This window comes from Lepidochelys kempii, chromosome 4 (genome assembly GCF_965140285.1).
Source record: "Lepidochelys kempii isolate rLepKem1 chromosome 4, rLepKem1.hap1, whole genome shotgun sequence".
Taxonomy (NCBI): domain Eukaryota; kingdom Metazoa; phylum Chordata; order Testudines; family Cheloniidae; genus Lepidochelys; species Lepidochelys kempii.
The window spans coordinates 10047588-10118019 of NC_136383.1; the positions used below are offsets into that span (position 1 = coordinate 10047588).

The 70432-nt window shown below is 47.0% G+C and overlaps 2 protein-coding genes across 7 annotated transcripts; one reads left to right on the plus strand and one right to left on the minus strand.

Annotated features, from left to right (window-relative positions):
• Nucleotides 1-2490: 2490 nt before the first annotated feature.
• Nucleotides 2491-12029, minus strand: THAP6 (THAP domain containing 6). Of its 3 annotated transcripts, XR_012158426.2 has the most exons (6): nt 11559-12029; nt 10819-10921; nt 7061-7268; nt 6244-6369; nt 4105-5808; nt 2491-4021 (listed from the first exon to the last, which is right to left on the minus strand). XR_012158426.2 is itself a non-coding variant. In XM_073340358.2 (5 exons), the coding sequence occupies exons 2-5, from the start codon at nt 10896-10898 to the stop codon at nt 5554-5556; spliced, it is 669 nt and encodes a 222-aa protein (XP_073196459.1). In that variant the 5' UTR covers nt 10899-10921; nt 11559-12029; the 3' UTR covers nt 2491-5553. The 3 variants fall into 3 exon arrangements, 2 of the variants coding, with proteins under 2 accessions (XP_073196459.1, XP_078708551.1); XM_073340358.2 differs by having other exon boundaries at nt 2491-5808; XM_078852425.1 differs by lacking the exon at nt 11559-12029 and having other exon boundaries at nt 2491-5808; nt 10819-11511.
• Nucleotides 11405-21888, plus strand: RCHY1 (ring finger and CHY zinc finger domain containing 1). 4 transcript variants are annotated; one of them, XM_073340357.2, is made up of 9 exons: nt 11405-11484; nt 12375-12494; nt 13604-13719; nt 15335-15413; nt 16009-16053; nt 16226-16284; nt 17461-17487; nt 18067-18187; nt 20147-21888. In XM_073340357.2, the coding sequence occupies exons 2-9, from the start codon at nt 12438-12440 to the stop codon at nt 20273-20275; spliced, it is 633 nt and encodes a 210-aa protein (XP_073196458.1). In that variant the 5' UTR covers nt 11405-11484; nt 12375-12437; the 3' UTR covers nt 20276-21888. The 4 variants fall into 4 exon arrangements, with proteins under 4 accessions (XP_073196458.1, XP_073196455.2, XP_078708550.1 ...); XM_073340354.2 differs by lacking the exon at nt 11405-11484 and adding an exon at nt 11617-11768; XM_073340355.2 differs by lacking the exon at nt 11405-11484 and adding an exon at nt 11844-12290.
• The last annotated feature ends 48544 nt before the right edge of the window (nt 21889-70432 follow it).

The window sequence follows — 70432 nt, forward strand, 5'->3', positions numbered from 1 at the left end:
ACTCTGATATTGCTTTTCCTTTTTGAGGAGGTGGAACAGTCACTCTCTTCATGGTGTGCTCTTAGCCTTGTGCTGTAGTGCTGACAACCCTGGGCTGTGTGCCTCAGCGCTGACTTGGACAGCTCCTTGCTGAAAAGAGGTTATTGATCTTAAAATCAAAGCTGGCTTATTTTAACTGTGCTCCAATGTATGTCTAATGCGAATGTGCTTGTAGATACTTTCATATGATCAGCCGTAACTTATGATTCATTGGAAAAGAGAATAATAAAACGGTAGGGTTTGAATGGTATAAAGAACGAAAATAGGGGAACATTTTTAGCCTGCAGAAGAGAAGAATGAGGGGGGATTTGATAGCTGCTTTCAACTACCTGAAAGGGGGTTCCAAAGAGGATGGCTCTAGACTGTTCTCAATGGTAGCAGATGACAGAACGAGGAGTAATGGTCTCAAGTTGCAGTGGGGGAGGTTTAGATTGGATATTAGGAAAAACTTTTTCACTAAGAGGGTGGTGAAACACTGGAATGCGTTACCTAGGGAGGTGGTAGAATCTCCTTCCTTAGAGGTTTTTAAGGTCAGGCTTGACAAAGCCCTGGCTGGGATGATTTAACTGGGAATTGGTCCTGCTTCGAGCAGGGGGTTGGACTAGATGACCTTCTGGGGTCCCTTCCAACCCTGATATTCTATGATTCTATGATTAGTACGTGTTAGCTTATCTGTGGAATGGTTAGTTTCCTGTGTGTAGTTTGGTATTGGTAAGGGTGTGTGATAAGGAAAAACAAGAGAGCCTATTCCTAGGGCAAGGCCACTGCATTGATTTATTTTGTTTATCCATAATGGAGTCCGCTCTTCTGTTCCTCCACAGGGAGGGAATTTACACATGTGCGTGAATTGGGGGGAATTATCCATGAAAGTCTCAGGCTACTTCTGATGCGCAGAGCCTTTGCAGAAGTGAAGTAGATTCCCCTCCTGCTCACTCTGTGGATAATGCAGCAGGCTGCAAGTCTCTGGGTATCCAGTCAAGATCCAGTTCTGTAGCCATCCTACATACAGAGTTCCTACTGCAGTCAGTCGGCGGGATTATTGCATCCAACGCAGCCATAAACTAGTGCCTTCCTGCCCCAGGGCCAAATCCTAATCGTTTGCTCAGAAGGCAGTGGCAGCTGTTTGTGTGCAGCAGGGGAAGTGTGTGGACTTCAGTTTTGAAGAAAAGTGGTTAGTCTGTCTGACTGTGACAGGGCGGGATCTCACTCCTGTCTCTTTCCAGGTTACAAACAGCTTGGAGACCTTCTTCTGCTAAGCACCTTGTGGTTTTTTTTTCCCACAGTATCCTCCCCACCCCTATTACAGACGTGTGCAGGTCCATATTTACACAAGCCACAATCCTTAGCTAGCTTGGCCAAGGTGGGGGGACGATGAAAGGGATCTTCCCCCGGCAGTTTCCTCTAGGCTCTGACTCTGAAAACCTCATTCTGTCTCCCGCATTTCCTTCCTGTGCCTATTCTACCTTCTGCCTAATGGGCTAATGAGTCTCTTCGATCTCCTCAGCCCATCCCAAGCCATTGATTACGCACAGCTCTTCTTAATCGGGTCTACTCTAGGGCAGCTAATTGGAACTGCAGTGACCAGAGTACTAGATCAGCTGTTGCTGCCCAGTGGGAGTTAGGTGCTTAAATATTTTGAGTGTCTGGACCTCAGGTATTATGCTGATAGGGAATATCTAAGTACCCAGGGAGCCATGTTTGAAATCCTCACAGTCTGGGAGAGCATTGCTGAGATGTTGCGATCTCAGGCCTTTAGCAGCTGCTCTGATTAGCGTCAATGTGGAGAGGCACTGAATGCCGCCCTTTAGAATTGCTCGTGGCTGGAGTCATGCTGCTCACCCCGGCTTGTGCCTTGGCAGCGCTCAGGAAGATCTTGCCTCTAGTGGCCAGGAAGGAATGCTGGTCATGCCAGTATCTGGGAGCTCACTGAGTTGGCGGTGTAGGGAAACACGGCTTCGCATGGAGCCAGGGGTTCAGGTGCCAAGGGGAGCAGATTCAGCACAGGCTGATAGAAGGATCAGCAAGAGACTGGCAGTCCCCTTTGTGTAAGTGTTCCCTCTTCCAGGTGGAATGCAGACTTACTTCAGTCGCAACAGTCCAGCTATATTGTAACTCCCCTCATCCCTGTTGCTGAACTCTCCCCTGCCTGCTCCCTTCCACTCGGGTTCATAACCCTCTGAACTCATCAGTGCTGACAAGCATCCCTGACCTGTCCAGACTGCACAGCCCCCCACGCCAAGGCATTCTGGGGGAAGGCCCATCTGCCTGATGCCCTGAATGTTTTACCCAGCCTGGGTGGTCTCCCAGCCACATTCGGGGCGGAAGCTTGGACTCATGCAGCTTTTTAGTTGTGTGAAGGATTCAAGTCCAGCTGTCTGTGCCTGGGGGATAGTTGTAACACTCTAGGGCATGTTATGGAGGCAATAAGAAAAAAGAACAAATAACCCCATATAATGTCTTTCCATTTTTTACTGTGACTGATCATCATAAATAGATCATTGTATTAAAAACATAAAGTATCTTCTGGATTAAATATAACACTTGTTTGAGAATATTTAGGAAAAGTCACAATGCATCTTCATCCCCCTTCCTGCTATCAGCATAAGGGTGTTTTTTCTGTCTCTTCCCCTAAGAGCAAAGGATTCTTAACAGCCTAGATCCTGAACCAAGAAGCCATTAAGCAAATGTGGCTACTGTGTGTATGAATTATCAATGCTACTAAATATTGCAGAAACTACGTATAGCAGAAGGTGATAAAAGTTGCCCTAGGTGCATTCTTACTCTGCATAACACTATGAGCTCCTGTAATTACATTTACACTGGTTTTATAAGAACTGTGGATACTGAACTGAAACAAGTGTTATTAGCAGCTTCCCTGTTGAGCACACTACACCCAGCCCTTGAGCACGGAGTTCATACACTGGTGTTTAGCAAATCCCACTCTAAGAAAACAGTGCCCAGAATAGCTACCTCTTTCCCACCAACACTCTTTGCAAAGGGCTTACGTTTCCTGTTTATAATGCACCTGAACTCATTCCAAATTGATGCAAATCTTAGACCAGGAAAATCTTCTGGAAAATGCCACATGCTGATTGCAGAATTAGTGACTGATGCGTTGCATCTAATACACTCACGATACAGAGAAGAACAAATGATCAATCCATGCTCTTAAAACATCCTGGGCCAAACTTCACCTGGACCCTTGAAAGAACAGCTGAAGTGAAATCATAGGTACGCAGGAGTGGCATGGATGTCAGAGTCCAGTGCCCTGCTATTGCAGACAACCATCTCATCTAATCCCATTCATAAATTTATCAAGCTCCATCTTAGGAGCTCTGCACATGCACTCCCGGGTAGTAAAGATCCAGATTAGGGCTGTCGATTAACTGCAGTTAGCTCATGCGATTAACTCAAAAAAATTAATTGCGATTAATCGCAGTTTTAATCGCACTGTTAAACAATAGAATACCAATTGAAATTTATTAAATATTTTTCGATGTTTTTCTACATTTTCAAATATATTGATTTCAGTTACAACACAGAATATAAAGTGTACACTGCTCACTTTTTTATGACAAATATTTGCACTGAAAAAATGATAAAAGAAATAGTTTTTCATTTCACCTCATACTAGTACTGTAGTGCAATCTCTTTAATTGTGAAAGTGCAACTTACAAATGTAGATTTTCTTTGGTACGTAACTGCACTCAAAGACAAAATGCAAAACTTTAGAGCTTACACGTCTACTCAGTCCTACTTCTTGTTCAGCCGATTGCTAAGACAAACACGTTTGTTTACATTTACAGGAGATAATGCTGCCCACTTCTTATTTACAGTGTCACCAGAAAGTGAGAACAGGCATTTGCATGGGACTTTTGTCGTCGGCGTTGCAAGGTATTTACATGCCCGATATGCTAAACATTCATTTGCCCCTTCAGGCTTCGGCCACCATTCCAGAGGAGATGCTTCCATGCTGATGATGCTTGTTTAAAAAAAAAAAAGTGTTAATCAAATTTGTGACTGAGCTCCTTGGGGGAGAATTATATGTCTCCGGCTTTATTTTACCTGAATTCTGCCCTATATTTCATGTTATAGCAGTCTCAGATGATGACTCAGCACATTTTAAGAACACTTTCGCTGCAGATTTGACAAAACGCAAAGAAGGTACCAATGTGAGATTTCTAAAGATAGCTACAGCACTCGACCCAAGGTTTAAGAATCTGAAGTGCCTTCCAAAATCTGAGAGGGATGAGGTGTGGAGCATGCTTTCAGAAGTCTTAAAAGAGCAACATTCCGATGCAGAAACTACAGAGCCCGAACCACCAAAAAAGAAAATCAACCTTCTGCTAGTGGCATCTGACTCAGATGATGAAAATGAACATGCGTCAGTCTGCACCGCTTTGGATCGTTATCGAGCAGAACCCGTCATCAGCATGGACGCACGTCCTCTGGAGCGCTGGTTGAAGCATGAAGGGACATATGAATCTTTAGTGCATGAAGCGGGCATTATCTCCTGCAAATGTAAACAGACTTATCTGAGTGATTGGCTGAACAAGAAGTAGGACTGAGTGGACTTGTAGGCTCTAAAATTTTACATTGTTTTATTTTTGAATTCAGGGTATGGGGTTTTTTTTACATAACTATATTTGTCAGTTCAAATTTCATGATAAAGAGATTGCACTACAATACTTGTATTAGGTGAAGTGAAAAATACTATTTCTTTTGTGTTTTTTTTACAGTGCAAATATTTGTAATCCAAAATACATATAAAATAAGCACTGTACATTTTGTATTCTGTGTTGTAATTGAAATCAATACATTTGAAAATGTAGAAAACATCCAAAATATTTAAATAAATGGTACTCTATTGTTAACAGCGTGATTAATTGTGTGATTAATTTTTTTGATCGTTTGACAGCCCTAGTCCAGACATTAGAAAATTTCATTTAAATCCAGTCCACGATGAGTCATGATTCTGGAGAAGCTCCTTTTCCTTCTCCTAGTCTTTCCCCTGGTGAACAGCTCAACTCATAGCTACTGCCAAGATCACTTATAATCTTCCATCACTTTCTCTTACCCGTACAAATAGGGGATGTTGAACTTATCTCCAAAGCCTGCCCATGAGACTTCCCCACCCTCTCCAACTCCAAGTCTCATATGCACTGTTTTAGTCCTGATTTGTACTCTTAGGGCCTCTCTAAGGTTGTGCATTATGAAATCTAAGCTAGAGGTCCCTCACCCTGCTAGTGCAACGATTGTTTACATTTATATTTTGTCTTTTGTAGCTCGCACTCCTGACCACTACCTCAGCCCTCAGAGACCAAGACACTTTGTTACACAAGGGAGCTATGTCCCAGGAGCAAAGATCTTGCCCAGATGGTATCTTTAGAGAAACTGCTTCTCCAAAGATCTGTTTGGTCGTGTTCATTGAGTGCTGATAGCCAACTTAAAACATCCCACTTCTGAATGCTGAACCTGAGGAGAACCTTTGCAGTTATTCCCGCTGCCGTTCCTTCAGTTGACAGTCTTCTCCTGTGTGCTCGCCTCAGACCACTCCCAGCAGTAAACATCCAGCTTACAGGCTGTTTCGGGGCTGATTAGACAATTGTTTTCCAGCTCCTGGATCATCGTCCTCAGTGATTCTCTGCGTTGTCGTTCTCTGTCTAAAGTGTTCCTCAGACATTCCTTGGCCTCTTCGAGCTCACTGATTACTTGATCTAATTTACACTTCAGTTTCTTTGGACTGTCCAGTATGCTGTAACTGTGCTCCTGAAAACAAAATTCAATACATGAGACAGTCTCACCTTTCTCAAAGATCTCAGACTTCCACACATTCTCCCCATTCACCAAGAAGGAATTAAGAGACTGTTTAAAAGGCCAATCCCAACTCCCATTAGCAATCACTTTTTGCAAAACCATGCGATGTGCATGTGAAGCTTGCCTTCAAGGTAGTTAATCCACTATGGCTTAATGGTGGAACAACGTATGAGAAATGGAGATACCTCTAACTGCTCTCTGGTGAACAATAAATCTGAGGGAGATCCTTGAACTGATGCCCTAACACAAATGAAAACGGACACTGAGCCGAAATGCACTGATGACCTAAGAGGATGCCATTCCCTGGACTTACACTGGCAGTGAGTATGCCCCACTGTGTTGAAAGTCTGCTATATTTAGGTGGTTCAAATAAGTCACTTTACTTACCAAGATGAATTGGGAATGAAATTCTCCTGTACTGGAAGGCAAATCCACAAGCTGGTGGTTATGAACTGTTACTGGCAGTGTTTTCAGTGGGGAGTTTCGTCTGCCATGAACTTTTCCTTGTCTCTGCTGTTATAAACATATATTTCACACTTCAGTTATTGAGACAGAGACATCAGAAAGAGATGGGATTGTGGAGGCTAATGTGTGGCTACTGTGTGCTGGAAGCAGGGGAAAGGTGAAGTGACGAATAAGTCCCACACTGAATTGGGATGCTAAAGGCTATTCATTAAATAGTTCCTGTAATGACAGTCAGATCTCCAAGGTGAGGAGCTCTCCAGCCCAGTCTTTTTGGTATGTTGGGAATTTATTTAATGATATTATTATTGATTTGTATTAGGAAGCCCAGTAAAGGATCAGGACCTCATTATGCCAGCTATAAAGCAAATCCCTGCCCTGAAGAGCTCACAGAATAGGCATTTGGCTAGACTTCAGGTGATCCGTTTCACTTCTCCTTTTTTCATGTACTTGACCATTTCTTGTTCGGACTCACAATGGTTATTTAAAAAAAAGCCTTTAAGGGCATGATCCTGCACTGTTTCTTCAGGCAGTTCTGCATAAGTATTGGGAGACAGAACAGGCCCAGAAAGATGCTAATCTTTGGGCACAATATTTTTCCACCTCCTCTCCTGTTACCTAGTGATAATCCAAAAGAAGAAAACATCTTCTGAGTTCTATGTAAAGTGCGGGGAAAAGCTTGCCCATGTTTGCCAATACAGTTAAATATAGGAACAATCACCTGCAGATTATAAAGACCAACCTGGAAGTGAGAAGGAAATTCAAAAATGGAAGGGATGACTCCAGGTTTGAGCCTGATGTTGGGACCTCTTGTGTCGAAGTCTGACTTCTTAAAGTGGCGCGAACATAACACATCTGCTTTCTTAGGCTCCCACATACCTGCAGAGTTCACATCGAGTCTTTTCATGGCCAACACCCACCTTCTTTTGGCCTCCTCATCAGTGGGGAATCTAGGACAAGTGTGCAGACAGGAAAGCAAGTTGAATAGATCACCATTCTATTCTGCAAAGTCTCTGGCCTTACATAAGTTTCTGTAACTCATGATTGTAAAAGGGCACACTTACAGGTAGCTTTGTGATCGCTCCTTCAGACAATGTGTAGCCTGTGTGCAGGTTGGCACCCACACCCTACTCTACCTAGCCATGCCCTGCTAGTACCACCTAGCAGACCCCTCCTTATGCTCTGGTTACAGACCCCACCATGTTATGACCTTCTGTGCAGGAAGAAAGGGGCTGTGTCCACCACCACAACCTTTTGAGTCAAATTAATTCACTTGAAGCCTGTTTACAGTAATAATTCATAAATCCTCAAGGAACTGACTTGGTAAATACAAAATGACAGAGATGGGTTCAGTTCTGCAGCCAATGTAGTGACTGTTTCCACTGACTACTCCTAGAGGCTATTTCTATATGGCCTTTCATTTCAGAGATACCAGACACTTCACATTTCATAAGACTATTCTTTTGTCAATTTTGGGCAGGCTAGAAGTGATTAGTTTAGACATAAATATTCCACACTCAGATGATATGAAAATGACTGCTCTATTTTAAAGGATGACACATGTAATGAATTTTTTGAGGTATCTAGTTCTGTGAGTGAAAAAGCCACATAAGTTTTTAAAATTTCCACAGCCACACACCCACACCCGAGTCTGGATTATTTTGACTATTATAACCAGCATTATGAGAATCATGTTACTTTGTGGCTACAGTGTTTAGACAATGACTTTTTATGGTTGAGTCTGGGATGAAACAAAGGAAAGCCTTAAAATGTTTCTTTGGATAATCATGGGATACACACCCTGTGATACGATTGTTTTCTGCACCCTTTCATTATGCTAATCTTTATTTCTAAGATATTATTATTACCCAATGGGACAGACATTTGAGTTCATTTGTATTTTGGAAAGAAAAATACAAAATACTATTTTGATGGCAAGAAGCAGCCATTCTAAATCACTGAGTTTACAAACAAGGCAGCATGTACGAATAAGGAGAAGAAATGCCAAGTGAATGAGTTACATAAGAACGGCCAAAGTGGGTCAGACCAAAGGTCCATCTAGCTCAGTATCCTGTCTTCGGACAGTGACCAATGCCAGATGCTTCAGAGGGAAGGAACAGAACATGTACTTATCAAGTGATCCATCCTCTGTCGCCCATTCCGAGCTTCTGGCAAACAGAGGCTAGGGACACCATCCCTGTCCATCATGGCTAATAGCCATTGATGAACCTATCCTCCATGAATTTACCTAGTTCTTTTTTGAACCCTGTTATAGTCTTGGCCTTCACAACACCCTCTGGCAAGGAGTTCCACAGGTTGACTGTGTTGTGTGAAGAAATACTTCCTTTTGTTTGTTTTAAATGAGCTGCCTATTAATTTCATTGGGTGAGCCCTAGTTCTTGTGCTATGAGAAGGAGTAAATAACACTTCCTTTTCTACTTTCTCTACAACAGTCATGATTTTATAGACCTCTATCATATCCCCCCTTAGTCATCTCTTTTCCAAGCTGAACAGTCCCACTCCTATTAATCTTTCCTCATACGAAAGCTGTTCAATACCCTCATCATTTTTGTTGCCCTTTTCTGAACCTTTTCCAATTCCAATATATCTTTTTTGAGATGGGGCAACCACATCTGCACGCAGTATTCAAGATATGGGTGTACCAAAGATTTATATAGAGGCAATCTGACATTTTCTGTCTTATTATCTCTTCCTTTCTTAATGATTCCCAACATTCTGTTCCTCCCTCCCTCCCAAGATTATCTTTAATGGAACAAATATAGACGCATGGGCAGAAATAGACCCTCTAGGGTCTATTTTAATCCACATTTGGACAAAATTTAAGATAATTGTATTTTGGTGGTTGTGTTAAGGTTGGCAGAATGTAATGCAATAGCTAGAGATTCTTTGGCTGATTCTTCTTTCAGGTTCCTCATGTGTAGGGCAGGAATTAGTTAGAAGCTTTAATATCAGAGGATTTCTCCAGCCTGCTCACCTCACTTTGCCTGAGAGCATCACACTGGTGCAGTAGCAGACCAGAGAGAAAGATACCATTCCTCATACGGTCTACTAGTAAATGGAGACAACCCATCAGGAGACATCATAGAATATCAGGGTTCGAAGGGACCTCAAGAGGTCATCTAGTCCAACCCCCTACTCAAAGCAGGACCAATCCCCAATTTTTGCCCCATCCCTAAATGGCCCCATCAAGGATTGAACTCACAATCCTGGGTTTAGCAGGCCAATGCTCAAACCACTGAGCTATCTCTAACCCCATCAGCTGTTCTGCAACCTCTGACTACTGTCCAGAATGGAGGGGAGTTATTGACACTGCCCACTCTGAACAGAATGTACTTTCTATTAGTTCCTTAATAAAAGAGCTCAGATATGGGGTAAAGGGCCATGTTTAGTGATGAAGGCAATTTATATAGTTTTTTGGATCCTATGGAACTATCTTTTGTTAACACTTTCTCTGTCTTTGGGTTTCCACCTAAATGCCCAGTTTATCTATGCCCTAATCTTTTATGTTCGATAACCAGCAGAGAGAAAATAACTGTTCCTTCCACTCTATCACACTCCAGGAAAAAGTTCAAATAATACCAATGGATTGTGACAACATAGTCTTTATATTAAGGGCTTTGGAGCGGAGCCCGGAGCTGGAGCGCGGAGCAGTGAAACTGCAGGTTTTTGCCTGGAGCTGGAGCGGAGCCAGAGCACAGCTCCAAAGCCCTGTTTGTATTGATAGTAGTTAGTCACTGCACTGGCAGGAGCACGTTTATGTCTCGTTCTTTGTTCACTATTAATCAATTTGATTATAAATATTTTGACTTTATAACTAACTCCATAAACAAGACATGGTGAAAGTCAAAATATCAGAGGTCTGGGCATGAGCTGTTTTAATGGCTAATAAAATATCTGTTGCTGAATTGTACCAAGTTCTCTCTTTTTAGAGTGTGCTCTGTATTTCCAGTAGCTTCCCCATTATGAAGGTTGTTACTTTAACACACTAGAAGCCAACCATTTTCAAATGACTTTTCTATGAACTGTAAACATTTCAGGGCCTACACCCTGTTTGAACCACCGGTGAAGGCAAGCAGCTTGACCACAGAAAAAGCTTGAAATGTACAACACTAAAACAGGGCAAGGAACAAAAACAGTGGACTGACGATACTTTCTGTGTGCTAATTATTTCATTTCTCTCTTCAAAGATATTTACAAAGTTTTAGTATTTTCCAGATGGGGTAATGAATGTGCAGAGAGGCGGTAAAAGACCAACGCTACAAGGCAAGGTCCTGCTCCCTGCAAGCATCCCTCCTGCAGCAGGAGGTCCTACCCCACCATGGACCAGTTCCCATGAGCAGGGTCCAGATCAGTAGCAGCACTGGGACTAGAGCCTGGATTTCTTAACTCTAGCTCACGGAGCATGGAACGGGCTCACCCCTGGCCCCAGGTTCAAACTGAGTTACTTCCCCCGTCAGCTTACACGAGTCTGAACCTTACACGTGAAACGTCAGCCCTCGTAGCTTGGAATTCGGCAAACATCTAGACGCGCAGCCGATGGCCGAGCAGCTCTTCACCATGGCACGGGTGGCTCATCGCAGAACTGGGGAAAGAGCGAGGCTGAGCGGGGAAGGAAATGGGGTGAGGGCGGGACGGCCCCCTTGAGCCTGGCCGGCCGGGTGTGTCCGCGTGAGCCCGGGCACCGGGGCATGGCCACCCACACGACGCGGTCCAGCGACACCACCGGTGGCCTTTAGGGGGGCCAGGCAGCAAGTGTGAAAAATTGGGACGGGGGGGGGCTGGGTGTGTGTGTGTGTGGGGGAGGAATAGGAGCCTCTATAAGAAAAAGACCCCAAATATCGGGGCTGTGCCTATAAAATCGGGACATCGGGTCACACGGCGGGTCCCTGGCCAGTGACACGCGAAGGCAGCCCCGCGGCGTGTCCGGGTTTCATTCGCTTTTATCACAGCTGGGGGAGCGCGCGCGGGGCTGGACGGGGGCGGGCGGGCGCGCGGGGCTGGACGGGGGCGGGCGGGCGCGCGCGGGGCTGGGGGGCGGGGGCAGTCACGTGCTCCTTAACGGGCTGCGAAGCCGCGGGCAGCTCCTTCGGTTCCCGCCCTCGCGGAACAGCGGGAGGGACGTCACGCGGGGCGGGACAGGCTGAGGTACCCAGAGCTGCCCCGGCGGGGGGGGGGGGGGAACCACCAGGCCCGGCGCGCGCGGGGGAGGTTCCGGGTACCTGGGGGCAGCGGCGCTTCCTCCTCCGGGCTCTTCGCTTCCGCCCCGCTTCGCCCGCCGGAAGTGCCGCTCACGGCGGCGGCCGGAAGTGGTTCCGGGAGGCGGCGGCGGCGGCCCTTCCCCATAGAGAAGAGGCGGGCGAGCGGGCAGAGCGGCCATGGCGGCGGCGGCGGCCGGCTGCGAGCACTATCGCCGCAGCTGCCTGCTCCAGGTGGGGGCGGGCTCGGTTCGCTCCCCGCGGTCCGGGCTCGGCTCTGGGAGCCGCTCCCGCCGCGGCTCTCGCGGGGCCGCCCCGAGCGGCTTCTCCGGCCGCCTCGCCCGGGCTTTGCCCTTCCCCTGGGCCGCCCACCCCCGCCCCGCGAGAGGGGCCTGGGCGCCGTGCCGGGCGCCTCCCCTCTCTGCCGGGGCCGGGGCCGGGGCCCGGCGGACGGCCCCTGCCCCGCGAGCTGCCCGACTCTGCGGCGCCGAGCGGCTGCGGGACGCGCCCCTCTCCCCCGCTGGAGCTTTTGGCTCGGAAGCATTGGTTGACGGGGCGTAGACCTCGTCTGAGGCGTGCTCCAGGGTGCACGTTTTCACTGTCTGCCCACGCAAGCGGGAGCTTCCCTTTTCCTTCCTCTCCGTCCCCAAGTCCGGCCGCTCCCGCCCGCGGATACCTTGCAAAGAAGAGACCAAGCTTGTGCTGTCTCCAGCTCCACCAACGTGACCTAGTCTAGGGCTTTGAAACGCTACAAGGGTAAATGAAACCTAGGCGCCCCCGTTCGCTGTAACTTACATTTTGATTTCCTCATCGTTTGTCTCCTCTTCTTTGCTTTTACAGGCTCCTTGCTGCGGTAAGTTTTACGTTTGCCGTCTGTGTCATGACAGCAAGGAAGATCATCCGATGGATCGTTTTAAAGTAAAACAAGTGCAGTGTGCAAAGTGCAAAAGCATCCAGCAGGTAATGGTGTATACTTTAATCTTTTCAATATGTGGTGACTGCAGTTGTTATCTCTGAATGGGATTATAAAACACAGATGCTTAATAGAGGGTCTTAATTTTACTCTGTGTGTGGGGGGGTAGATTTTTCCTTTCCTTCAAATGGTAAGAGAAGAGTAAAGGGAATTCCTATATTTTAGGGGTAAGTTGCATTAATTCTCTCTCTGTTACCTAGACAGTTAACATTAGAGGAAGAGAGAGGTGGTTTCAGTTCCTAGCAAAACTAATATAAACACTCTAGCCTGGCTACAGAACAGGGTTAAGGTTATAGAGTGAAACTCTTACAACTAAGTCCCTTGGCTTTGTTACATTTGTAGTGTGGACAGGACCTTAGTGTCTCTCCTGTAGCTTCTGATCGTTCCCTGTGTTCCTGCAGGTAGCACTTCCGCAGCAGCACTAGTAAGTGCAGAGATAGGTGCTATAGAAAACTCAGCTAGATAATGAAACTTACAACTGTATCTTTTTCATTCTGCTGTTTTGCTATCTCTGGACGAATGCTGTGTACAGGATTTGTGTCTAGATTTGATCCCCCCCCCCTTCAATATACTGCCACAGTAATAAGAATGTAGCGGGGAGGGTGGTGGGACGACATGGGACTCTATCTTGTGTCCACCCAAACTCAGTGGCTTGACCAAGTATGGCAAATCCTATATTCCTTTTTCTCAGGCTTGTTCTGTAAGACAAAGTCTGAAGTCTAATTCCTTAGACAGCATGTAAAATGTCCCTAGTGAAGACTGTTTTTGATTAAAAGAATAAGGAAATTGTATAAAAATCCTGTCAGGATTGGCAGGTGTAAATATGGACTTACGGTGATACTAGAATTGCCTGCCTAAAATGTCTTAACTCTGAACTTGCATATATGCATCTTTTTTGTGGGCACAAAGCCATATAAGATCCTGAAAGTATAGGCTCTGTGATGTAGGACAACAGGCTGTGCTCACAAAGTGTTAAGTCTAACTCTAGTAATAATGGCTCATTAAAGTGCTAGCTTGAAGAACTAAAAGAACCCCCCCCTTTTCTAGCAAAATGCTGGTAGTTCTTATTGCTTACATTATGTGTATGTACTTGTAGGCTCAACAGAGTTGTGAGGATTGCAGCAGTATGTTCGGAGAATATTACTGCGGTATATGCCACCTGTTTGACAAAGACAAGAAGCAGTATCACTGTGAGAAGTGTGGAATTTGTAGGTACTGTATTTAAAATTATTAATATTTTTTCTTCAATGTTGTTTGCGTTTCCAAGTTTTTAAAGCAATTCTGCTTAGGTTGGCTTAAATATTGGTAACTTTAAGATATTGTATTTTGAAATTGAAATTATGCATTGTGTGTAAGAATTCAGGATGTTAGCAAGCAGCTATAAGTTTAAAAATACGTCTTGCTTAAAGAACACTTAAAAAAAGTCATTCCGTTATTTGCATATAGTTTTTTGCCTTGGTGGGTAATGTAGACATGGGAAAATTCAGGGGGGTGTCCTTTTACACTGAATTCTCATTAATAAAGGGGAAAGTTTACTCAAGTAATGAGTTTAAAAGCTTTCTGTTGCTTTTAAATGCCCAGTTAAAATGGATTTTCCTAAAACAATTCCGATTGTAGGTCTTAAACTACATGATTCCCTTTTGTTCGCTAAAATCAATCTTCTAGTGATGTTGCACAGGTTTAATGTGGTCTGGGAAGGGAAAAATCCACCCCACCCGCCTCCCGATCCTCTGTTGCATATTCTGCACTCATTTCATGTGTAGAACTCCAAAAACAGAATATGCAGTAGAGCACTGTACTTTGGGTAAAAGATCTGTAATGTTTGTTGGGGGTGGGAAAGACTTCTTAATTTCCCACTGCTGCAAAAAATTTGTCCTTAAAAAGATCTACACAAACTCTTGAAACCTTTGGTGGATGAATTAAGTTGATATTGTTCTGTGTTTAAATTATAGCAGCTTCCTGCAGCAGACCTATGCTTTCCATTTTCATCTAACTGCTCTGTACCACTAATTAATATTAAAGAAAGCAGTCTTAGAATTTCTGACTTAGTTATAAACATGTTGGTGCTAATTTCTCTTCATTTTAGAGAGAACATTAACATGATATTTCAGAGCCTTCGTTTCCAGAGATTGGGTTTAGATAAAGTTCTTCCTAAATGCATGACTTTCAGAGAGATTTGAACTGTGTTTATGTAATAGAAAATGTGTAAAAACAAGTATCTGTTTAACCTGTGCTAATTATAGTTAGATCTATTGTTACTAGAAAATAACAGGGGTAGAGTCTGCAAATCTGTGACTAATCATGGGTTTTTTGAGACTCAGGGAAGCAGGCCTCATATTGGAGATAAGCTTTTCCTTCTGATGTAGCTCAAAAACAAAGAAAGCTTGATCTTTAAAAATGTCATTGAACACATAATGGTGGGGAATGATTTTCGTACAGGCATCTGTTGAAGCAGTTTTCTTGCACTGCAGCTATTGTAAATGTCTGCCAGTGTGAAAATTAATAAGTGCTAAAGAGGGGGGGAAAGTTGGTGGCTACCATAAAACAAGGGCCATCATCTCGAAAATATACTTTATTTTTAAGTTGCACTGGTGGTTGTCAAACGTGACACTTAAGAATATTTAATGTAACGACTCGAAGGAAACAGTTAAAAATCTTGTGCTTTTGACAGCTCTTTGTGTAATCAAAATCTTTTAAAACCTTTTAAAATCGTTTTCTTGATCTGGGAGACCATCTTTTATAAGTTTATAACTTTTCTTGCAGGTATTAAAATGTAAATTGTACAGAAATTGGCAAACTATTCCTAACCAACTGCCTGTCTCTTTAGGATTGGTCCAAAAGAAGACTTTTTCCATTGTTCAAAATGTAACTTATGTCTAGCTTTGAGTTTTCAAGGAAAACATAAGGTATGAATGTAATACTCTATAATTTCATTTAAAAAGAACACCGCTACCCCCATCACTGTGCTTAAGAAAATGAGAGCTGGTACATCCTAGCTAGACCCATTTATAATACAGACCAGTGCTATGCATACTCTCCTCCTTCCATCAATGGATCGCAGTCCTGAACAGCAACATTGATCAGCATTGGACTTCTGTATTGCTTCCCTTGCCATGTGAATCCCCTGGAATATACTCTTTGAAATTTCATTGTACATCTGGAGGTCCACGTATCTATGATTAACTCTTCTAGAAATGTTTTAAGATTTTGTCAGTTTGATTTGCCACTTTCCTAGTGTGGTCTAGTAGTTTGTTTTTTTTTTTGTTTTGTTTTTTTGGAAGTCCCATAAACAATTAAAAATATTAAAATTGGAAATTTTAGCATTCACAGATTTTACCAGAATCCCCTTTGATGGAATTTGAACCCATGTTCGGAGTAGTAAAAGGTTTCATGAAACTTTTATATATTCTCAGGAAATGTAGATCCAGATACTTCTATTATGCAAGAATCTACATTTATTTTTCTTTCCTGTTAAGCTGCCTTTTTTTTTTCTTTACAAAGTGCATTGAAAATGTCTCCAGGCAGGACTGTCCAATATGTTTAGAGGTAAGGGTTGGGTTTTTTAAATGTTTCAGCTATTAAAAGTTTACATGAAAGTAAATTCTATACCTTAATTGTGTACCTATTGAAATATCCTTTTTCCCTTTTGGCTTTGACTTTAGCTTTCTGGGTGTGTTTGGTACTTGGGAAAATACATGTTAATTATGTCTTGAAACAGGACATTCACACCTCACGTGTTGGAGCTCACGTTCTGCCGTGTGGACACCTTCTTCATAGGTAAAGCCACTTCTGTAGAATCCTCAGTATCAGAAATGGAAATATCTGTTGTATCTTCCAGTCCATCTCCTCACTAATGCAAGGCTGATTGTTCTCTGCTATCTTCAGTGGTGTTCCGAATGTCCCAAGCAATGGGGCTTCCGTCCTTTCCTTTGGAGACTTCTCCCCAACCCAGTAAAACTTCCTGACAGAGAGGCTTCCTTGATGTTCATCTTACATTTTCCCTTGCTTAATTTCTTGTTGTTACCACTTATACTCCAGCATATCACTCTATATAATGCCCTCCTTGGTGCAGACTGTTGTGCCGCCCCCTCACTCTGGCCCTATAATGAAGAGCCCCATGGGGCTTTGTGAAGGCACAGGGGTCTGACTTCATGGAACATGTTGGAGGGTCCAGGACTCAAGTTGTCTCTTAACCAGTCTATATATTTAACTCTTAATTTTCATTCTGCATTGTCCTTGCGTCCACTGAACGTTTCTATTACTCTAGGAAATCTTTCCAGTTTGTCCATAATTTTTATGCTGACATGGTGCCCAGAACTGAATACAGTACTCCCAGAGCGTGGTCACAACAGAGTCACATATTTCCTTCGTGTCCTGTGCATCGATGCTTCTATATTCAACCCAAAATGTCCTTATCCCTTTTTTGTTTGTTCGCTATTATGTCTCATTGGAAATACCTTGGATTTTCTTCTATTCCTAGGTCTCCTTCATTGCTGTTTGCCAGGCTCCCCTTCCCACTGACTGTACGTTGTAGATTAACGTTCTCCAGATGTAGCAGCATGACGTTTTCCTAACTGAATCTTGCTTTGTTGTGTTCTGCCCGTCTCCCTAACTCTCTCTGAAGTTGTTCTCTGTCCCTGTTGTTTGGAGTAATCTTGAATCATCTGCAAGTTTCATTCCCACGCTGTTGACTCCTTCCTCCAGTTCACTATTGAAGATGTCAGAATGAGACCTAACACATTCTGGTGTCCTTGGGTCCCTCTAAACACTAAGTGTTGGTGCTTGGTTGCCTCCCTCTTTCCACTGCCATACAAATTATTTTTTAACCATAGCTCTTTGGCTAGCTCACTCTTCCCTCAGTTGAAGCCCCACTTTTCTGTCCAGAGGGTTTAAAGCACAGTGACTTCACCTTCTTCGTGTAGCTACTAATGTGGCCTTGTGTTTTCTTTTTAGAACTTGTTATGAAGACATGTTAAAAGAGTGAGTATTCTGACCCCACTTCTTCCTAAGTACCATGGCAGTGCGTGCAGACTCCTGAGCTGGAGAAGTAAAGATTGCTGTGACAATCCAGGACTGAGCGATTTAAAAGCAACTGTTAACAAAGCAGTCTCTCCTCTGCTGCTTCCAGCAAACACTGCAATGTGTTCATGTTGTACATCGCCTTTCTCATTGACTACTGGGATGGGAATCAGTTCATAAGACTGGAAGGGACTTCCTGGGTAACTGAGTCCAATCCCCTGCTTTCACAGGCAACACTGTCATATAATCCCATTCATAAACTTATCAGCTACATCTTAAAGCTAGTGGGGTTGTTTGCCCCACTGCTCCTGTGGGGAGACTGTGCCAGCCCGTCACTCCTCTGGTGGACAGAAGCCTTCTGCTCATTTCCAGCCTAAATTTATTCATGGCCAGTTTATCCCCATTTGTCCTTGTGCCAACATTGTCCTTTACATTCAATAGCTCTTCTCCCTCCCTGGGGTTTTCCTCCCCGTCCTGATGTATTTAAACTGACTCTGTCACCACAGCAGCTTTCTGACTTGTATTTCGTGTCCTTGCCAGAGGTTACCGATGCCCCTTGTGCATGCACTCGGCTTTAGATATGTCCAGGTACTGGCGACAATTGGATGATGAAGTGGCGCAAACCCCTATGCCCACGGAATATCGGAACATGATGGTGGAGGTAAATGGCACCTTTTCTCACCATGCCCCCTTCCAGTCTCCCTCCATTATTGGCCACTCTCTACCATCCTGTTAGTCGGAGTAGAGAGCAAGTGGAACTCTCTCTGAAACAAAAGGTAATGTTACCCTTTGGCATGATGCAGAACCGTTGTTTCTCATGTTCAGGGGATAAGGTGACCAGCTAGGTGAAGAACTATTTTGTTCCTTACCCACCAGTGCCTGGTATAGCATTGCACTGAGCGGGGGGGAAGGGATGCCGGGGGAATTACTCTTCTGAAACATCTTGGATTGTCAGACAACACCAGATCAGGGAGCCACTGTCCTCTGCAGGAGCAGGAATGTATGCTCTCTTCCCATTCCAGAGTGAACACACTGTTTGTGCAAAACACTCGGATGTTTGCCAGCGTTAGGGTGGCAAATTGGGTGCCACTATTCTAGCCAAGGGTAACTCAGCCTTTGACATCCACGTTGGGCCTGGCTTCTGCTTGCTAGTGAAACTTAAATTAGGATCAGGGCTATGTAACTTATTCCAGCAGCATGCGGAAAGCCAGCCCAGATGCCCCACTTCCCTAGTGTTTCTTGGATTGAGGATGGTTCTGCTTTTTTAGATGATGTAGAAAAGAACGTATTTCCCAGAATGGATTATTTGAAGTCTCATAGAGCAGTGTCAGGCAGCCCCCACAGAGGGAATAGTGTAACCAGAGCTTTGTGTCCTCTCCAGTCTTCATGTTCTGGAAAAACTTAGGCTGATTGTCTGGGAAGGCCAAATTTGTTATGCATCTAATGCAAAAAATAAAAAGGTAATCAAAGTTGTTAAACAGCACACTTATCTAAACCATATTAGTAAAAAAAAAAAAATTGCATAATATTAAAAAAAGAAAATTTGCAGATTGCAAGGCTTAGAAGGTGCTAAGCCTTGGGCACCATATGAAATTAATAATTCAACTGTGCCAATTATAATTGCTGTTTAAAATGAACAGGAAATCATAAAAAATTAACAATATAAGTACAACAGAAAATAAGACCTATAACCAGCATTATCCCAGTGTAAAAATGGCAACATAAGGAAAAAATAAAAACAGCCTGCTGTAAACAAATCAAGCACAGATGGTCCTGTAAGTGCTCAGCCCAAAATAAACCGGACCACCAGCGAGGGAGGTTGGGCCCAACTAGTCGTTAAAGAGAGAGTGAAGGAGGTGATACTGCTAGGGACACAGTATGTGCTGTGAAATACCACAACTTCTCGGTGGAGACAACACCATGCCGGGGAATCTGAACCTCACCTCTTTGACTGAGATTGGGACCCAGGCCTTATGGCCAAGTGTAAAAATAAAAATGTAACAGAAGTCGTGACAGACAAAGAGAGAATCCCTGGTGGCCAGTCTCGTTGCACCTGTACCTCCCTTGCCCATTAACACCGCTGACTTCATACAGAGGAAAATAGAATGATTGGTGCACATTGCCCAACTAATAGCCAAGCAACAAACAATTGAAAACAATACTGTACCAAAGGAGGTGAGTTGGTGCCCCCGGTTCGTACTTTAAGCCTAATATTAATAGAAATTCAAATAGTTACCACCACTGTGGTCTTACAAATGTGCTGCTAAATAATAAACTTAAAAAAAAAAAAACCCCAACCAACCCCCCCAAAATAATACCTATAAAACAAAAAAATATAGCTAAAACCTAACCCAGCGTAAATAAACACACACAAACGCCTCATTTAAAAAAATGTAAAATATCAAATTAAAAACAAAATACTTACTCTAAATCAACAAAACTAAAAAAAATCAAAACCAACTAAAATAAAAGACAAGTCCTGTTTACTAGAAATAACAAAAAATAAAATAAGAATATACAAATAAAATAAAAAGATGTCTGGTAGTAAGCAAGTTTTGTTCTAGGCACAATGTTTTATGCAGCCTCCCATTTGTCTTACGGCCACTCTCTTTTACTACAGATCCTTTGCAATGATTGCAGTGCCCGATCCACAGTACAGTTCCATATCTTAGGCATGAAGTGTACAAGCTGTGAATCCTACAACACTGCTCAAGACGGAGGATGCAGGATGGCTCTGGAGCAGCAGTGACTACCACCCACATCGCATGTTACTGGAAAGAAAACCATCCTTGTTTGATATGGCTGCTAAGGCACACCACAATGTCTCATAGTACAAATGGTTTCTCTGTTAATGTCCTATCACAAATCCCAATTCCTGGCGCCGTATTCAGGCTTCTTAGGAAACTGTCACTCTCTGCTGTTAGCATATCCTATGATTCCCCCACTGCAGTGGTTGTGAAGTGCAGATCCATGTCAGAGCGCCTGTGAGATCTCACCCCTCTGCTTTCTACAGTGATGCTCCCTGGAGAGCATTCTTGTCTGGTGGAACTTCCCCTTCCGTGGTGCTGTGCATCACACACAGTGTTGGTCCTTGAGAACTGCAAATTTTAGAGGAGAGCTCAGATGTCTTTTCTACCATGCTGTATAGATACATATTTCTAATAAGATGATTTATAAGCAACATCTGTCAGAACTGAACTGATTCTGTGGCATCTGAGGGCTCTGACCAGATTCCGTGGAGGCTGTTGCTTCCAGGAAGAGAGGGCAGCAAGGATAGACAGATACCCCTTCTGCATAGAAATCCGCGGGGAAGGTCAGTAGCTTGGAGTGGTATCTTAAGGAAAGCTTAAGTCTTCAATCTTTTTGGTAAATAGATTTTGTTTGTGAGTGACACTTGTAGGTGGATGAAGTCTGGGAAATGGAGGTGACGATAGATGGAAGAGGTGGAGTGGTACAAATCATTTATCTTCATCTGCAACTCCCACAACCTGCACAAAGTAAAAATGAGCAGGTTTATTAATGTAAAGCAAGGCTACTGTGTGTCAGATCAGTGTGGATATACAACACTTTAAAAACAGGGCTCAAAGCTGCTGCTTTTCTCAACTGGTTTCTCTACATCTTAGTTCCTTTCATCTGCTGCAATTACACTAGCCATTGATTTCTCTCCACCCCGAAGGCCCCGATGCTGAAAAGTCGAACCAACATGCTTCCTTTAAATATGCCAGTGGTCTGTTAACTTCAGTGAGTCTATTCAGGTGCATGAAGTTAGGCATGTGCCTTCGTCTTTTCAGGATTGAGGCCAAAAATAGTTAGTTCCATTGATTCTGCAATTTTGCAAAAATTCTCGAATTTAGGGACACTCTCAGGTGGTTTAGGCCCAGTCTTTGCTTTTGCGGTTGTTTTCTTGAAACTAGATCTTACAAAACAATTGTTAAAATATACTGAAAATAGTTCCCTCCAGAGTGTTGACAGTCTGAATGCTGCGGGATGGCCCTCCTTTGTGAGAGCCAGTGTGTGAAAGTAGCTCGAGGTATATATGAAAGAACCGTATCTCTTTCATTCTCCATGCTGAGTGAAATCAGAAAATCACAAACCTAGCTTCTCACTATGTAGCTTATTTTTTAAACTTGTTCTAATTATCTAAAGTGTCACTAAAAATTTATTTTTCATCTGACAGTGTCCCTTTATGCTCAAAAATACTTCAACTCTAAGTGCTGCATGGTAGTATTAGTGTATCCTGCTACGGAAATCGAACTGCATATATGTAGGGATCTTTTTCTAAAGCCCTTTTCTCAATGCCATAAAGTAATGTATTTTGATGTACAGTAATATCTTTAATAAAGCAGATTATAGTAAACTCTTCATTAGCTTGGTGATCGCCGTTCCTGGGAAGTGTCAAGTGAGTTTGAACTAAAATGGGATGGTGTAAAAATATGGTTTGTCAGTTCATTTCAATGGCAGTGATGGATTTTTTTACTTTGCTAGATGCTGGACCCACTGGCATGTGAGGAAAGGTGGGAGAATGCAACTACAGCTGGAATATTACTTGACTCAGATTTTTTTATACTAGATCTGTGCTGAGCCTTTTGACCTGCACAGTTGTTTACGCTGGAAATAGTTTTCCAGCAGCTCATGTTGTTCCTCAACCTCTCCACGGCAGTCCCGACAGCTACATTAAACTCTGTATGCTTCCCTCACAAGGTAATTTTCTCTGCAGTTATGACAGCACGCAATAAATGTGACGCTCACTAGTGCTAGGGAATGTTGCAATGTCTATAGTTAGCAAGTTGCAAATTAAGCACAGAAAGTTACAATGACCTCTTGGGGTATAGCTACACTGCACACGCCTTTCAGCAGCGTTTGAGTACATAAACTATATACACCCCTAGCATGGGTACAAATAGAAGTGTAGACAGTGAGACATAAAGACAGGCCTGAACACTCTGGATGTGTACCCTACTCGACTCTCTGCTTGCCCCAGCAGTGCAGCCCCATCTACACTGCTGTTTTTACCAGCATAGTGTCCCGCTGCCTCCTAGCTGCTGGAGTCTTTCCCCATTGCAGGGAAAGGCTCTGGTAGCTGGAAAGACCTCTTGAGATCCCTAGAACTTTTGGCAGGACTAGATGTACTTTTTTGCAGCACAGGTGAGGAAGGTGGCTACTGTATGTGTGTTACACAGTAGTGAGGTGGACTGATGGCTCCATTCTTCCTAACTTTGGTAAACTAATCTCTTCTGAGACATTGAGTCCATGTATGCGGCCGCTGGGAGGTGTAATTCCTGACATGGGTGGGTATGCACTGAAAATAGCAGCGTGGCCATGAGTCTGTACCCAAGATCTCTGATGGGATTGTACTCTGGTGACTAGCCTGAGCTGCTGCCCCTGCCGATCAGAGCTAGAGTGGGTATGTCTGTCCGAGCTGGAAATTACACCTCTCCGCTGCAGTGTAGACCTGCCCTGTAAGTGACGGTTTCCACCACTGTAGTTCGAAACCCAAAATGCAAATTACAGCCTTTCCCTGTGGTACTGTGTTAAGTGTGTTGTGGTGTTTGGATGGCAACTGACAAAGCAAACACCGCTGGATGCTTTGTCTTTATTTATTTTAATAGGATTTGGAGGGCTGTTCCAGTTGTAGAATAATGGAACGGAGTGGAGCCTAGGAAGGCAACAGTGAAGAAAACTTCTTGGTTTTGTTAGTCAAATTAAATAATACAGTTAAATATTAAAACTTGTTGATTAATTCACCTACCCTGCTGTGTCTAGCTTGGGAAACCGCAAATCAGTTTCTCTCTTTTTGTGTGTGTGTATTTAGCAATCAGATTAAAGCTTTTTTTTTTCTTCTATCCTTAAGGTCTGATCTTTAAATCTGTCAGTACAGATCTAAATAGTCATACACATAATGCACACAGCCTCTGTGCCAGTGGTGTGAGCTGGGCACAGGAGTAAACAGCCTTTTTTCCACAGGACACGGGCAACTTCTGTTATGACTTACTCCATGTTGCTTTGGAAAGCTGCAAAATTAGCATTCCAGCAGAGGCTAATCCATATATTTACTGGCAAGGAGAAGTGTTTTGTCTCTAGATAGTGCTCCTGTCAGATTCTTGCAGTGATGGAAGCACAGGCTTGGGACATCACCGACAAGTCTAGCAGGAGAATTAGATGTTTTATCTGACATGACAGATATGTTGGTGGCCCACAGATGGGCTGGGGGCGTTGCCCTCCTAAATGCCAGTACTGCTGTCATTCAATGAGTGCAAGCTGCAGCTATTGACAGAAAGATAGATAGTAATTGCACTGCTGAAAAGAGATTCAGCCAAGTCACAGTGCGACTGTTTGGGTCTGCCCAGCAACTGCCACCACTCCTTTGGAATGGTCAGTGCTTGTGCTGAGTAGAGCAAGAATTAAAAATACTCCTCCAGTCTCGGTTACTACAGAAATATCCCGGCTTACTAATGCAAGCCAGCTTTTCTTTTCAGACTTTAAAAAGTTTGTTTGTGGTAAAGAGATTTGTGTTTTTTGTTTTTTTTTTTTAAAAATATGCAGAGGCTTCTTAGAGTTAAGAGCCATTACCTTGGGCCAAGATTTGAAAAAATGGATGCCTATAATTAAGCTCCTCAATAAATGTCTGGATTTTCAAAAGAGTTGAGGATCCACCCCCCCCCCCCCCCCAAAAAAAAAAAAAGCAGCTCCCATGGGCTTCTGGAAAGCTTGGCTGTGAGATTTTTATTAAGAATATCAGTGTGGAAAGCTTCTCAACAGCAATGTGAAGCGCACGTTGCTGCTTGTTCATTAGTAGGATCTCTTAGCTTGTGCTGCAATTAATGTATTTAGCTGCTTTTGTGTAGGGCTTGCCTTGGTCCCATTTGTTTTCCATTCTAATGATCTGTGTAGAATTGGATGCTGGGCTTTGATATTTTTGTCCCCCTAAAAGAAGCCCCTCTGTGTGTACCTTCCTGTTCTAGTTATGACCTCTGTTGCTCATTAGAGCTTGGGGGTGTAATCAGTGCATGCAGCAGGCTGAAAAGAATAGGTAATATGGGATTAAAAACTCTCACATTAGAGAGAATATTTTATGCTCTAGCTGTTTTAGAAGTAGAGGGAAGTACCTTGCAAATAGCACGAGGTGTCTCCAAAAGACTCTTGAATCACAGCATCCATGAGCTAGGAATACCTTACCTATTTATGCTTGATTCAAAAACAAAATGACAAGGGGTTAAATAATAGTATCCCAGGGATCAGGAGGGGGTTTTTTGTGCAGGAAAGGTACACAAATTATATTTTCCGTAGAAGAACATGGGTTGCATCTGAAGAAATACAGGTGATGGTGGTGGGAGCTGCAGATGGGAGGAAGGACAGCAGAAATCACCTTGCCAACTTGGAAAGCAAACTTTTGGGGCAAGGAGCTTTGCCTTTGTGTCTATAAAGAGCGTACATGCCTGTATTTCTATAGAAAGGGGGCACGGATTGGCAGCGGTGACATGGGTGGGAGGCGAGTGGATGGTTACATACAGAAGCTAACAGTGGCACGGTCCTTGCATCCCTCTGTGCAAAGAGGTCAGACCTTCAGGAATCATGCAATGAAATAGTCCTTGGACTGACTGGCTGCTGCTGCTGCTGCAGCAGTTAAAGAAGGGAATAAACATGAAGTAATACAGCTTGCCCCAGGATTAAGAAAACTATACAGAACTCTTACACCTCTGCTAAGTGCTATGGAAACACTACCTGTCCCTCACCTCAGCCTGCTCCCAGAGGACAGCTGGCCATTTTCTTCATGTGCAGTTCTGTGTGAACTGTTGTACAAGCAAAGGAAACCAAGTTTCCACTGTTCAGGCCAGCGGAAGAATGCTCTTCCCAATGTGCATGAAGACAGCCAGCTGGCCAGCAGGAATTTCGGTGATCTGATGTCAAGACTCCAGCTGTTTGTATCCCGAATCAGTCACTGTGCTGATGAATCTGCCTTACAGTAGCTCATGTACACAAATCGTGTGGTGGTGGTGATGGCTTAGCACCTTACAAAATAGATAATCAAAAGCAATGCACAAATAAATTGCTGGATAGCTACATAAAGCTATTGCCAATTGTTTTTCTATACTGTGTCAGTAATATCCTAGATCACGGGTGTCAAACATGCAGGCCCTGGGCTCGATACGTGGCTTAATGTATCCGAGGCGTACACAACCTATTTAGACTAGAGAATCTGAACTTTTCTTTAAAACAAAGTTGGTTTCTGGCCCTACTGGCTGCATAGATGCAGCCTCTGTTACCAGCTGGCAGGTTAAGCAATACCCTGGTGTCTTCCTGAGTCTGCAACGACAGCCATCGTTATAGAGGCACGTCTGCTCTCTGAGTGCACAATCAGCCATTGACACATGCCCATGGCCAGCTAGGACTTATGCTGGGGTACTGTGTACCTCTGCCAGGACATACCTAATGTTGAACACGTGTCTTTGAAGTGAGAGGGGAGGAGGGAAAAAGCTGCTTCGATTCAATACAGTATTTCCCTGTTTAGCACAGGCTGAGGTATGCGACTCCGACCTGTCAGGGCCAGGGTGGAAATTTCGTTTCTGTGCTATCCGGAAGGAGAAGGGAATGCATCTGGGTCCCCTCTCCCCATTGCTTAGTTGTATAGGATTTTGATAAATAAAAATATGGATCAAAAAACTATCCCTCCAAATAGACGAGCCATGCCTGGCAAGCTAATCCACCCTTCCCCTTCAGCAATTAAATGTTTTCAAAGGTCTGGGGAGAAAACCATGTGCCTTAAAGGTGTAGGTGAGTTCACACCAAGTTGGGAGTGAATTCCAATGTTCTGGCATTCTCATTTTATACCATCAGGGCTTCAGCTCAGGTGCTTCTGCTGATTTTAGCTGTGGAAAAAGCAAAACTCCCGCCTGCTCTGTGCAACCTTAACACTGGGCTTCCAGAGGCAGGGCTCTGTCTGACCCATCTCATTCATCTGCTACGACAACTTTGGTCACTACAGGCAGCTGTCACTGTGCTTCAGTGGGGTTTGACACAGCTACAGATTTTGTCTTCTGTCAGATTTACTTGTTTATAAATCCACTAGCGACAATGCTCATCCTTTACCATACACCTGTGCTGAGTGCATTACAAGTGTTTAGAAGGGACCATTATGATCAACTGCATCTGAGCTGCATAGCACAGGCAAGAGATTATCAGCCAGTGAGTTCTGTATTAAGGCCAATAAGCTGGTGAGCTGTAGTGTAGAAGATAGATACTAGGTACAGTTGGAGGTAATATGCCAGAATAAGTGTTTATATAATCAAAAAGCAAGGGTGTCTCCTGTGGATTTCTTGGGTTCCCCATTCATCTTGCTTGCTGCCTGCCGTGGGGGCCCGCTGGGTGGTGGGGAAGGTATTCTGCTAGATCTGGTTGGAAATTTTCCAACAAAACAGTTTGTCACTTCCCAAATTTCTTGTGAAAACAAGTCAGGTTCAATGAACTTTCAGGGACCCCCAGGCAGGGTTTCTGCAGAGACCTCCCTGGCTGCCAGCTCTTCTGGGGGGCTGCTGGGGAGAGCCCTGTCATGTGGGATGCTCCCAGGTTTCCTGGCTCTATGACAGTCCTGCCTTGCAGACTGCCAGGGACCTTGGGCTTCCAGGGTCTGTGGCTCTGGAAGTCCTGGCTTAAGCCAAGGGTCCCAGCTCATGGCAGGGAGCCTGAGATCCCTGCTCTAGCCAGGGCTCTCAGACGATACCCCTCTCCATACCATACCTGATAGCCTGGCAATCCTGTAGGCTTGTTTCCCCTTTAGGACACTGAGGGTTAAACAACTGGCTTGCTTTCTGAGTGGGCCTCAATCAGGGCAGGTGAGCCTCATCTCCTAATCAGAGTCATCCCAGCACTGCAGCCACCTGCTCCCCTTGCCCTGGCAGGCTGTGCTGGGAGATCGGAGCAGGGGGAAAGCACAGTGTGCTTGGAAAGGAGTTTGGTAAGTTCTTGCTTTTTCTAACATAACAGTGTGTTCTTCTTTGTGCTCCCTGCTTGAGTCTGAGCAGTGTAATGAGCTTGTAAGCTGTCTGTGATGGCTTCTGTCCCTGCTCTGGTCTCTGAGTGCATCCCCTCAGGTGAGAGGCCGGGGGCCTTTATTTCTCCAGGGGTGGAATGCTGCATTTCTCCCTCCCTCAGACTGGGCCCTGGGCACCTGCACCTCATGTAGCCTCCCTATTTACCCAGCAGGTCCCACTGAGTTCAGACCACGTGTGGTTCTTCCCTTTGGGAGTCTGTGAGCAGGGTGGAGCACAGTGACCAGGCAGCCTTCTGAAACCAAAGGCTGCTTGTCCTCACAGTAGCAACCCAGCATAAGCAAAACAAAGCTTATGCTTATGCTTATGCTTATGCTTTAAACCAGCAAAGAGTCTACCCTCCTCTCTGTCCGTCCCCCCGCCTTCTGTGATGGTGACCTAGGCAGGCCTAAATTCTTCCGCCGCCGTGCTCCTCCCCAGCCCTGGGTGTCCTGCTTTCTCCAGCAACCCCCTTGGCTCTGGAAAGAGGGACTCTCACTTCATCCAGCTGGAGTTTCTTGGACCCGGGTCTCTGAGCCATGCTAACGTGTCCATACTGCACTACACTGACCTTCTGACTCAGCTCTGCGGCTTGACCCGTGTCCCCAGTGCAGGGCTTGGACTCGAGTCACAGCGGAACGTGGGCTCTGACCTGCCCCCTAGCAGAGTCGCGGGACCTGGGATTTCAGTGCTTGCTGAGCCAGGCCAGACTGATTTGTTGGTAGATGGAGGGGGGACTCGGGCTCGAGCCTGGGCTAGCATGCAGTGTAGACACACCCTTAATTACCAGGACTGTAAGTCACGCCAAGACAAGGCAGAATTGCTTGCTGTGCTTAACCCGAGGTTGCATACAATGTGTGTGTCCTGGAGCACCAGTTTGTCCTGTCTCTATTACACTCCAGTCCTTTTAGTGGATGCGTGTGAATTAAAATGTGTGAGAACATTCCTAAAAGCTGGAGCACAGGTGAGCCCTCAGACTGGGGATCTGCCAGCCCCACTGGCATCAGGCTCCTGACCCCGGCATGTCAGCACTGGCTCAGTTGTACATGGGTGACCCTGGGACATCAGGGCTGCGCTGACATCCAAGGTTTTGCTGGGCTGCTGTGAACCCTTGGCCTTCTACGCGGCCTAGGATCAGGCCCGCAAGCTGCATACGATTTCTGACCAGTGACACATGCTACCCCCGCAGCCTGCCAGTAAATGTAGCTTCTGACCAGGTCCCCTCTCCCATGGCTGCTCTGATGGTCCTTGCTGGCCATTGGCCCACCTCTGTCCTAGCTACCAGCTTCCCCAGGTGCTATCGGTTCTACCCACGCTGCTCAGGAATCTTCCCGCCCCCCAACCTGGGGTCGCTCCCCATTCACTGGCCAGTGCCGTCTCCCAGAAACCATGGATGACCCCCCCCCCCACGCGCTGTGCTCAGCCAGCTCTCGGGGTGCCCGGGGCAGAGACGCTGACCCTCCAAAGCACACAGCACTGGGAGAGCTCGCTTGCATAGAATCCTAGAATATCAGGGTTGGAAGCGACCTCAGGAGGTCATCTAGTCCAACTCCCTGCTCAAAGCAGGACCAATCCCCAATTTTTGCCTCAGATCCCTAAATGGCCCCCTCAAAGATTGAACTCACAATCCTGGGTTTAGCAGGCCAATGCTCAAACCATTGAGCTATCCCACCCACACTTTGTGATGAGCTGAGCCATAGTGGCTGGGTGGAGCAGGAGGGGAGAGTGGGGAGGATTCCCCAGGCAGTCTGGAGACCCTCAGACTTACACAGGCTAGACAAGGGATCCTCTGCTGACTCTGGGCTGGAGGCCTCTGGCTGCCCTGCTCCCAGTGGGCAAAGCAGGAACAGGACGGGGAGTTGTGCTGCCTCAGTCCCCCTTCCTTGAGCCCCAGCCTGGTGGGTGCATGGCCAACCCACCACCATGGCCTGAGCAGCATGACCTGGCCCTGGGGATTATACGCTTGGAGGCATTTCCAGGGGGGAAGTTGCTGACTCCTCAGCTAGACCCCTGACCACACGCTCATCCTGCCCCCATGGCTACTAGCTGGCAGCTGAACTAAGGAGAAGTTGGAGGTCACTATGCAGTGGGGGAGTTGTAGGGTATAGCTTCTCTTGTGCTCCCTGGCCTCGTTTGTGTAACGGGGGAGCCTGCTGGTTACAGGGCAGGGGAGTGCGTGGCCCTTAGCCCAGATAGAAACTGGGGAGCACCATTGATTCCTGCCAGCAGAGGGCCCCCAAATGCTTCCATTGAGAGGACATGTGTTCCCCATGGCATAGCCCTGCCGCGCAGCCGGCTTCTTCCTAAGGCTCTGGCCTGGAGGGAGCCGGATTGTTACTCTGCAGAACAGCGCCCCCAATGGGACAGAGCCCAGCACACGCTACCCGCATCAGACAGGCCCTGGCTTCCATGCTCATCCTTCAAGCAGGCCACAGGAACAGCCCGTCACAGGTCACCTGCACCATTACAATATTAACCACAGGTGCCTGCAGAGGGCATCCCCGCGCCCCGGTCCCAGCTGCAGCGAGGTCTGTCTACCCTGTTCCTGTAGCAAGTGAGTCTGCGGTGTTCTGGAGGCGGACAATGCAGGGCGGTGAGTGGGGGAATCCTGTAAAGGAAAAGGCTGCTTCTCTGCTCGGAGAATATTTGAGGTTGAAGTACCGGTGAGGGGCACCCCCTCCCCTGGCCACTGTTCGGTTTCTTTGAGGATGCTGGCGCGCCAGAGGAGCAATGGGGTGTTTGATGTGGACCCCTTGCTAGATTTCTAGGACCACTGCATTCTGTGTCTCATTTCCCATGTATCCAGTGGGTGTATCCTGGTGGAGTAGCTGTCACCAGGGGCGCAGAGGGCATTCTTGGCACTGGAAATCCCGATTTCCTGGGGTCCGCGGCCCAAAATCCAAGGCACTCTCAGTGGTGCTACTGGGGAATGTCAGGCTAGATGGGTCAGATCCTGCTTCCATGATGTCAAAAGCTGAACTCCTGTGTGTGAGGCCAGATTCTCTCGCCCCTGAAATTGGTGGGAGTGGAGGTCCCAGGCAGAGTGGGGGGTGGCGTTGCAGCAGCCAACAGGAGGGTGGCAGGTGGCAGCCAAAGAGGCTTCTGTGTTTGGTTAATCGCTGTCGTGGTCCAGCTCTGACGCTGTGCCCTCAGCGTATTAGTTCCATCGTGGTGGGCTCGCGCTGAGCTGCTGACGTGGCATTTGCACCGACCCGCTCTTCCCTTTGAACTTGGCTCTGTAACGCTAACGTAAAATGAGCCGCTCCGGGGAGGTCTCCGCCTGTGGGGAACGCCGTCCGTGAGCACCAGCTTCATGGACCCAGAACTCGAACTCAGCACTCCCTTCTAAAGTGACGCTTGTCAGGCCCTACTGACCCCTTCATCCCGACTGGTTAAGTCACAAGAGGAATCGACCTTCTAGGCTGTGTGAGGTGCTCACGTTCCACGCTGGGACACGGGGAGGCAGCACCTGCAGAGAATCTACCTGGTGTGACTCTGCTTTTCACCCAGTTCGCTGTACCCTTGCAGCAGGGCCAGCATGGACCAAGAGCTAATGGTGTCTGAAAGGTCTGTTGCTGGTTTGTGATGCTCCTCTTCTAGATCAATAAATGAAGGGCCATTTGTAGCTGTGTGGATTTTTGGCCTGGAGGTCACAAATAGCTATCGGAAGGGCATGACCCCCCTTCCCTATCTCGTGCAAAATGAGAGGGGGGTTCCTGGATGGGTGTGGGGGGGATATGGGTGTCCCGGTGTGGAAAAGGCTAAAAGCATGCAGTTAGGAACATTACAATATTTCTGACCTTGGCCAAAACATGGCCCTTAAGCGGGAGATGTCTCCCTCAGCTTTGCTCGAGGAAGATCAGGCAGGACTTGTCGTTCGTTGTACTGCTGTTGAGGCCTGTTGGAAACAGCTTCAGTAATAATTCAAGTCTAATGCGAAATTACTCTGCCTCTGAGATCGTAGGGAGGGAAGTATGGGGAGGACGTTTTATGTTTGTGAGTTCTGTATCAAGCCCTAGACTGGCTGGGCTGTAAAACCCCACTGTAATACACTGGGTGAGCTAACGCACCTGTCACTTCCTCAGGGCTGAGGGAAGGGCTGGGTAATTCCTGATGCTCTGAACCATTCCCCACAAGGTGGGCTCTGGAATCAGAGGGGCTGGGGTCGTTTGGGATCAGACACATCCTTATAGAGGGTGAGAGAGATCTTGAGCCAATAGTAAACAGGCCAAGTTTGTCTAACCATCTCTGTCTTTCTCTCTCTGGTGGTTGGACATGAAACTTAGGGTGCCCAGGGAAGGGTAGATGGCTGAGAGCAGGCCCTGAGACTAATGGTGTCTGTCATGAGAGAGACAAGGAGGGTGAGGTCATATCTTTTATTGGACCAACTTCTATTGGTGAGAGAGAGAAGCCTTGAAGCTCGACAAAGCCTTTCTTCAGGCGTCTGCCACGTCACGGATGGAGGCGGCTTAGGAGTTTTTGAATATTCATTTTTATTTCATTATTTGTATAGAGTGCAGTAAATTTAGGCCTTAATAGGTTGTCATAATTTTAAATAAGTACATTTTTCTTTGTAAAAGTAACCAGCAGTGTAAAAATTCTGATTTAAATAAAGAACATGCCATTTTTTTATTTTTAAAACAATTGATTTTTAGCCGCCCTGGTCTTGCGTAAGGTCATTGCAGGCCGTTAGGTTCTGGGATGACTGTTTGATGATTTAGTTGGGGATTGTCCTGCTTTGAGCAGGGGGTTGGACTAGATGACCTCCTGAGGTCCCTTCCAACCTTGATATTCTATGATTAACCTTGGTCTGGGTGAGCAGTCCCTGACTGGTATGGGCCTGACACCGCCAGGAAGCATCGCTGTCCTGGGAGAAGCTTCAGACTGGAGTAGGGAGGCCAAGCCACAGGGGTTGAGATCTGCTGGAGTCTGTGACTCCACTGATAAGGTAATCAGGCCCTGCTGCTCCTTGCCCATCACAAGGAAATGTGTAGTAAGAGGATAAAGGTCGGGGGGCTGGTAACTCACTCCCAGCCAGTGCCATGGAAACAGCTGCATTAACCCTCCAGACTGGAGGATACAATGGAAATTGGAGGGGGTGCAAGGTGTAGAACTGGGGTGTAGCCGCCCCTGATGGCAAATCCACCAAGGGTCTCTCAGTACAGGGTTTTAACCCTTAGCACTGTAAGTGCCATCCTGGGGCTTTACTGAGAGCCTGTGAGGCCCCTAGCTAGAACGGGGATTCTCCTTGTATTGGCGTTGAGTGGGTTCCATCTCCCTGTCCGGTGGGGAAGCACCAAGCATGCCCGGCTCATGCATCTCATTCTGAGTGTAGCAGCAGGTCTAGCTAGCCCAGCGTCCTTGAGGTCAGGGCTCCTTCTGGGCCCATGCAGAGCTCTGTGGCCATCTGAGGCCTCAAAGCACAGAGGCTGCCAGTTCTGCCTAGCCCCTCTCTGCTCTTGGCTCTGCTGGGCCTGGGGTATCCATGTGTATGCGTGTCCTCCCCTGAAGTCCTTGCTGGGGCAGCCGGTCGCGACTTGTTACCCTGAGACTCCCAGGCACCAGCAAGGGCTGGGCACAGGGTGAGTCAAGTCCTGACCTGAAGAAAAGCACAGAAGTACGGTGCCACGGATGCGCTCTCGTGGAGACATGCTGCAGGGCATGACCCTAATGACAGGTTAGGTGCCTACCGCTTGACTTAGTTCCTTGCACCCCTCCTAGTGCAGAGTCCCTGTGGAGGACAGCGTTGTCTGCTCTCCCAGCCTGTCCCGGTTCTGGGCGCCATAGATATTCATCCTTCCGTTCTTTCCCATGAACTCCAGAAGCTTTTTGAAGGAGAAAATGCTTCCAAGTGTCACTGCCTTGCCCTAACCAAACCCTGCCGGAGCCCCTAACTCTGATCAGGTGTGCGCTGCTGATAGAGGCTGACACCTGCTGGGCAAAGCCAGTATTGCATTAGTCTCTCATGCTCTCCTGGGCTGGTCTCGTAAGGCCCATGGGAAATGCCAGCTGCCATATGGTGATACTGCACCTCCCACCTTCAAAATTAGGTCTTCCAGATACAATTCCCTTCTAACCAGAGGGGCGCTAGGCCAATGCCGGAGATGTTCCCGCGGAGGAAGCAGGGTGTGGCGGCATGGCCGCTGGACTATTCCTATTGCCTTTTCCCCAACTGGTGGTGCTGTGCCTGCAAAAGTTCACTTCGTCTTTTTGCAAAGCACCGGGCTTTGGGAGCTGGGCGATGGAGATGGGGCAAGGGGCATCTGTGTTAACATCTTCTATCTTTTGTGGGTCCTGTGGAGAGCCAAAGCTTCAGAGTGTGGATCCTCTGCGTACTTCCATGGGCAACTCCCCCACCCCCGCATCAATGAAATAAAATGTAGGGAACAATCATTCCCCCCTCGGGGACTTAATTCCTCTGCAGACTGTGTCCCAAACATCCTACCTGTGGGCAGTTACTGCTCAGGTACAATCCAAAGCAAACTCACCCCCAGGAGTTTGGAACTTGGCCGTGTTGGGGACCAATCCTTAAGACTGAGATCCCTCATGTGCCTTTTAGCCAGCCCCTTTCCGACCCCCCACTGCACAGCAGCTCACAGCACGTGGGTACATTCCTGGCTCTGCCTCTGATTGGCTGTGTGTCCTTGAGCGAGTCATTTCACCGCGCTGCCTGTTTCCCTTCTCACCCTTTGTCTTGTGTAGTCTGACTGCAGACTCTTCAGGGTGGAGAGGCTCTCCCTGGGCGCATACCCTAGCTAATACAATGGGGCTTTGATCTAGCTTACACTCCATACGAATACAACATTCCCCCTAGTGTCTCTAGTTCCAGGCACGCTAGTGTAGCCACATTAGGGCTTACAGGCTTCGTAGGCTGCAGTTACCGGAAGGTGACCTGCTCACACATGCATGTGGGTGGGTTTGACATTCTAGCCACTGCTGTAACACAATGAACTTCCTTCAGAATTCTCCCTGCGTATAAAGAGGTGACACTTTGGCTTGTCTTGCGAGGGCTGGGGTTTGAATGGTGGGGGAGCAAAGAGAGATGCTCATTTCTGGGAATGAGAACAGCCAAGCTAATTTTTGACTGTCCCTCCTGGTGCGTCAAAGGCCTGTGTAACGAGCACCTGAGATCAGGGATGGAGCCTCGGAAGCAGATGGGGGAGTTACAGAACTGATAGCCTGTGAGAGAGCAGTAAGGACACTTCTTTCCCAAAGGCTGACGTTCAGCACATTCTGGGAGAGGGTTGATCTGTCCTGAAAGATACAGATTTAGAGGAGGACAGTTCTTATAGTGTGTAACCAGCTCACAAAACACTGGCTCATGTTACTTGGAACCAAGGTGTTTCACGTAATGCAAGTGTTGCCAGGGTTATTATCTGTGTTTAGTATATTTGGGAGGTCAATACATGACTAAAGGAAGGGAAGTCTTGACCCAGGTCATTCTGCACTGGACGCAAACCTTTTCAGAAACTACCTCTGGTCCACTTCCAACACTGCACTGCAGGTTAAGCATGTCTTTGCAAATCAATGGAGTTACAGGACAGGTGCATGATGAGTCTATCTTGCCCCCTACCATGCAGAGCGTGGTCCTTTTACCCAGGACTTGCAATAAATTCGATGGGGATTTGTGAGCTGTGACACCCGCCAGCTCTTTGTTGCCTCCTTGTGGTGCCATGCACCCATGAGAGACAGCTATGCGGGCCTCAGGCCTTTGTAATCTCCCTCGGTCTGTAGCAGTGCTCCCTCTGTCAGCTGGTCCTGTCCCCATGCGCTGGGAGCTGAAGTGAAGGTATCCAAGCAGGGAGCAGCAGAAGACTCAGTCACGGCAGCAGAGAGGACCGTGGGATGGGGAGGGGCAGTGGCTTGCCTTAGTACTGTCCTGTCCCAATGATACTGTCTCATGTACCCACGTGCTGTGAGCTGCAGTGCAGTGGGGGGTCGGAAAGGGGCTGGCTAAAAGGCACATGAGGGATCTCAGTCTTAAGGATTGGTCCCCAACACGGCCAAGTTCCAAACTCCTGGAGTGAGTTTGCTTTGGATTGTACCTGAGCAGTAACTGCCCACAGGTAGGATGTTTGGGACACAGTCTGCAGAGGAATTAAGTCCCCGAGGGGGGAATGATTGTTCCCTATATTTTATTTCATTGATGCGGGGGTGGGGGAGTTGCCCATGGAAGTACGCAGAGGATCCACACTCTGAAGCTTTGGCTTTCCACAAGACCCACAAAAGATAGAAGATGTTAACACAGATGCCCCTTGCCCCATCTCCATCGCCCAGCTCCCAAAGCCCGGTGCTTTGCAAAAAGACGAAGTGAACTTTTGCAGGCACAGCACCACCAGTTGGGGAAAAGGCAGGATTTCTCTACAGGAGGCATGCATTTCCTTCCTGGGGTGGGGGTCAGGGGAATGTAAAGATGCCCAATTTTGGCCCTGGGATTCGGAATGTCATGCAGGCACAGCAGAGCTGCTCATTGAAAAGGGTGGAGGAATTTCAGCAAGGGTCAATTTCCCCAGTGCTAGGGAATATGTGTTCTTTAAGCCAATACTAAATACCAGCAACGTGACTTATGGTTCTGTTACTCCACAGCCAAAACTGTTCCATCTCAATCACCCCACAGAGCAGGAATAAAGCAATTGTAATAAGATACCTGCAAGATCAACATTTCCTGCCTAGGAAATAAGTCTTGGCTTAAAATTTATTTTCCTTTGGCTTTTATCTGAGGCAGCCGTTGCTCTGTGGCCAGGGTCTGTTCCGCTGACATTAACTAACGACAATACAAAAGCATTATTACCATATTTTTTATCAGGGTTGAAAATGGGCATTGAGGAAATGCCTTTCTGTTCATCTGTTCTTGGTCAGTCCTCGTAACATACACCACGCTGTAATCAATCACTGTAATATCGTGAGAAAAGCCCCTTTGCGTGTGTGTGTGTAAATAACTATATAAAGCGACTGATATGACTATATCCCTTTTGTATACTTGCCAACCAAGTTTTTTCCTCTAAAACACAATGAAATAAAAATCCCCTAAAATATTCATGTGTATTTAAATGAAAATGGCAAAAAGCCTTTGACCAAAAACTAGAATTGAAATGTAAATATCGACTGCCGGGGGGAAAGGGTTTGGGCCCTGATTCAGCAAGACACTTAAAGATGCATTTTGGTCCCATGGATATCTTAAAGTTAAGCGCATTATTCAATGTTTTGATGAACCTCTACAAGGTATAAGATTTGAATGTCTATTTGATTTTCATGATCAGATAAGTTGACAGGCTGCCGCCACAGAAGAATAAATATTGGTTAAATCTGGTCTCGGTTATGTTAAAGCCAGACAAATTTCTCCATCTACCTTCCCCAGAATAAATGCTTCGAGTCTCTTTTCTCAAAAAAAGCTGTCCAGGTACTTTTCATCCAGACAGTGAATTCTTGCAGCTGTCCGTACAAAGCTGGTTAGCGGAGATCCCTGCTTAACTACAGGTTGGTTGCACAGATGCCATAGCCTGGGATGAGAACGCTGGCTGGCTGGCTTTAAAGGTGCTGCATGCTAGGCATTGTGACCCATTTGAATCCAAATGGTGGCGCGGGAGGCTCGCTTGCATGTTCTGAAAGCTTTTGAATCTGCTCTCTGTTCTTCCAAAGCCGTGTTGATTCCAAGCTTTCTGGTGTCCTTCGACTTTGGGCCAGTACTGTGTGTTTACACTGAGGCCTTGCTCCTGCAGCTGAATCTCCTCTAGCCAGGTGTCTGGACCTGTATGAAGCCTCGCTGGCTAAAGTGCAGCTCGTGTCAGTGTAAATATCTGTTCATGTCACCTTGTCCATTCCCTGTTCGAGACTAGACACCTGCTAAGTCTTCCAATATGTTAAGGGCTGTTATAAAGAAGATGGTGATCAATTGTTCTCCATGTCCACTGAAGGCAGGACTAGAGGGAATGGCCTTAATCTGCAGCAAGGGGGATTTAGGTTGGATATTGGGGAAAACTTTCTAATTATAAGGGTAGTTAAGCTGTGAAAGACTAGAATCCCCATCACTGGAGGTTTTTAAGAGCAGCTTGGAGAAATACCTGTCAGAGATGAGCTAGCACAGGTGCTGGCTTCCTCCTTGTCCCAAGGGTGGTCAACCCCTGCTCAGCTCCAGGCCCTGCCCACACTCGACCCCTTTCCCCAAGCCCCTGCTCCGCCTCTTCCTGCCCCCGCTTCTCCCCGTCCCACCCAGTTCTGCCACCTTCCCTGCCCCCCCACCCCAGGCCTCCTGCTCGTCTCTGAACAGCTGATCATGGCGGGTGGGAGGCTCTTGGGGGAGGAGAGGAGCTGGTTGCCAGTGGGTGCCAAGCACCTGCAATGTTGTTCCTGTGGATGCTCTATGTGGGCTAGGTTTATTTGGTCCTGCCTCAGTGCTGGGGGCTGGACTTGGTGACTTCTTGAGATCCCTTCTAGCCCTGCATTTCTCTGATTCTATGATTTGCAGGGCTGAGTATCTGTTCCTTTAACAGATTTAGCCAACCCTAACTATGCCCCAAGCACTTCATCTAATGCTTAATGAGGTGGTTCCCCACTGTGAATCTAATGCTAGCTGAAGGTTAATGTAGTTTCTCACAGTATTTCCAAGTGCCAGGGAAGTGGAAGAGGCAAAGAATGCTAAAGAACGAAGCAATGGCTACCGTAACGCAGCGGAATTCTCCTTGGTTCTTGCAGACCTGGCAGAAAGGGGACTGAGCTGCCGAGTGAGGATCCAAACGTCCCTTTTGTTAGGAGCAGTTCAGGTGTGGGGGGCAGTTCTGATATGGGTAGTGGATGTCCCAATCAGGGCTCTGCTTTGCCAGGCACTGCAGAGTAACTATAGGATTGATTAGTGCTATTAAGTTTATTAGCCAATCACCTTTTAAGCCACCCTTTTAGAATGAACAGGTAATTCTATATGGCTGCAACAATTCCAGAGGATGGCTAACCATTCTGAAGTGAGAAAATCAGAAGAAAGATCGTGGAGAGTTCTCTGAAGACATCCATGCAGTGTGCAGTAGCAGTCCAAAAAGCAAACGGGATATTAGGAATCCTTAAAAAAGGGAAAGAGAATAAGACAGAGAATATCTTAATGCCCTTATATAAATCCATGGTACGCCCTTGAATACTGCATACAGATGTGGTCCCCTCGTCTCAAAAAAGATATACTGGCATTAGAAAAGGTTCAGAAAAGGGCAATTAAAATGATTAGGGGTTTGGAATGGGTCCCGTATGAGGAGAGATTAAAGAGGCTAGGACTTTTCAGCTTGGAAAAGAGGAGACTAAGGGGGGATATGATAGAGGTCTATAAAATCATGAGTGGGGTGGAGAAAGTGAATAAGGAAAAGTTAGTTACTTGTTCCCATAATATAAGAACTAGGGGCCACCAAATTAAATTAATGGGTAGCAGGTTTAAAACAAATAAAAGGAAGTTCTTCTTCACTCAGCACACAGTCCTCCTGTGGAACTCCTTGCCTGAGGAGGTTGTGAAAGCTAGGACTATAACAGGGTTTAAAAGAGAACTGGATAAATTCATGGAGGTTAAGTCCATTAATGGCTATTAGCCAGGTGGGTAAGGAATGGTGTCCCTAGCCTCTGTCTGTCAGAGGGTGGAGATGGATGGCAAAAGAGAGATCACTGATCATTACCTGTTAGGTTCACTCCCTCTGGGACACCTGGCATTGGCCACTGTTGGTATACAGGATACTGGGCTGGATGGACCTTTGGTCTGACCCAGTATGGCCATTCTTATGTTCTTATAAATTTTAAGGTTTAGTGTAACTTCTTTACAAATGTCTAGCCTATTTTAGGCATTTATACGGTTCCCATCACCATAGGATTTGATTGTCTCACAATCTTTAATATATTTATCCTCACAACGCCCCTGTGAGGTGGGGTAGTGCTATTGATCCCATTGTCCAGATGGGAAATTGAGGCACAGAGGCTAAGTGACTTGCCTGAGGTCACATAGGAAGTCTGTGGCAAAGTTGAGCCTTGAACGTAGGTTTCCCAAGTCCTAAGCTAGTGCCTTAACCACCTCCTCTCTATTGATGTCCTCCTCCTTTGCTTTAGTAAGTTTTCCCAATCTCTACAATATCCTTGTATGTAGCACTCAATAAATGGCTTGTAATAGTTCTGCGTTTCCTTTGATACCATGATCATTTTGCTCCAGGTGTTGTATCTGGGCACTAGGGTGCCAACCCAGCATAACACTTAAGCACATGCTAGCTAAAAATATTGCACACAATTGGAGGAGTTATGGCTCCAGCAGGGCCATAACCAGAGCGGGGTGAGCGGGGCAGCTGCCCAGGGTGCAAAGCCCCGGGGGGGAGGGGGAATTGGCTGGAAAAGTAATGGAAAAACACCAGTAGGATTTGCAAATATGCTTGCTTACCCCAGACACTAAAATGCCTAGTTACAGCTCTGGGTTCCAGTGTAGCAACCCCTCCTCTGGGCAAGGCCAGCACTTCCATGGAAACATGGGGCCGGGGCAGCAAAGTCTGAAATTGCAGCATTGGTGTCTACAGTCTGCTCCCCCTTTCTGCAGCCAACACCTGGGCTGCTCCTGTTCCCCCTGTGTACAGGCTGGGTGTGAAAGACACGTCTCTGTTGCAGGAATGCAATGAGCATGATAAGCCCAGTACAATCATTCTGTTTTCTATTTAACGTTCTGTCCCCTACTTGATGAAATACATATTTAAAAAGACAACTACTCTGCCTCCGAGCAAAGCCCTTGATGAGCAAAATTCATCCCAGTGCAAAGCTTCATAACCCTGGGGTGATGCCTACCTGTACCCCATTTCTCAGAAAAGGGGGAATATAATGAAAGTGCTGACAAAGATGGTAGTGTGAGTGGGACCAGAGTTGGGGTGTTCGCATCAAATGCTCCAGCATCTGTATTGTCATACCTGATAAGTGTCAACAGCGATATCTCGGAAGCTGATGGTACCTGTTACTGATCTGAAAAGCATCATATAAATAATCTGAAATCTCCAGTTTGCATCTCTGAGTAGGTTGTGTGTGTATATGTATATCGTGTGTGCACTCTTTTTATATTTCAGCTTAATTTGAAATGACTATCTGTTTCAGTCTGGAATGAAGCTAGGTTCCACCTTTGCAGGGGAGGGGGAACATCTTTGCATGACTACACAGTTGGCGGTTGGAGGATACTGAGTTGCAAATCAAATAGAAGGGTCATTACACATAATGAAGGGACTTTACAAGGAGGTGCTAAACGATGTACCGTATATATTTATAGGTATTGTCATGGGCTGAGAGAAAGCCAGGCTTGTGTGTTACAAAGGGCAATGCTGAATTAAAACGCACCTTCTACCAACCATTGCCATAATAGCTCTAAGAATTATTTCCTGTTTTGCTGGGAAAAAATGCTGTTAATCCATTTGTCTAGCAAATTATATAATTACGGTCTCAAGCATAGCAGCTGTGAGGAAGCTGCAGAAGACTGAAGTGCCAAGTCCCCTTTAACTGAGTTTGCTGCTAATTATAAAACCAAAGTCCAGAACCAAGCAAGCTTTAAGCTAGGCCTTCATAGTTTCTGAACAAGAGAAATTCCTCTGTAGGCTCCATACGCAAAATGAAGTGTTGAAGGAAAACGATGGTTCACCTGACCAGCGGTTCCTTTGGCAGAAAGCTTCAGGACATTGTCAGGTTCGAAAACCTGTTTTGTAAGGAGCGACTTCCTCACCGCTTTTACTTAGATTGAAACTGAAATTTGACTTTCCATCAGCTACACTGTTAGTTTTTAACATTTCCCTCCACTTGGGCAGGGTGGAGATTGGGCAGTTTCACTTTGTTCTCACAGCCTGGTGATAGCTGCAGCCTCCCTCTGCTGGCTGTTTGTGCTTCAGCTTGTCTCACCCTCGTGTGCACGCCCACCCCACCCAGGTAAAAAAATACCCAGTGGAAACACTTGCCCATTTGGTGCTAGTTTCTGGGCATACCCCCATTATCCCTTGTTCTAGGTGAAGCTCCTTACATTTCTCTTATGGCTGTCTTAAATGAAGGGAGTGAGGTTTAACCCAACCCATAACAATACCAAGGGAACTGGTACTCTAGGAGAAACCACACCAGAAAGGGACACTGGGAGCAACTTCTTTAAAATTTTGTTACTTAATTGGGCTGACACCTCTGTGTCTGGTGGAGTTGCCCATTCTCTGGATGTTGCTAATGTTGCCTGACTGACTGACAGGGTGCTAGTGAACCTTGTGGACCTTGGTGAATGAGGGGCGTAACCGTGCCCCAGTGGGTCACAACTGAGAATACCAATTCAGGACAAACAGCTGAAAAATAGGGCAGACACACCCCAAAACTAGTGGTTATTCTCCCATGAGATATACCAAACCAGCAACAAAAGTAAACTTCTGTGTCACTGCACTGGCTAACAAGAAGTCAGAAAAGCAGTTTCCTTAGGTATTCCAGTCCTTGTATCACCACCAAAAACACTAGAATTAAAGATGAGTGATTCTTTAAAACCAATTTTATCAGATAAAAGGTTCTTCTGATCCCAAAGGACCAGCCACACACCCAGGTCAATATATAACTCAGATCTTACCCAATAATCACACTGTTGCCAGTCCTTTAGTATCTAAAATCTAAAGGTTTATTTATAAAAAGAAAGAAAGGTGAGAGTTAAAATTGGTTAAAGGAATCAAATACATACAGTAATTGCAAAGTTCTTGGTTCAAGCTTGTAGCCATGGTGGAATAAACTGCTGGCTTAAGTCAAGTCTCTGGTTGCTTCCAAATCATTGGAAGGTCCTCAATCCCTTCGTTAGAATGCTCCCACTAGTATAAGTTCATAGTCCAGAGGTCTGAGCAGGAAAGAGGCAAAATGGAAATGTTTCCAGGGCCTTTTATAGCCTCTGCCAAGTGACGGGAAACTGATTGTTTTCACTGTGGAAAATTACCGGTAACAAGATGGTGTTTGGAGTCACGTGGGCAAGTCACAGCTCCATGCATGATTTCGCTTAGTCACAGCAGAAGCCATTACCTATACTCCAGATGGAACCTTCACAGGAAAGTCCATTCATTAAGTGTAGATGGGCGTCTCCCATGGTCCACTGTGAGTTAAGCGTTTCTTGATGAGCCACTTGATTTGAATAGTCCCTTTAAGACGTGCAGGCTAAATACCTTGTGGACCTTAACCCAGGAACAAACATATTTGAAATCCAGGTATAGAGCCAATGCTCATAACTTCAAATACAAAAATTATACATGCATGCAAATATATTCGGCAAATCCTAAATTTTCCATAGACACCTTACTTGACATAATTTGTACAAGATTTGTTACAATTATATAACAGTGGTAACAACAATGATCTACATGGTCATATTTAATCAGATAATGTCACAAGGGGTTAACCTCAGCTCCCTTCTTGCTCTCTTGGTACAGATGCTGGGGGAAGGACTGAAAACTGGCTGCCTGGGAGATGGTCCCGTGCCTTTGGGAAGGTAGAACTTCACGTCTAGGCACCTTGTTTGGAGTTGAACCTGAACAGTGGTATGTTCTGTGTACTCTTTTTAAAGGAGGAAGTCTTGCTGGCTCTCTTATCTGGAGCGATGCCACTTGTCCTTGGCCTCTGAGCTCTAGTACAAAGGGTTTCTCCTAGCTTATTGGGTGATGGTGATTATTGTGGCAGCCTCTTGTTACAACAATGGTGGCAAATCACGGCCGTCTTATTCCTACTGAGATGGGTGGCCTTGGGATGCTGCTGTTGCTATGGGCTTCGAAACTCACACTTTGGGAGAGGCTCCAAAGTTTGCGGGGTTGGCATCCCTGGTTATCCATCCTGCTGAGAGTCCCCAGACAATTACGGCTGTAGTAATAGCGTGAATAAGCTTTCCCACATGGCTTTGCCATAGTCTCTTCCTTGTAACTTGCAGTGAGATCAACTTTCTGCTATTCTAGTCTGGGGCTTCTCTAAGCAACCTGGTGTTTGTCTTTTTGACGTGGCTGAATGTTCATTTGTAAGTATCTTGAAAGGACCAATTTCATTTGCAAACTAAAACAGGTGAACTTCTATTGCTGCCCCCACTGGAGTTGCTGTGATGCTCTTGTTGATTAAGTTTCCCTGAAATCAATGGGTGGTAACATGTACCTCATACAATCCATGCCCCAGCAGACGCACTTGATATGTTGGCAACGATGGGGCTAGCCTCCAGCTCGCAAATGTGTTAAACTGGTTTATTAAGCAACTGCCCTGGCAGTCGCTCTGTGTCGTGCTGTTTCCATTAATGTGTGATTGTTTGGGAAATGAAATTGCTGTAGCTAGCAACCCAAAGTTACAGCCGCCTTCCTACTGGTGGTATAATGTTTCCATGAAAAACAAGAACCAAAACGGTAGCTCCCATCAGTTTGGAGGAAGGCAGAATCCCCGGCCTCCTGCATGCTACCCAAACTCCCCCTGTTCGGAAGAGGTGCCTGGTCCAATATAGTGTCCTGGAACAACAACCTTTGAGTTTGTTTGCACTCTTATGGGTGCCCCGGCCATGCGAAATGGCAGGCCATAAGATCAATGAACTTCACAAGACCCCTGTGGGATAGGGACATGTCATTCCTGGGAAAGCTGAGGTGCAGAGACTAAGTAATTGGCAGTGTGTGACTTTGTGGAAGTCAGGAGTGGACCATACACTTCCCAGCTGTGAGTCCAGTGTCTTCACCGCAAGACTGTCCTTCCTCCCTCTTCCCTGTGCCTGAAGTGGACTTTGTAACAACTCAGTAGGAGACACGTCACTCACACAATCCAACCCAAGTTTCACGTGAGAACCAGCATGCACTGGGGCTATAATCTCTGAGAATTCAGTTAGCTTCAGGCAGAAGTTTGGCACTCATGCATTTCCAATAAGCCTTCTGTGTCCGTCACATCTACCTATGGGGCCTTGGCAGAGCTAGCAATCTGAAACCTGTGCATCAGCCCAGGAGTAGACTTCCTGCCCCAGTTCACTCCGCTCTCTAGGTCGATGTCTCCGTTACAAACATTGCCCCCGGATCACTGCTGTTCTAACTACTGATGGCAGCAAAGCTACCATCCATGCTGAGTGTGGCCCAGCACCACCACTGATGGAGAATGAACAAAGGTGGATATTTAGCAAGGTGCTTAATGAAAGCCATGCTACCGAGAACCTGCCCGTCCTGCAAAGGCACGGTGCACCTTCCCCCTCACCAAACTAAACACTGTGTGCCAATGTTAGTGGCTTATGCCTGTCCACGTTCGACCTTCTGGTCCTGACTAGTGACCTGGCTTGTCACGGGAATCCATCCAGTTGAGTCTGTTTTAGGTTTTAAGTTTGGGGGGTGAAGTGTGGACATATTCATGATGTGGGCGGGAGAAGGCAAAAAGGATCAGTCGTTTTGAGCTGCCTATTCTTGTCTTGCAACCTCTTAGAGATTCACGTGAAGCAGGGCTCAGAATTTCAGAGTGCGCTACGTGAAGTACTGTGGGGCTGGCAAAAACATAACCGCAACAAGAGCCATTCTGCCCTTGCTACCATGCCAGCTGCTGAAGATTTACAAAGCCTGCGGGAAATAATGCTGCATATGAAAATGCATGAGAAAAGCCCCAGTTGTGTTTAAATGCTAGACCCTGCATTGGCCTGAAACAGCTTCTGGATTCCCTAAAGCAGGAAACTCATCGTCATGTTTAATCTATAACCTAATTGCTGAGGTGAGTGGTGGTGGCTTGGGCTCTGATTCCCACCACTGCCCTGTCCGAGGGTGTGGGGATAGATTTATGCCATGGGCTCAGCCTCTACGTTGAGTTCAAGACTCTGTCATATCTAAAAAAACCACCCGTTTGCCTTCCCTTGCCACTGCCCAGAAAATGCTGCAGATACTGTCCTGTTCCTCCGTGGTGTAACTATTGGGGTGACTCTGTACCCCAAGCCCCTAGGGTGCCGGTAGTGTCTTGCGTGCTGTGTCTTGAAGGCAAACACTATTGGCTCTTCAGCACTGAGGCCTTGTGGGTGCTAGCCTGGGTGAGTCCCAGTAACCACTCAGGCACATGGTGAAGGGCAATAGGATTTTATGAGGGCTGGCAGGAAAGGGAAAGTTTGCAAATGCCCTAGATACCGAGGCTTTAACAGTGACGCTCAAAGTGAGTAATAGTGGTAAGGGTTTTGGATTCCTTGGGCTGCCCACCCGAGAGGTAAGGCAGGGGTGTCCTCTCCACTCATCTCTGTTCAAGCAAGCAGGGGCTTGTGTTTTTCCCAGCCAGGCTCAGTCTCTCACTGGGAGGTCCCTCTACAGTGGCTCTCTGCCCAGCTGCTGCTGCTCCCCCGATAAGTTCCTCGCACACCTGTAACCAGCTGTACTATCTGGCAGTGGGGAGGCGGCTGATGGGAGTTATAGTCCCTTGCTAGCAGACCTCTCAATTGATTTTTCTATCCTGTATAGAGAAGGGGCTGATCCAAACATTTGTTTCCTGTAATAGAGGGTCATATATCCGGGTTTCAAGGTTCATGTTAAAGAAATGGGCCACTTCCAGAATTTCTTTGAACACTCTCCATGTCTATGGCAAAGCACTCTGGCAACTTTCCCTGCCACACCATCGACACCACAGGGCAGCATAGGGCTACCTGCGGCTTTGTGGCTTCTTTACAGCCTTGGAGCCAGCATAAGGGGCTGCAGTAGGGCCTGGAATTGAGTCCCGTCTGTAGCCAAAGTAAACGGTGATCAGTGTGTGCTACTCCCTAGGGCTGGATTTCCGCTGGTAAAATTGAAGCCCGTGACTCAGAGCCGCTGCAGCTCAAGTGGTATCCGTGGCAGAAGTGTGTTGTAGACGAGATGCTGGAATTCTTACCAACGTGCTTTCCCTGCCCCACAGCCGGTTTCCCTTGGCAGTAAAACCACCTGTGCTATGCTGTGACTGCCCTAGGCTACCATCATGGCTACAACTGATGGCAAATCGTGCCTCCGAGTCTTTTCCGCAAAGGGGTTGGTTGGAAATGAAGGAGAGAGGGGTGACGTGGACCCCATCAATGCTACCCAGCCTTCATGTTCTGAAATGGTTTAAGAAGAGTCCTCAGACCATCCCTGGTTGTGTTGTGTCCCTGTGGGGTAGTGACAGGGCTTATTGGCTTTTAACAGCAGTTCAGAAAACTTCCCCATCTCCCTAGCTGACCCTCTCCGGTGCTACCTGACATGGCTTGTAGCACTGGAAAAATCCCTTGGGACATGAGATTTTTGGTGTGGCTTGGGCCTAAACCTTCTGGCTAGCTAAAGGGCTCCTCTTGTGAGGTTAAGGACCCAGCTTATTCTTTTATGTGCTGTTGCCCAGAGTGAATCTCTCTCTAGGAACAAATCTCCTTTTGCTGTCATGGCTGGGAGGCATGTCGCTCACTCCTTGGTAGGATGCTGAGGTGGCAGAGGCCCTGCTCTGAGGCGCGCTCCCGAAGCCTGGGCCTTCGTGTTGTCTAGCATCTGTGAGTGAGCACTTCCGTTGGCCTTGGTGCTGCTTTTGAGGTCCGTACTGAAGCTACGGAGTACGGCCACTATAGTAGTGGCTAGGGGCCCACCAAGATCAGGGCCTCACTGTGATGGGTATGGTGCCCCAAAGAGCTTCCAGTCTAAATCGATCCGACCGCCACTGGGTGGGAGAAAGGGATGGAACGTCCAAAGTGAACGCTGTGCTGGTGGCAAACCTCGTGTTCCCAGATTTATGGCGGCTGTTTAAACCCTTCAGTGCGGCACGTTAGGGGATTAGTGAGCTAGAAAGGCGAAGGAAGGCTGGGGAGGGGGTTAGAGCAAACAGCCGAGCGAGCACAGGGGAGAACGTTCAGAGAGGCCCTGCAGAAAGCACTGACATCATCAGCGTCTCATCCCTGCTTGAACTGCTCTGGCAGCTGTTCTGCAATTTCAGTCTCTGGCTGGCTCCTCCCTGCAATCCCTCTTTCCCTGAGCCCATATGGCTGTGGGGAGGGGCAAGGCCCCAATGGTCCTACTCGCCCAGAGTCTGGGCCTCCTTGTTCAAGGGCTGCTGGGGTAAAGGGGTGACCAAGCTGGCTGTTTTTATACCCAGTGCATGCAGCCGTAAACATGCAGGGCTGTTGAGGTCCTTTTCTTAGCCCTAAGTCGTGTTGAAATCAGTGGGTGTCTGGACTAACACTGGGGCACAGGACAGGGTCCTACAGTGAATAACTTGTTTTATAAAAATCTGTGATGCCAGCTTCAGATGTGGGATAGAAAGTCGCATCCAAGAGAGGTAAATGCAATTGGCAAAGGAGATCGTTCTACAGTGACTTCCTAAAATGACCCCCAAAACCTCTCTGGTAATTATTCCTCAATATGAACGCAGTATGCACAAAATCCAACAGCTGCCAACAACACGGGCTTGAGTGCCTTCTCCTGGCTTAAAATGGAAATTGTTACTGGCATTTGGCTGCATCTTCAGCTTCTAGGGAGATGATCTTGGTGCCAGGAGTGGAGAGGGGGCTGCACTAAGGAATAAGAGGAATAGGTTGATGCAGACCCCATCTGTCAGCTGGAGGAACTAGCAAGACTGCCTTGTCCCCTCTGCTCCCCTGCAGAACAGACAGGGCATTCAGGTCTATAAGCCTGCAGAACTGCAGGGCCATCTGTATGGAGAGCCCATGGCACTGCACTGCCCTTGGGTTCTTCGCCCTTTCCTGTTTCTGTGGCAGCATGGCTCAGTTGTACTGGGAGTCCCGCACCAGCCATTGCACCCAGAACTCCACTGCTGGTTAGGGTGGGAGGGAAGCCGGCATTGCAATGGGGGTCTGTATTAACTTCCCTATTGAAATCCCAGGACAGCATTGTCTTGCTGTCATATTTGCTAGCACTTCTTTTTGGTCTCGTCTAGTTTTCAGTGTGCTGAGCTATGGGGTTTCCATTATGTTGTTAACTTGTTGTGATCGGAACACAGCAGCTTAAATGAATGTTATTAAATCTTCTGGAAACTGCAAATGTCTTATCAATATGTCCGACCTTGTTCCAGGAAAGGTCACAGAATAGTCTCCTGCTGGCAAGGAACCTTGATGGAATTAAGTCTTGCTGGGATTTTCACTGCATTGTATCCGAGACTCACTGTTAATAGGTCACCAGAACCCACCTTCCTAGGAACTGTTCTTATATGAGCGGTGGATGCTGGAAGAGGAGACTGTTTTGGTTCTATCTTATTTCTCAAACGGTGTGTTGATCCAAATGAAGGTATCCTGTTCCTGCAATATCCTTGAAAGACCTTATTGTATTAAGTTTGTGGTGGTGTGGGCTTGGATTGCGTATAATCTTTTGAGGGAGCAGATGTGAGACCTGGGAGTTGAAAAGATGAAGGCTTTGCCTACATTTGTGGCTGTGTGTATGATACAGGTAGCTACATGCTGCAGTGTAAAGCAGGCTGCATCCACATGGCAGTGTTTAGCTACACGCAGCAGTGAAAGGCTCTGGCGGCAGGGAGGCAGCGGGACACCACGCTGCTAAAAACTCACTGCAGTAAGTGTAGACACAACATGCCAGACACGTATGAACTTTGGGGACATTAAGTGTTAAATAGGTTTCCTGGGGACAGGGCCGTCCCTAGCCATTTTGGTGCCCTACACAGCCCCCCCGCCTTGGGGGGGGGTTGGGGGCAGGGGGGAACCATCCCCCAGCACGAGCCAGCGGAGTGGAGCAGGCTGAGGCCAGGTCGCTCCACTTCCTGCCGCCTGGTGAGTGCAGGGCAGCCAGGCCCAGCCCTGCACTCACAGGGCAGCAGGAAGTGGAGTGACCCGGCCCCAGCCCCCTCCGCTCTGCTCCCTTGGCTCCCAGCCTTGGGAGGAAGAGGGGAACCTCCCCCCAGCACTCGCTGGTGGTGTGGCTGGGAGCCGGTGGAGCGGAGCAGGCTGGGGCCGGGTCACTCCACTTCTCACCGCCGGTGAGTGCAGGCCCGACCCTTGCTGCAGTTCTCAGGGGAGTTGGGGCGGAGATGGGGAGGGGTCTTTTGGGAAGGGGTGGAGTGGGGCGGGGCTGGGGCAGAGCACAGGTGGGGAGAGGCAACTGCATACTTTGCATGTGGGTAGAGACGGCCCTGCCTGGGGAATTGGCAGAAAGAGGTTAATGCAAATGACCCAGTGCCAGTTATGCAGAAGTCCAACCACAGCCGTCCCTTGGGTGAATTGAGGCGAGCGCTCTGGGCCCCACGTTTTGGGGGGCCCCGCCGGCCGGTGGGAGTGGCTAGTACCTGGGAGGTGTGGGGCTGGCACCTGGGGGGGCACGGGGCTGGCAGCACACCCCGCCCCCCTAGTTCCTGTGCCTATGGCGGGGGCTGGTTTGTCCTGGGCCCTGCAACCCCCTAGGCACGGCCCTGACTCCAGCCTTCTGAAGCTATGATAGGAGGAGAAAATCATTGTTTGCTGATTACCTGTTACAGGAGGTCAAGATCAAAGGCCTGAATCAAGAAACCGCTGATCTGCCCGGTTGGTGGTTCTGGATCTAAGACAGATGAAGTTGCAATCGGGGGGGGGGGGGGGAACTAAAACCTACCAGAGCCCTAGGTTGGATTGGGGGTGACCTGTGGTAAGCTTTTTAGCATGCATGTAGGTTCTTTTACTGTTTTAATGTGTTTTCTCTGTAATGTTTTTACCTTAAGAATAGAAGCGTTTGCTTAGAAGGAGCTGTGTGGTAACTTACCATTGGGGGCAATACTCTGGTCATCAGAGTCCTCTGGGGGGAGAGAGAGCAAAGCGCAGGCCCTGGCCTGCTGGGGATATTGCAGTAAGGCAGGGAGCTGTGCAGCCTTCAAATCCCAGCTCAGGAGGGAGTGAGAAGTGGGTCTCTGCGACTGGATGGATGGAGCCTAAAGTGGACCACAGGGGGGTAATGCAGGTGCCATTGGCCTTATGCTCAATAGGTATAAGTGAAGGGGGCACCACCAATGACCTATTGTCATCCCTGGTGGCAAAACCTGGCTCTGCCACTGATCATAAGGGGCGTGCGGCACAAAGCGCAGCGTCAACAGCTGTGAATGCCGCGTGACGGCAGCGTATGTGTTTAGTTCATGCAAAAAGGCACGTTAATGCAACAATAAAGCTGCATGGGAAAGCGCATGGAGTCAGGAAAGGTGATCATTAAAGCTGAACATCTGACCCAAACCTACCCCAGGTGCATATGCATTATACTAGGCCACTAACTGTTTCATAATAAGAAAAATCTAATCCCGCTCTCTCCTCGCCCAGACGGCAGAATCCTTTTGGGCGAAGCTCGGCTTCTCCTCCTTTCGTCAGAGACCAGTCGTGGAGGATTTGTCTGTCAGGGACTTGTTATGGCTCCTAAATGATGGCATAGTACAGCCAATAGCCCCGTTGAACGATTTTGATGCTGTAGCTTTTAGCTATAATTTGGGCTGATCCAGCAGAGCACTTAGCACAGGTAACGTTTTGTGTTCTTTAGTCTCTGGGAGCAGGTTTTCTGCATGTGCCAGGATTGCATGGACTCTGCAAGTTTGTCAGGAATCACGTCAGATTAGATACGTGGAGAATGGACTTGGACAGTGCTGCTGAATTTGGATGCGATAAACTGGAATAAGATGCATCACAACTTAACTCAGCAGCGCTTGGCCTACTGTGACATGCTGCAAGTTGGGAGCGTGGCTCTGGCTTTCACATGGGATCTCTGCATGAGTAGTTTTCAGAGAAAATAGTTGCCAACCTTATCTAAAACCATTAGGATGAATGGCAGCTTAGGGTATGTCTACACTACGGAATAAGGTCGAATTTATAGAAGTCGGTTTTTTAGAAATCGGTTTTATATATTCGAGTGTGTGTGTCCCCACAGAAAATGCTCTAAGTGCATTAAGTGCATTAACTCGGCGGAGCGCTTCCACAGTACCGAGGCTAGAGTCGACTTCCGGAGCGTTGCACTGTGGGGAGCTATCCCACAGTTCCCGCAGTCTCCGCTGCCCATTGGAATTCTGGGTTGAGATCCCAATGCCTGATGGGGCTAAAACATTGTCGCGGGTGGTTCTGGGTACATATCGTCAGGCCCCCATTCCCTCCCTCCCTCCGTGAAAGCAAGGGCAGACAATAATTTCGCGCCTTTTTTCCTGAGTTACCTGTGCAGACGCCATACCATTGCAAGCATGGAGCCCGCTCAGGTAACCGTCACCCTATGTCTCCTGGGTGCTGGCAGACGCGGTACGGCATTGCTACACAGCAGCAGCAACCCCTTGCCTTGTGGCAGCAGACGGTACAGTACGACTGTACAGATGGTACAGACGGTACAGTACGTCATCGTCATGTCCGAGGTGCTCCTGGCCACGTCGGCTGGGAGCGCCTGGGCAGACATGGGCGCAGGGACTAAATTTGGAGTGACTTGAGCAGGTCATTCTCTTTAGTCCTGCAGTCAGTCCTATTGAACCGTCTTATGGTGAGCGAGCAGGCGATACGGACTGCTAGCAGTCGTACTGTACCATCTTCTGCCGAGCAGCCATGAGATGTGGATGGCATGCAATCCTTCTGCACCGTCTGCTGCCAGCCAAAGATGTAAAAGATAGATGGAGTGGGTCAAAACAAGAAATAGACCAGATTTGTTTTGTACTCATTTGCCTCCTCCCCTGTCTAGGGGACTCATTCCTCTAGGTCACACTGCAGTCACTCACAGAGAAGGTGCAGCGAGGTAAATCTAGCCATGTATCAATCAGAGGCCAGGCTAACCTCCTTGTTCCAATAAGAACGATAACTTAGGTGCACCATTTCTTATTGGAACCCTCCATGAAGTCCTGCCTGAAATACTCCTTGATGTAAAGACACCCCCTTTGTTGATTTTAGCTCCCTGAAGCCAACCCTGTAAGCCGTGTCGTCAGTCGCCCCTCCCTCCGTCAGAGCAACGGCAGACAATCGTTCCGCGCCTTTTTTCTGTGCGGACGCCATACCAAGGCAAGCATGGAGGCCGCTCAGCTCACTTTGGCAATTAGGAGCACATTTAAACACCACACGCATTATCCAGCAGTATATGCAGCACCAGAACCTGGCAAAGCGATACCGGGCGAGGAGGCGACGTCAGCGCGGTCACGTGAGTGATCAGGACATGGACACAGATTTCTCTGAAAGCATGGGCCCTGCCAATGCATGCATCATGGTGCTAATGGGGCAGGTTCATGCTGTGGAATGCCGATTCTGGGCTCGGGAAACAAGCACAGACTGGTGGGACCGCATAGTGTTGCAGGTCTGGGACGATTCCCAGTGGCTGCGAAACTTTCGCATGCGTAAGGGCACTTTCATGGAACTTTGTGACTTGCTTTCCCCTGCCCTGAGGCGCATGAATACCAAGATGAGAGCAGCCCTCACAGTTGAGAAGCGAGTGGCGATAGCCCTGTGGAAGCTTGCAACACCAGACAGCTACCGGTCAGTTGGGAATCAATTTGGAGTGGGCAAATCTACTGTGGGGGCTGCTGTGATGCAAGTAGCCCACGCAATCAAAGATCTGCTGATATCAAGGGTAGTGACCCTGGGAAATGTGCAGGTCATAGTGGATGGTTTTGCTGCAATGGGATTCCCTAACTGTGGTGGGGCTATAGACGGAACCCATATCCCTATCTTGGCACCGGAGCACCAAGCCGCCGAGTACATAAACGGCAAGGGGTACTTTTCGATAGTGCTGCAAGCTCTGGTGGATCACAAGGGACATTTCACCAACATCAACGTGGGATGGCCGGGAAAGGTGCATGATGCTCGCATCTTCAGGAACTCTGGTCTGTTTCAAAAGCTGCAGGAAGGGACTTTATTCCCAGACCAGAAAATAACTGTTGGGGATGTTGAAATGCCTATATGTATCCTTGGGGACCCACCCTACCCCTTAATGCCATGGCTCATGAAGCCGTACACAGGCAGCCTGGACAGTAGTGAGGAGCTGTTCAACTACAGGCTGAGCAAGTGCAGAATGGTGGTGGAATGTGCATTTGGACGTTTAAAGGCGCGCTGGCGCAGTTTACTGACTCGCTTAGACCTCAGCGAAACCAATATTCCCACTGTTATTACTGCTTGCTGTGTGCTCCACAATATCTGTGAGAGTAAGGGGGAGACGTTTATGGCGGGGTGGGAGGTTGAGGCAAATCGCCTGGCTGCTGGTTACGCGCAGCCAGACACCAGGGCGGTTAGAAGAGCACAGGAGGGCGCGGTACACATCAGAGAAGCTTTGAAAACCAGTTTCATGACTGGCCAGGCTATGGTGTGAAAGTTCTGTTTGTTTTTCCTTGATGAAACCCCCCGCCCCTTGGTTCACTCTACTTCCCTGTAAGCTAACCACCCGCCCCTCCTCCCTTCAATCACCGCTTGCAGAGGCAATAAAGTCATTGTTGCTTCACATTCATGCATTCTTTATTCATTCATCACACAAATAGGGGGATGACTACCAAGGTAGCCCAGGAGGGGTGGTGGAGGAGGGAAGGAAAATGCCACACAGCACTTTAAAAGTTTACAACTTTAAAATTTATTGAATGACAGCCTTCTTTTTTTGGGGCAATCCTCTGTGGTGGAGTGGCTGGTTGGCCGGAGGCCCCCCCACCGCGTTCTTGGGCGTCTGGGTGTGGAGGCTATGGAACTTGGGGAGGAGGGCGGTTGGTTACAGAGGGGCTGCAGTGGCAGTCTGTGCTCCAGCTGCCTTTCCTGCAGCTCAACCATACACTGGAGCATACTGGTTTGGTCCTGCAGCAGCCTCAGCATTGAATCCTGCCTCCTCTCATCACGCTGCCGCCACATTTGAGCTTCAGCCCTGTCTTCAGCCCGCCACTTACTCTCTTCAGCCCGCCACCTCTCCTCCCGGTCATTTTGTGCTTTCCTGCACTCTGACATTATTTGCCTCCATGCATTCATCTGTGCTCTGTCAGTGTGGGAAGACAGCATGAGCTCGGAGAACATTTCATCGCGAGTGCGTTTTTTTTTCTTTCTAAGCTTCACTCGCCTCTGGGAAGGAGAAGATCCTGTGATCATTGAAACACATGCAGCTGGTGGAGAAAAAAAAAGGGACAGCGGTATTTAAAAAGACACATTTTATAAAACAGTGGCTACACTCTTTCAGGGTAAACCTTGCTGTTAACATTACATACATAGCACATGTGCTTTCGTTACAAGGTCGCATTTTGCCTCCTCCCACCACGTGACTACCCCCTCAACCTTCCCCCCTCCCTGTGGCTAACAGCGGGGAACATTTCTGTTTAGCCACAGGCAAACAGCCCAGCAGGAATGGGCTCCTCTGAGTGTCCCCTGAAGAAAAGCACTCTATTTCAACCAGGTGACCATGAATTATATCTCACTCTCCTGAGGATAACACAGAGAGATAAAGAACGGATGTTGTTTGAATGCCAGCAAACATACACTGCAATGCTTTGTTCTACAATGATTCCCGAGTACGTGTTACTGGCCTGGCGTGGTAAAGTGTCCTACCATGAAGGACGCAATAAGGCTGCCCTCCCCAGAAACCTTTTGGAAAGGCTTTAGGACTACATCTAGGAGAACCGCAAATGCCAGGGCAAAGTAATCCTTTCACATGCTTGCTTTTAAACCATGTATAGTATTTTAAAAGGTACACTCACCAGAGGTCCCTTCTCCGCCTGCTGGGTCCAGGAGGCAGCCTTGGGTGGGTTCAGGGGGTACTGGCTCCAGGTCTAGGGTGAGAAACAGTTCCTGGCTGTCGGGAAAACCGGTTTCTCCGCTTGCTTGCTGTGAGCTATCTACAACCTCCTCCTCATCATCATCTTCTTCGTCCCCAAAACCTGCTTCCATATTGCCTCCATCTCCATTGAAGGAGTCAAACAACACGGCTGGGGTAGTGGTGGCTGAACCCCCTAAAATGGCATGCAGCTCATCATAGAAGCGGCATGTTTGGGGCTCTGACCCAGAGCGGCTGTTCGCCTCTCTGGTTTTCTGGTAGGCTTGCCTCAGCTCCTTCAGTTTCACGCGGCACTGCTTCGGGTCCCTGTTATGGCCTCTGTCCTTCATGCCCTGGGAGATTTTGACAAAGGTTTTGGCATTTCGAAAACTGGAACGGAGTTCTGATAGCACGGATTCCTCTCCCCAAACAGCGATCAGATCCCGTACCTCCCGTTCGGTCCATGCTGGAGCTCTTTTGCGATTCTGGGACTCCATCATGGTCACCTGTGCTGATGAGCTCTGCATGGTCACCTGCAGCTTGCCACGCTGGCCAAACAGGAAATGAGATTCAAAAGTTCGCGGTTCTTTTCCTGTCTACCTGGCCAGTGCATCTGAGTTGAGAGTGCTGTCCAGAGCGGTCATAATGGAGCACTCTGGGATAGCTCCCGGAGGCCAATACCATCGAATTCTGTCCACAGTACCCCAAATTCGAGCCGGCAACGTCGATTTAAGCGCTAATCCACTTGTCAGGGGTGGAGTAAGGAAATCGATTTTAAGAGCCCTTTAAGTCGAAATAAAGGGCTTCATTGTGTGGACGGGTGCAGGTTTACATCGATTTAACGCTGCTAAATTTGACCTAACGTCCTAGTGTAGACCAGGGCTTAGTGAGCACCCACCGGGCTGTATCTGTTCATTAGCTGATTGGAATTTGACAGCTTCTGAATGGCATGTCACGTCTGTGTCTCGGATCAATGGGGAGGTGATGGAAAACTGGAGAGACTGCTTTCACGTTTCAGAGTAACAGCGGTTTTAGTCTGTATTCGCAAAAAGAAAAGGAGTACTCGTGGCACCTTAGAGACTAACCAATTTATTTGAGCATAAGCTTTCGTGAGCTACCGATGAAGTGAGCTGTAGCTCACGAAAGCTTATGCTCAAATAATGTGGTTAGTCTCTAAGGTGCCAAAAGTACTCCTTTTCTTTTTGCTTTCACGTGCATCAGAACCACCCCAAATACTGCGTCCACAAAAGAAAACACAGCCTGTGCATGGAATTGCAATCCTGTATATTACAGGAAATCATAAAAACACATTTCCCCCCCCTTCTGTGGTCTTGAGCGTATTGTGAAATTAGGAACAGATGGATGTGTTGCTACTTTGTGGGAAACTGCTTTGGATTCCAAGAGACACTAGGGGTACAGAAATAAATAGGGGCAGTGTAACTATTGATAAAGCAGACAGATCACTGAAGAATGCAAAAGTAGGAACAATGTCTTGCAAAGTGAACAAGCAGCTTGATAAACTTACATGGCACTTAGCAGAACTTAGCTAAGACATTTGCCCTGCCCTGAAGAGGTTAGTCTAAAGCCAAACACCACCCAGGACATTGGTTCAGCTGATGGAGGGCCAAGGGGTTACTAATGGTGGGTAGGGAGGATGGATTTAACTGGTCTGATGTGTCCAGCATCCAGCCCTTTTAAACCAACAGATAATTATGGTCTAAACCATCTAATTCTTGAAAGGGAACATGCACTCAGACCACTGGTATGTGCCCTCAACCGAGCCAAGTCTTTTCCGTGGGAATATTTGTAATTAATATTAACCCCTCTTACTGTTGAATGTCTTGTATGCCAGTTGGTTGTCAGCCAGAGAGGTCTGCATTTCCATTGGTGCATGTATACAGTTTGTGAAGGACTTTGGTATAAAAGACAGTTTTTGGTAAGTGTAAAATATTAGTAATTACACTTAAAATGCTCTCTCCAGCAGTATTTAGAGCTGTTTGTGTCTTGAGGGTGTGATGTGAAAAATCTTTAAAACCTACAATAAAAAACTCAAGGATAACCTTCATGCCCCTGACCTGCATCATGGATCGCTGTAGTCCAGATTCATTCCACGCATGGACATGCTATGGATATTAATAGGAGGAGGCAATGAAACAGAAATCCTTTAGCCCTAAGAATGCTCACATGTAATCACTTTAGCCCGCTACTCCCGAGATTCTTGCTGTCTGTATAACTGATCTCGTCAGCAAAGAGAGGCTGACTCTTCAATGTCAAACTTCTGCAGCATTTTTCCCACCAGCAGAACTAGTCTGTCTGAGCAGCTTCCTGACTGCCTCAGAAGTTGTTCCATGGGGAGTTGTTACTAACTCTTATTCCAGGTGGGAGACCGGTGGAAGAGCTGTTACCATCAGGATGTTAATGTCTATTTCTCAGAAAGGCGTTTGTTAAAATCGAGTCGGCCTCCTGCCAGACACCGGTCAGCTACTGAGCTGTTAACCTACAGCCGAGCACTGCTTGGGATTGCTTGTTCTGGGGGATGAAATTTGGCCTCGTGCTGAAGCTTTGTAGGCGCGTTTGTAACTGGAGCTGGTGGGAAGTGCTCTGAGGAAACTGCTGGAATGTGCTGTACAGGCTGCCCCAGGGCGGCAGCTCTGTTACCTTTGGCAGAAAATGTTGAAAATTGCTGTTTTTATCCCTATTCTGAATGCAACCAAATATCAAAATCCTCCACGAAACAGTTACCTTTCCCCACAGAGCTCTGCTATACTTATAACCTCTCTGACTCAACCCAAGTATCCCTTTCTTCCAGCTAAAAAGGGAGCTGGAATCAAACCGAGATGAGCCAAAGTTCCCTGTTCTCCTCTTCACCTCAGACAATGGTTTAGTGCATAAGGCAGTAGAGTGGAACTCTAGAGGCCTGGGTTCTATTCCTGGTTCTCCCACTGGCCTGCTGGGTGACCTTGGGCAAGTCACTTCATCTCTGTGTGCCTCTGATGCTTGCCAGTCCTGTCTATTTAGGCTGTAAGCTTTTCAGGGCAGGGACTCAACTGAGTATGTACGGTGCCTACCGCAATGGGATCCCATTTCAGTTGCAGCTTCTATTCACTACTGTAAAACTAATGCTATTAATTTTCATCTGCGGGGGAAAGGGAGGTGGGGCTCTGATTGTGAAATAATTAACTATGGTATATTGCCTATAAAAACATTTTATTCCCATGAATCTTTATCAAGTGATGGATTATTTGATATGCCTTTTAGTTTAAGGAATGGGATGGGGAGGGGAGGGGACGGGAATCTCTTGAAGGGTTCAACAACCTTGAATCCTCCTCTGCCGATGTTGCATTATATTTTGCTTTGTAAGATTAATGGAAGTTGTGTCTGAGTCCCCTGTAGTTCTTGGTTATTCGATTTGGTTGAAATTTTCAAACAACTCAAGACCCGTTTAGAAATGGCAGCAAAATACAACTGATCACGTTGGAAGTTCCATGGCAACTGGAAACAAGTGATGAAAAATGAAACTCGAGTTCCACAAGACGTTCCCAAAGCAGCCCGTTGGATGGAAATTCCATCGGCAAAAAATTGTAAAGAACCACAGACGAATAAAGTAAGTAAGGCCAGAAGGACTCATTATGGTTATCTAGTCTGACCTCTTGCAGAGCGTGGGCCATGGAACCTCACCCAATAATTTCTGTATCTAGCCCAATAACTGGTGGTTGAACTAAAACCTCTCTCTTACAAAGACGTCTAGTCATCAAGATCTAAGTTCCTTTTTGTGAACTGGAAAAATGAAGTTTGCTCAGCTCTCTGGCATGTTTTGCAACAATAATGTCCCTGGATAAACTCCATGGCAGGTAATCCTTTCCCCCCACACACCCGAATTGCTTCTGGGGCTTGAATTGAGGATATTTGTGATGTTCACTTCCTGGTCTAATGTGTGTTGTTATGGTTTGTTTCTTCCTTATTACAGGTGTGTTGTAAGTGGCCCATTCCCTTCGTTTAAATCTGGGATCGGCTTGACCTGGATAAAATCCTGGGAAACTTCTGAAATGAGACATAAAGGAGAATTTTAAAATGATACCCTAGGTATTTAGGCCTCAATCCAGCAAAGTTGTTTTTATGCATGTATGACTGTAGCACCTAGGAGCCTAAGTCATGGATCAGGACCTGTTCTGATATATGGGCCTATACATTTACCCTAACTGTGCACATAATGATAAAAAGTGAGTAAAAGTTCATAACATATCACAATAACCCCCATCAACATTTGTTGTTCTAAAAAGGTGTGAAAGCAATACAGGCAACAAAGAGGCCTACTGACACAGCTCGAGGACTGTGTTAAACAGGAAAAGTGAGGAACTGGAAACCAGAGGACCAAAACTGGTGTGTTAGAAATTAGACCGAACTGGTGGACAAAATGATGAGAGGAATGGACTATTTCTCCCAACACTCCCTTTTGGGGTTCTTTAAAGAAAGACTTTGGGACAAAAATTGGCTACTGAAGTGAGCTTCATCATCATGGCTGCCACCCTCACCATCTCCTGGGACACTTTGCCAGGCTGATCCTGAGACATGTTCAGGCCAGAGAGAGGGAACCTGATAACATCGCCACCGGCTCTGGCTTAATCCAAAATGCCACCTGGGCTCAGGCCCGCTCAGAAGTCCAGAGAGGCCTGGGCAACTTCCAGCTTTTGAGGCCCCCTAGCCATAATAAAAATAAAAAATGCCGACACGTGAAAACAAAATAAGGCACCAAAAAAAGTGTGAGACATAATTTGAATATTTTTTTTATTTAAAAAGTGCTTTTCTAGCCTTTTTCTGTGCAAATGCACTAATTATTGAGGAAAAATCTTGCTTTCGTGCAATGTTACAGTTGATATTAAACATGGCGAGCCCATTCATATGCTCTTGTCCCATAGTTGAATGGTGATATTCTTTCCCTACTTCAACACGTTGAAGGTGCATTCACCTGAACCCACTGACGCAGGCAAACTGACAAAAATACGCAATGCAATTGTGATATTAGGAAACAGAGAGTCCAAGTTCGAGTATTTCTTGAAGCCATTCCTTTGGCTTGCAATCCAGTTTAAAGTTCGTGGAATATATTCGTTTGAGGAAGATGACCTCATCACTGAGATCTTTTGAGCTTTCTGTGTTGTACTGTTGGTGAAATTGTTCAGCTGCAGAAAGTAGATCTTCATTTCTCAGTCTGTTGAACTGCCAAAGAAACCCCAAAAGGTACAAATTAGTCACAGTGACTCAAATCGACGTGTAAGACCTGATTTGAATGGAGTCAATGATGACAAGGGAGACATTGACCCTATAATGCTGCTCAGCATTGGATTCAGTAGGTGAGTTGCGATTGCCGATATTCTGTGCTACTAATTTGGTCTCAGTCAGGACCCCATTCATGCTGGGCTGTTTGCCTGGCTCCAGGATGGCTGATAACTCTTGTGCTGTGCCTGTGTTTTTCAGCAGTGAGGTTGCAAGTGAAAGTCTCCATCAAAGCCAGAAGCTGCATTTTCTATCTTTGTTGATAGTTCCTTTCCCCATTTGTGTGTGTTCATCTTCTAGGGAACAGGACTGGACTATAACCAAAGCAGCAGGAACAAACGGCTCCAGCCCATCTACACTAACTTCTACTTTCCCAAAAAAGGACAATTCTCTTTGATACCATCAAAGACTGTCAGACAAGGTTAGTCTCTAAGGTGCCACAAGTACTCCTTTTCTTCAGACAAGGAGGTTTTTCTTCTAACAACTCTCTCTAGCTAAAGGAAACAAGGGATGTTAAAATGAAAGCCTAATACTTTACATTTCAAATGCTTTAACTGTTTTTCCTTCTTTTCTGCATCTCCAATAAGAGGCTAAAAGGATTTTTAATGGTATGTTTGCCATTGTACTAAGCAGGCTGAGGTCTCTGTAAACCAAACTTAAAAACTTGTTTTATACTGTGGGATAGGTGATATATACATTTTTTTTAAGATGTGATCTATGTAGGTGGTTTTGGGATATTTTGTCTTTCTGTTGGCTTTGTTAGCCACAGCTGGAGAACTGAAACACATTGCTCAAAGCTCAGTGTATGTCTGACAAGAGGTCTCCTACTTCCTGAGATGTGCTGTTTTCATCTCAGTGGTCAGAGGAAAATGTTTCTGGAAAAAAAATCTCCCTCCTCCACTACCCAAGAGAAGATGAAACTTGTCAAATGTCAGTGGGGGAGAAGAGTTAGAAAAAATACCAGATCCCTGTGATCGCAGCATCGCTGGATGTGGTTCTCTTGGTGTCTGCAAGGGAGGAACTGATTGTTTTCTAAGAAATAATGAGGTCAAGCAAGCATAACTCCTGTACCTCATTAGAGGGTTTTCTTACATAAGCACTGCATGCCTGATCAGCTTAGTGTTTTTGCAGGGCTGTATATGGAACATAACAAGAAAATGTCAGAAGGAGGATGTCACATTGGCTCAAACAGTTGGACACGCTACATGCCCTTCTTACCATTTTGGGTCACCTGCTTTCTACAGCTATAGTCTGGGGAGGGTATACAGTGCTGTATATCTGGGGGCAGGAGGCAGCTGAAATAATCTCAGAAACCTCTTCTAACCTGATGCGGTGGCAGGGGAAGAGAAGGGGGGAATAACAAGAAAATTTATGACTAAAAGATTAACTCAGCTTCACAGTGGACTCTTCTGGTGTGTAATAGCTTATGGAAGGGGGTTAGGTTTCAGATCCTGGGCCTGATTCCCTGCTCCACTTAAATCAATGGAGTTACATCAGCAGATAAACTAACCACTTTCATAGCTACCATAACAGCAACTGTTGGCCACTGCACCTCAACGCTAGATGTACAGATTCTCTGAACATAAACTGTTCCTGTAAAGTCATGGTGCTACTGGGGTTGTTGCGAAAACTTGCTACTGAAAGCACATGGCCTATTACAGCTTCCAAGGTGCTGTGATATCCCAGGGCTTCCTGCTCTGACTAAGTGTGGTCAGATTAGAGGTCTGTGGCGGATCTAATCTCCTCCTGCATAAGGGATGTCCGTCTGACGGAAAATGCCATTTGTACAGTGTGGGTGTGAGTTGACACATGTGCTCTTAATTTCTTTTTGCAGCCAGCATTGAACAGGACAGGATTGCTGTTAACCAGGTTTTAGGTGCTGGTAGAGTGGGAAACAATTGGATTTTTAGAAGGTAGCTGACTCTCTGAAAAGGGCTTGGGAGCCGCTGCAGGAAACTAAAAGAGTGAGCGCTTCAAGTGTGGTGCTGTGGCCAAAAGGCCAGAGAGATGCTCCACAGCGCTGGGCCGCCTGCAGAGGTCAGGAAGGGATCCCCCTGCCCCAGCAATATATTTTGTTTTATCTCCTTCCTCTGAAGCATCAGGGATGACCCTGGCTGGAGATGGGACAATGGGTGGGGAGAGCCAGGGCTCTGAGGGGGCACCAAGCATTCTCTTGATCAGGTGCTTGGCTGGCTGGTTCTTGCTCACATGCTTGGGGTCTAACTGATCACCCTGTGTGGGGTCAGGAAGGAATTTCCTCCCAGGTCAGATGAGCAGTGACCTCTGGGCCTTTCGCCTTCCTCTGCAGTGTGAGAATGACTTGCCAGGGTAATCCTGGCGTATCTCCCTTCATCATTTCCCCACTGTTGCGGAGGCCTCAGGCACGGGTGCACCTCAGTCTCTCCTGTTCTGGGCCTATGGCACGTAATAGTCTACTCTCCTGTGGGCTGTGCTACTTGGGTCTAATTTGGTTGCTGGATTCAGTGTGCTGGGTGGTGACGGCCTGTGATATACAGGCAGGTCTGACTAGATCTGTTGGCCCCCTGTGGCCTTGAACTCTGACTCTTCGACTATCAAGTCATAGAAGTGGGGGACGAGTACTCGGGTATAAGAGTATAGCTGAGACCAACCATGGAATACTGTATCCTGCTCCGCATCTGCACTCTGAAAAAGGATGTTGACCGATTGGTGAGTATTCAGGGGAGCCACAAGTTACCTGAGGGCTGGAAAACATACCTTGCAATGAGAAACTAAAGGTATTCGATCTACTTAGCTGATTAAAGAGAGCACTGAGAAGTGACTTCTTGGGCTGGACGTACCTGCACAGAGAAAAGAGACCAGCTGCCAAAGGGCTCTTTAGTCTCGAGCAGATGAATCCTAGCAAAACGCAGTGGCTGGATGCTGAAATAAGCCCAGTTCAGACTGGGAATTTAGGCACCATTTCGCAATGAGGATAACTATGGGAACAGGGATAACAAGGGACGTGGTGGGTTCTGTCCCTTCCTTAAAAACCCTGAGATTGGGCCTCTTTCTAAAAAATGCTTTAGTTGAGCCACAAGTTCATGGGCTCGCAGCAGAAGTCATGGGGTGAAATTCTGTGGCCTGCTGCGCAGAAGGTCGAGCTAATCAATTTCAGAGGCAAGGGCCACTGATCTGATCTACTCACTTGGACCCGGAGTGGCATTGAATAGCTTATTATACAAAGAGAGCGTAATGTATCTTGGACCAGGCACTACTGAAGCTATAAGTACGGGCTCCCAAAGGTCCCCAGAACTCCATCTTTTCCTCTTTTGATCTAGCATTTGAGTTTCTTACCATTATCTGTCTGGCTCTGCAGATCTGTCTTCTTCACAGAGAAACCAAGCTTGTGCTCTTGAGACTAGAGTTCACTGTCTTGTGTAGCAGTGGATCTGAAATGCCTAGTGTGGTGCCTTTAACTTTAATAAACCTTATGCTGAGCTAGCTAACTGAACCAGCTAACGCTCCTAGAACTTCTTGTGAGCCAAAAAATGGAAGGTTCTTTAACATTGCTGAAGAGACTGATAGGGGACCTGGATAGACAGTCCCAGAATAAGTTGCTTTACTGGTGGTAAATGGCTTGGCCAAGGGAGGGTTACTGTAAATCCTATAATAGACACATTTTCAAACTTACTGAGTTCAAGAACTAAAGTTTAAACTTCAGAATGTCGCAGTATGAATGCTCTAAGAGTCACTAGGTGGCCGAACATCACATATGGTAAAGCAGTCCATTGACACCTGGGTATTAAGGAAGTAATTGTGTCAAACATTGGGCACTTTCCACTCCCTTTGATGTCCGTGAGAATTGAGGGTCCCGGCACTTTGCAGAGTTGTGGCTCATGAAAGCTGCTATAAGCATCACAGAAATGATGTGTGTATTTTAAAGCCAAAAACCTGAAAGCATCCTGACCAGGCACCAAAATGATGAGGCACTTGCTCTTCTGAAAGCTCAAGGCTGGATTGGGCCCTTAAAGGGCAAGTTAGGGCCTTAGTAGCCTTAAATTGTGGCCTACAGCTTCTAATTTAGTAGCCTCCTATATCTAATCTCTGCAGGCATATTTTCCTTAATTATAAACTGCCTGTTCCATTTATCAAGTGCTCTTGCTATTTTAGGCATTTTCACGTCTAGGGCCTCTCTTGGCACACAGCAATGCATACATAAACATGCCATCCCTGCTACAGCACAGTGTATATCACGGACGGGGCTTGCTTGATTTCCTCTGCCATTTGTAGACTTTATAAAAACATCCTCTATTTTTGCACGTTGCCAAAGTACGTGCTGTGCATAGCATTAAATGGTGTATTGACAATGATTGCATGTAAAGTAGGATAGTACATCTCATCCAGAGTCTCCCCTTGTAGGGATCCTTTATCGGGGAACTCAATGGCATGGATTCGGGAACGTTCTTGCTGCTTTTCATGACAAGTAGCTTCCTTAAAGGGCCAATGTCAAGGGAGAGAGGAGCAACATTTAAAGTAATATTGCATTTGTTTTTTGAGGTCCCTCTTTATCCTTAAACAGGGCATGTTACATTGAGCGATGGGACCCATTTGTGTGCAGCCTTGAAAGGGAGCTCTTGTAGATGCCAATGCTCTGTCCGTGCAAAAGGAGTGAACCCTGGCGCTGCCGTTAAATTTTGAAAAATGCGAAACGAGGAAGTCCTTCAAAGAGTGCTCACAGAATCTAAGCAAAACCGGCCTGCCATCTCCCTTGCGTGGTTGGCGAGGGAAGGGGGTCGGCGAGAGTGAAATAGAATTTAAGCTGTTGGTGGCAGCTGTTCCTACTGTGCTCTGTTCTCCCTGGCCAAAGTCCTTTTTCTAAAGTTATCCGGCCTCTTTAAAATCCTGGGCCAAGTTCATCTCTGGTCCATCCATGCGGTCGGATGACCTAGTGGAGAGCAGAACTGGCAGCAGGGATGCAAGAGGGAGTATGGTGCATGATACCTAATGTACAAACCCAGTGCCAGCGTCTCTTAGTCTGCAGTGTGGTTACTGATGGAACCCATTAAGGCCCTTGTGTGGAATGGGTCCAGAATATAGTGTGGCTAGGGTACTAGAATGGGAATTGGGAAATCTGGGTTCTATTCCTGGCTCAGCTCCTACCCCTCTCAGCCTCAGTAACCCACTGCAGAAGGTGTATAACCATGGCAGTGCTGCTTAGTGGTCAGGCAGGGGGTGGCCGGACATCTCCCCATTGAAGCACAGTTCTGTCCTTTGACACCCTTGCCCAAGGGTTTCCAGACCATCCTTTTAGCTCAGGGGCTTCGAGGGCTGGGCCCTTGCACAGTCAGTCTTTTCCTGATGGCTTTTGTTCTATTGTCCTCCGAGTGGATAGGGAAGCCCGGGCCCACCCCCTCCAACCGGCTCCAGTCCAGGGCTCAATAGTGGGCAGCTGCACCCAACACCTTGGGGTGCTAAGCTGCTGCCCCCTGGACCACTTCCTACCCTGGCCTTCTTCAGCTTCCCAGAGTAAATCACGTCTCTGACCCCCACACTCCGCCCCCTGCTTCTCCTTGGTGGGTTTGCAGGGCCTGTGTTGTCAAGTCTCGTGCAATGAGCTCCTGGGCAGTACTTCCCCCTCGGAGCCGGCGTCGGCTCTCTTCCACTGCCTGCCTCGGAACTGCTGGGCTCCCCGTTTTGTGCAGGCTTCGCAGGTGTGCCTGGGTGGGGCTGCCCAGGCCCAGAACTGTTCCTTAACCCCTGGCTGTCCAGTGTGGGGTGGGTATACCCCCTCACGCCCACCTTTTGATCTGTTTCGATTGTATGCTCCTCGACGCAGGGACTGCCTCTGGCTTTGTGCAGTGCCTAGTAAGCTTGGTGCGGGTTTGGGCCTCTTGGGGTGTGTCTACACAGCCCGCAGCAGTGGGCCTCCCAGCCCAGACTGAGAGACTTGCACTATTGCAGATCGCTGTGTAGACAGCACCGTGAAGCTGTGGCTTGGGCTGGAGCTCCAGCCATGAAGCCTAGGGAAGGGGGTGAGCCCCAGCCTGAGCCACAGCTTCAAAGTGCTGTCTACACAGCTGTTTTTAGAGCTAGTTCAAGCCCTGCTGGCCCAAGTCTTTCAACCTGGGCTTCAAGGCTTGCTGCTGGGGGCTGTGTAGACATACCCTAAGTGGTCCCATAGTACCAATAATACAGCCTAGATTGGAGAGGAGAGCCCTTGGGTTCTGTTAACTACTTGGATATGACGCACTGGACGTGTATCATGGCAGCCAGCCTATATCTGTAAACCCCAAGTGCTCCCCACCCGGCTCAGACGAAAGGTTGGATTGTGACTAGGGCATAGCAGGTGCTATTAAACCGAGCCAGCAGAACAATATTCGCATTAACCACCGGTCCAAAACTGCCTCAATAAAACAAGGGGAAACAACATAATATGAAGCCAGTAATTGCCTTTTGTGTACTTCATTGCAAAATCAAATGAAAACGGTCAGTGTTGACTCATTCCTTTTATAGTCATTGGTAAATGCCTATAAAATATACACAAAATCAAAGTTAATTGGAGCCAGCAGAGTCTTTGGGTAAGCACTAGGCTTTACATATGATTAGAGGGAATAAAATTCATGCTTTTGAAAGGCCACAAATTTAACATTGTTACAAAGCAATGGCTGTGCAGGCAGATAACTTCTAACTCTGTCACTCTTGCGAAAGGAGTACAAAGTATGTAAATTTTTCCATGACATTCACTGGGGCTTAATGGGAAAACTTATGAGAAATCAAAAGCTTTCCTCCAAGAAGCTGACGTGTATTACCAAGTTAAAGGCATATTGCGTTACTGAGATGTTAATGTTAGCTTATATAACTTATTTTATTCTATTTATTCATAGGTATTTATGGTATTTCTCTGAACAGCAGCAGAGAAAGAGATGGAGAGATTTTTGCAAAGCCCTCAGCACTGGCTTACTTTGATTGTATTGAATTCAGTGGTAAAACTCCCATTAGGCTCAATGCAGAGTTAAGTAAGCACTTTGCCACTGGAAAATGCTGTCACTAACACGAACAAAAATAAGTAGCCAGCAATGGACCAAATACTGTGCTTGGGTTTATCATTGGCTAACGCTGACCCTCCGTAGAATCATCATCCAAATGACCTCAGCACATGGCCCCTGGAGAGGTCAGAATGTGGCCCAGGGAAAACTAACTTGTGTTAATATCTCAACACGGCTAGAGGATGGAAATTTGTCCTTGTTTTAAAGTCCACTGAGAATGAATTTCATCCAAACCCCCCACTGTGTTCTTTATTCTCTGATGAACTGATTGTTAATGAAAATAGATGGCCCTGGAGTAATTACCAACAGGCATTCAACCCTGGGACTTGGCTGTATTCTTGTGGTTTGTGACTTTCATTGGCTTTGGAGTAACCTATAGGCTTGTGCGGGATGGGAAGGTACTGTCTTGCCATCTCCAAAGAGAACGCTAGTCTAGCAGGGGCAGGTGAGGTCTGTAATTTGATGGGAAAATCCAGGCACAGCAGGGAATGGTGTTTCAGTAGATGTCTCTCTTCCCTCTGACTTGGTACAGGACCAGTAAGGGGGTGTAGTTCTGCTGGAAGGTGCTGTCTTGCAGATGAGGCTGTGAAAAGGAGATCCTGGCTCCAATGGGAATTAAAATTCCCATGGCACTTTTCATGAAAGGAGGGCTGTCTATTTCATGTTCCTCATGTTGGGTAATAACACAAGAAGGCTCCATGCCCCTAAAACTAACCTGGCTCTTTTTATTAAGAGAACTATTTACAGAGTTTCCAGCCATGTGCGCACAGACTCTCTTCCAGGTGCCTCCTCCAAATACTTCCCTCTTGCCACCTGTGCTCTTCCCTCCAAGTTCCTCGCAGGCTCCGTTAGTGTGAGCCCTGTCATGTGACAACAGTCAAGCATCAGTTATTTAACACTAAACAAAGAACTCTGTTAGAATAAAGAGGTCAGTATTAGCCTTGCAGATGCTCTCCTCCTGCTCCAATGGTAAGCTTTTGCTTTGAACCTTGTCCTGCTTGACTTCCTAATACAGATTTAGAGACAGTACACATCCTAATTAGTTCCCATTGTCCTTGGCAAAATTCCATATACAGTGGATGCATTGTACCTGCTCAATTGCAACGCTAGTCAATTTGATAATGATTGTGTGGGATTCCAATCCCAAACTTGCTTTGCGCTTTTAAAGAGTAGCTTTCTCACTGTTTGCACTTTAACTGTGGATCAATGGTTTCTACATGCAGTATTTGTATAGGCAGTAAGGCACTGTAAAACTGGTAAGGCGCTTTTGGGTCTCTGTTGATGGAACGCTATGTATGGTAAATGCAAGATCATGTAATCTAATAAAATTCATCACTTCGTATCGCTGTTGAAATTAAAATGGCTTCAGTATTCCATAGTTAATTCTGCAAAAGGCCTATTGAGGTATCTAGAGTGCAAAACGTAAGTGTATTCAGTCAACGCTTGTCTGTACAGCACCTAGCACGATTAGGACCCTGATCCTTGTCTGGTACCCCTAGGTGCTCTTGCAATGCAAACAACTAGGGTGCGGCTGCTGCAGCTCTAATGACTATGGGAAGTATGGCGTTGTGATTAGGGCACTGGCCAGGTGCTAGAGATCTGGGTTTTCTTGCCAGCCTTCCTGTATGTCATGCTCGCAGCTTAATTCCTCTGCTTAGGGAGCTGCTTTTTTTTTTTTAAACTTCCCTACATCAGAATCATGGTGAGGATAAGTCCTTCACTGGGAGGTGCTCAGATGCTGTGGAGACGAGCACCAGAATAAAGCCTGTACGTTAACAAAAGGGTGATTATTCCTTACAATAAAGGAAATAAATGCCTGTTTAACCATGTGAGATGAGTATACATCTCTCAAGAGTTTCTTAATGTCCCTCCATCTCCTTAGGCCTTCCCCAATAGATCAAGGCTCCAGCCACTTCCTCAGCCCTCCTCCGCTCTGACCTGAACCCAATTTTCTGCTTGGACTGTCTTCTGGTCCTTGCCTCTGCTCTGCCTCCTGCTCCCCAGTAGGGTCCCCAAAATGCCCAGATGCATGTTTTTGGCTGACTCCTTCTCTTTGCTCGTCTATGGATTGAGGATCAGCGTGAGTCAGGAGTGGAGAAGCCGGACTCCGTGGGAGCACTTCACAACTGAGCAGCAACTCCCTGGTTCCAGCAGTTGGGAGCAGGGCGGGTGAGTTAAAATTTTTACACAAGGCAGGAGTCCTGACTTGTGCTTACCCCCAGCCCAACTAGTCTTCAGGGTTCTTAGGCTTGGGAGCAAGCTGGCTTTCTAAGGGCTAACACAAAGTGAAGCATTTCACCAGTGACTTCCTAACAGATGCACAGTTAAAGGGAAATTGTGACGGTAAACTGATTCAGTTAATGCCAAATGCCTTTATTAACCAGCTTGTGTTCCGCGCACCAATGACTCTGAACTTGCTTTTAAATTCTCTTTTATCCTTCAGAAAAGTCGGCTGCACTTCTGGCTTTTCTGAAAGAGATCTCATTATGGGATGTCTTTGACCTCAGCTCTCCTTTAGTTGCTGACTCTTCTGGTACCGGTGGCCGTCACAACCTGGCCCACACCTGCTGTCTGGATGGACACCATTCTGTAAGGAGTGGATCCAGCTCTGAATCCCAGGTGCTGCTAAGCCCCCTGCACAGTGACTAGTTCCTAGCTCTGGGTCTTTCAGGCACACTCCCAGCGCAGACCCAATGTCCATGTCCTTCTAGGGCAGAGGGTCCCCGCACACTGGCCATCTTTGACCCCAGAACCAGTGACCCAGCCCTCCTGAGCCCCCAGTTGCTTAGACATCTGAGAGCCCACCTGGCTGGGGGAGCTCCGGTTTCCTAGGTACTGTCAAGACCAGGCTGCGGGTTGCTTCTGTACACACAGCTCAGTTACTAAGTTTCAGTCAGGAGTCAAGTAGCAGGGTTGGGATTGAGCTGGGACAGGATACCAGGAAGTCAGGGTCAGGCAGCAGGCTACGGACAGCAGGTGAGTAGCAGGGTTGGGGACAAACCAGGGTCAA

Bases quoted from the DNA above. Each gene is read 5' to 3' on its own strand.
- THAP6 (XM_073340358.2), bottom strand. From the start codon at position 10,898: ATGGTGAAGAGCTGCTCGGCCATCGGCTGCGCGTCTAGATGTTTGCCG. The intron at 7,269-10,818 runs GTAAGGTTCAGA...CACTTGTCCTAG, and splicing joins CGAGGGCTGACGTTTCACGT to ATTCCCCACTGATGAGGAGG. The intron at 6,370-7,060 runs GTTGGTCTTTAT...TGTTTATAACAG, and splicing joins AATTTCCTTCTCACTTCCAG to CAGAGACAAGGAAAAGTTCA.
- RCHY1 (XM_073340354.2), top strand. From the start codon at position 11,715: ATGGCGGCGGCGGCGGCCGGCTGCGAGCACTATCGCCGCAGCTGCCTG. The intron at 16,054-16,225 runs GTAAGGGTTGGG...GTCTTGAAACAG, and splicing joins ACTGTCCAATATGTTTAGAG to GACATTCACACCTCACGTGT. The intron at 18,188-20,146 runs GTAAATGGCACC...CTTTTACTACAG, and splicing joins ATCGGAACATGATGGTGGAG to ATCCTTTGCAATGATTGCAG.